We start from the raw sequence: 72,089 nt of genomic DNA, 5'->3' as shown, positions 1-72,089 counted from the left end.
GTGCTGCTACTTTTTTCTCTTTTCCTTGTGCAAACTACAAATCGGTTTATCTAGTCAGATAAATGGATGTGCATAAGCACGAGCTTGGTTTTGTGATTATATCTGCGGCTTTTTTGTGTGTACGCCATGTATGCAGATTGTGTAGGTATATTAGTATTCATGTGTGAGTGCATGTGTATGTGTTGTATGTATGTGTGTGCGCCTGTCTGTATGCGTGTGTGTGTGTTTGTGTGCGTGTGTGTGTGTGTGTGTGTGTGAACGTGTGTCTGTGTGTCTGTGTGTATCTGTGAATGTGTGTGGTCATAGCATGTGTGTGTGTATGCGCACGCGTATGTGCGTGCGCACGCGTGTGTTTGTTTGCGACTGCATGGATTTAAACGATGAATTTGCTTTTGTACTCCTGTTCTTTTTGTGTATTAATGCTGTATTTTGGTTTTGTACATGTGTATAGCAATGTCATTGTAAAGCGCTTAGAGCTTCTAGGTAAGCGCTCTATAAGTTTCCATTATTATTATTATTATTATTATCAGAAATGAGTTTGTTTCTATCTTTGAGCCCACCATCTTTCCCTTATGGCTTAGATGTGTACTGATTTTTGCTCAATTAATTAATTCATTTTTGACTCACATGCGAAGCAAAAGTGAGTCTATGTACTCGCCCAAGTCGTCAGTCCGTCCGGGCGTCCATCCGTAAAAAACTTTAACGTTGGATATTTCTCGGACACTATTAAGTCTATCAACACCAAATGTGGCCTGATGGTGTATGGTTACAAGATCTCAAAAAACATGTGCGGCAACTTGACCTCACTTCAAGTTCAAGGTCACATGGGCCGTAATTGTTGTCTTAAAAACGACCATTTTTCACATTTTCGCATTTTTTTCTGAAGTTATCGAGAATGGCAACCTTAGGCTATGTATGCTTTACAGGGCAAAGTAAGCCCTATCTTTGGACACCAGTTTGGTTGACCTTGCTTCAAGGTCAAGGTCGCAAGGGTCCTTCAAAGTTGGATTATATACATATTTTGAAGTCACCTTGACCTTGAACTATGGAAGGGAACTCTTCCAAAACTACATATGTCTGAGGGAAATACATTATATTTTCATACTAACTCACATTAGGTTACATATCTTCAAGTTCCAGGTCAGTTTGAGTTAACTGAAATTTGTCATTTCTGAAACAAAGATCAAGGTCTGTTCAGCATGTGAGTCGTGTGGGCTTTGCCCTTCTTGTTTTACTTGCCATAATGGCTCAATTGCAAAGTAAAAAAAAAAAAAAAAACACACTAACCAAGTATCATTAATACTGATGTTTCCTGTGAGTATAATATATTTTTTGCTGTTTGTTTCAGGGTTGAAAGCGATTTTGAAGCAAGATATAAAACAGACAGTGTACAACGGTCTTTGAGGATGTGGGAGTGTGTGTGTGTGTGATACATGTACAGTAATGTTTAACAGTTTGTGTTTTTTAATCTGATTGATGTCTTTGACAATCTGGTAGATTTTTTTCGCCTTTCTTCATTTTCTGAACAAGGTTCCGTCTCCAAAGTTCAATTTTTTTTAAACTTAGATATGTTCGTGAATCAAACTGTTTCTTCAGTTCAGTGCCAAGGTTTGTTACGGTGTTAAATTAGTCAAGTTGGCTGTCTTTTGCTTGTTTCAGTGGAATCTACTGATTGTGAACAGGGATTAGTGACATGTCTTGGGGAGCACATAAAATTCCCTCAAACATTCTGTTTTGAGCTCTCTCACAGTACAGCTCAGCAGATTGCCCTGTAAATAAAGATTAGTGCATATGTTAGGCGCGTTTGATCGATCTGCGCGATCGCGCGATCGCGCTGCGCGTTTGGTGGATCAATCAAACGCGCACACATCGATCGATGTGTGCGCATTTGATCGATGCAAAGAATAGGCTACAAAGAATACAAGAATCGTTAAAACGCGCAGCTCTTATACTTGCGCATTTGGACGATCTGTCACAAAGTAAGTCCCTACCACACACACACATCGCACGCCGGAAGTGAAAAGTTTCAAATACAGGAATGTTCCGAAATATACCCCAACAACGTTTTTGATTTGTTTGTTGTCAGGCCTCTCAATCTTTCAAACAGTCTCTCTCTCTCTCTCTCTCTCTCTCTCTCTCTCTCTCTCTCTCTCTCTCTCTCTCTCTCTCTCTCTCTCTCTTATGATCTTATTCTTATATTACTATTATTGCGTGTGTCTGCGTTTCATCATAAAAAGTTTGTTCCAATGTATTCCCATTTCGATTATAACCATTTTGCTTAGATCAGGACTAGCTGGAAGAAAGGTCCTACGGACCTAATGCTATCTTTCCTGTAATAAAGTTCTATGTTTCAATGTTTCTTTCTCTCTCTCTCTTAGTCTCTCATCACTCTCTCTCTCTCTCTCTCTCTCTCTCTCTCTCTCTCTCTCTCTCTCTCTCTCTGTCTCTCTCAGTCTCTCTCTCTCTTCTCTCTCTCTCTCTATCGCTCTCTCTTCTCTCTCTCTGTCTCTCTCTCTCTTAGTCTCTCTCTCTCTCTCTCTCTCTCTCTCTCTCTCTCTCTCTCTCTCTCTCTCTCTCTCTCTCTCTCTCTCTCTTAGTCGCTCAGTCTCTCAGGATCTCTCTCTCTCTCTCTCTCTCTCTCTGTAAGAAAGGTCCTACGGACCTAATGCTATCTTTCCTGAAATAAAGTTCAAAGTTCAAAAGTTCAAAGTTCAAAAGTTCAAAGTTCTCTCTCTCTCTCTCTCTCTTAGTCTCAGTCTCTCCGAGCTCTCTCTCTCTCTTCTCTGTCTCTCTCCTCTCTGCTCTCTGTCTCTGTCTCTTCTCTCTCTCTCTCTCTCTCTCTCTCTCTCTCTCTCTCTCACACACTTTCTCTCTCTCTCTCAGTCTCTCTCTTAGTCTCTTAGTCTCTCCCCCCAATCCCTCCTTCCTCATCTCTGTCCATCCCTCTGACATCTCATGAAAACAGCTGAACTTTTAAATCATTTGCTATTAAAGGACAATTAAACACTCAATGAGCTAATACATGTGAAATGGATGATCAGGTGCAACCTCGACGCATATATACCTGTGATGTGATGTCTTTGAGGTAGTCTAAGTGTCACTTTGGTACAATATAATCCCATTTTTTCTTCTTTTTTAAAATGTCTTACAGATTGTTGTTTAGACACTTATAGCTAGGCCTACTTCCGGTCATAACTTCCGGTCATTGCCAGCAGACGTGTGTGTGCGCAGTAGGTGATTTGTGAGACGGATCGTCCAAATGCGCAAGTATATAAGAGCTGCGCGTTTTAACGATTCTTGTATTCTTTGTATTGATCAAACGCGCACACATCGATCGATGTGTGCGCGTTTGATCGATCCACCAAACGCGCAGCGCGATCGCGCGATCGCGCAGATCGATCAAACGCGCCTAACACATATATACCCACTGGAGTAGTTAGGGTGCCTTTTCAGGAAAAAGAATAATGCTGTCAACACACACACACAATCTCATTTTTGAGCAAGTTTGGGTTATTTTAGAGAAATTTTGGTTGCTTTATACCTTTCAGGAATGTTGTTGGTGTGAGATTATGATGGGAAAGATGTTGGTTGGACCAGGGGAAGATTTTCAGGGAGAGAGAGGGATTTACTGGGTTGGCAGAAAAAAAGTTCTTCAGAGTTTTATGACATCTGCATCACCATTCAGTTCGAGAAGGTATTGTGACATTATTTTTTTATATTATGTTTTTTAATCATTGTTGTTTTGTCTCTGTGCAACTGGAACTTAATCAGTGGTGCCAAGGGTGTTCTAATTTCCGTTGGAAAAACTTCTGCAATCTCACATCTTCTTTGGCTGTTTTCAATGTGCTAAATGACCTGTGAGTCTTGAACTTGTGTTGCATGAGAATGGATCGAATTCAGATGTGCAGGTGTGATGGTTTTAGATTACCATGGAATAAAAGATTGGTATGCAAGAGTGATACGGTATGATCAGACTAAATCCTGGATGTGGATGTGGATACAATTACATTAACCTCACATTTGAGTGCTTGTGATATCAGTATTTTGCACAGAGTATGATGAAAGTGGTTGTTGTGTTCTTTGGGTGCGTGCAGTTTGCAAATTCGGGCAGTTTGTTACAATTTGAATGAAAAGCATGAATTGTTGAAGGTGTCTGAAAACTGTCTTCCTTGGTTTATGATTTTGTTTGTTGTGTGTTTGAATAGTTGGAATATACTTGTGAATGTCTCAAGGACTTTGACACTCCTCAGTTAAAAGATCAAAATATTGGGTGTTATTTTCATGAAAATAGCTAAAAGGTGTGAAACCAGGTGTGTCAGATATTATTGCGAATTTGTTTTATTGTTCGATTCTGATGTTCGATATGCTGATATTTTTTTCATGTTGGTGTGTAAGGATAGTTTTGTTAAGAGTTGAAAACTGTTCCAAAAGACACACTTTTTTCGTAAGTATGAGGCTATTCCAAAATAAAACAAACCCATTGTTTTGGGTGTTACTGTTAGTTATGTGTCAAGTTGTTGTACATGTAGTACTAAATAGACAATTGATCTTGTCAGTGTAAAAGTAAGAATAGACCTGACAGAAAGTTTTCATTTTATCGGGCACTTGGCAGTCAGATGCTCAATCCACTATTTTCTCTGATTGGAATTTTATGGTTGTTGTGACCTTTTATCGAATGACATGGTGTCAAATATCTTCTTTCTCTATTTTTTCTGACTTTCTTGAAGTTGTTTTCAAGTTTGTTAGCGTGTATTTGAGCCTTTTGAATCTTGATATGTGTTTTTGACAGTAGATGGTAAGTGCTAAAAAGAAAGTTCAATCAAACCCATTGAATGAATGGTAAGAACATTTCGTAATGTATTACTAATTTTGCATGGTGGTTTGTTGTTGCGCTTGAAGAGAGAATGAGAGAAAAAGAGCACATGTTAAAGTTGAATAAAAACCATTTTAACTTTCCCGTGGATGTGTTTGTGAATGTGACTGAAGGATGAATGAATTCATACTGATGAGCTAATGTTCATCTTACTACTACTACAACTACTAATACAACAACATGTACTACTAATAGAATGTTCTTAGATGACGCTATCCATCTCGAAATAGCGGCCAAAGGACAAACGTAAAAATATACACTGGACATTTAAATATAACATTTTACACATGAAAATAGAACAATGTACAAGCAAATAATAACTGATCATCATGAACCACAAGCTTTAATACACAGCATGTACGAAACAACAACCACATAATATAGACGCTTTTATGAACAATGATATAAAGCTCTCTAGGGCATTGTACATTTTGTACTGAAAAATGGATATTTTTTGGACGGGTACTCAATGGGTAGAGGAAATGTGAGGATGTTAAGCTTCATGTCAGCCGATGGGGAGTTTTATTTTATGTGGGGTGCGTTTGGTTTTGCTGGACGTAAACCCATAGCTATTGGCTCCAGCGAACCCTATTACATCCTCCCGCCCACTGTCACTTTCACACTCGAAGTGTTCTCATTCTCACAGAAAATATCACCCGCATATTTACACCGCTAGCCACATTTCCCCCCTGACCAGAAATCAAAGTTCACGCTTCATTAAGCACAGAACAACTCTTCCATGTTGATTACTACCGTGGAGCGGAACGCCCGGGTGAAACCCGACAAAGCTCAGTGAAACAATCTCACAATGCTTCACGTGCGCAAAAACAAAAAGAATCCCCCAGTGTCCAATTGAGAGCGGCAATGCTGTCGCTGGCTCCGCTCTCCGGGGAGGTGTTCGAGGCGTTATCATCAAGTTAGGCTGTTACATCTGGTGTAACGCAGCAGCACAAAAATCGTTTCCACCCTCCTACCTCCGCTAACAAACCAAGGGAATAACGGCTGACTCGGGAGGAGTTTGGGAATTAGACCGAAAGGAAAAGACGTTAATTATTGTTTGCTGTTGTGTGGATTCGATTTAGACACCCGAACTTGTAGACATTTACTATGACATAAACATGGTATTATGGATCCTTTGATTCACACACACACACACACCAAAAAGTCATTTTATTTCATAGGCCTTGGTCATTTTTGTCGGATGCAATATATACATTTATTACCAATTCAGTGCCCCATATGGCTTTTTGACCAATCAGGACGGATTCTAGGTGACCTGTTAAATGTTATAACGTTCAGGGACCCTTTTCGTATATCAAGCTAAAAATTGACAAAACAAAGTAAAAATGTAAATCAACAATATCAGCGTGATTTATTCTACAGAATGACACTTCAAATGCTGTCAGATAATACTCTCTTTATCTAAAAAAAAATACCGATAAGCGAGTTTTGTCGGTGGGTGCTTTACGGAACAGCAAGGTACCGCCCATCCTCTGAGTGTGAAATGCCGACACGCTCACTTGAAATCTAAATTACCTAAGTTCGGAAAATCAAGTGAAATTGCGTCACTCGCGTTACGTCAAATGTATCTTTACGTCATTTCCCATCCGTCTTGAGTCGGTTCTAAATCTGTCGCTCTCTATTCAACAAGAAAAAGCGAAGCAACCGAAACGCATGTTGAACATGGTTTATCGGCTTGTGAGATTGTTGTGTGTCAAACGCATTTGATCTGTGAATATTCATCACGTCAGGAGTATTACTCTGACTGGCTGACCCAGGTCACGAGAATTCTTTGACTGACAGGCATAATCAGTTCCCATTGCGGCTGTTCTGTCTAATTCAGTCGCGGGGTCGCTTCGAAATTTGTTTTGGTCAAATTAAACGGTAATAAAACCGTGATTTCTAATATCAATCAATCAATCAATATGAGGCTTATATCGCGCGTATTCCGTGGGTACAGTTCTAAGCGCAGGGATTTTATTTGTATTTTTATTTTTTATTTTTATGCAATTTATATCGCGCACATATTCAAGGCGCAGGGATTTATTGATGCCGTGTGAGATGGAATTTTTTTCACAATAGGCCTACATCACGCATTCACATCGGCCAGCAGATCGCAGCCATTTCGGCGCATATCCTACTTTTCACGGCCTATTATTCCAAGTCACACGGGTATTTTGGTGGACATTTTTATCTATGCCTATACAATTTTGCCAGGAAAGACCCTTTTGTCAATCGTGGGATCTTTAACGTGCACACCCCAATGTAGTGTACACGAAGGGACCTCGGTTTTTCGTCTCATCCGAAAGACTAGCACTTGAACCCACCACCTAGGTTAGGAAAGGGGGGAGAAAATTGCTAACGCCCTGACCCAGGGTCGAACTCGCAACCTCTCGCTTCCGAGCGCAAGTGCGTTACCACTCGGCCACCCAGTCATGTCTCACAAACGATATCAGCATTCGCCTAAAAGGCTCATGCTTGATATCTTTTTTCTCGACATGCCTGTTATCATTTGCTAACAGTCAGCATATTAGAAACAAGGAACTTAGTCGATGAATATCGACAGGGGGCCGACTAATGGTTTAAATGTGAAATGTGTGTATAATAATGGGTGTGGGTCTGAAATGAAGTTAGGTAGTAGTTAACATTTGTTTTGAATAATTATTGATATTTTGACAATGTGGGTAGCATGGAAATGTAAGCATTTGAATGTAAGTCTTAGGTACCATTGTACCCAGGAAGAGAGACGAGAGATAGGAGTAGGTTGCAATAGCTTTTGTGGTCTTTGAGTTTTGTTTTTGGAAAGACATTGTTAAAGAAAAAGAAGACACTTACAGTAATGCAATATTTATTGTGAAAACTAACGATTGTACAAAGAATATGTGAAGCAACATTATGTCTATGATGGTGTGAAGAAAATTAGTTATGATTTATACTATTATTATTTAGACTTGAGACTGACAGTGTTGTGACGAGCGTTGGCTAATGGTAACGAGTTCATATGTGTGTAGTTGTGGTGTGTGTGTGTGTTTGCGCGTTGGTTTGGATTATGGGTGTAATTTGTAAAACAGATGTGACAGTAATAATGGAGTTCACATCAGTGAGGTTAGTTTGAAATGGAACACACGCACGTTTTTGAAAAAACATATGAAATTTTGAACCATGAGATCTTTATTAAATAATAAGGATAATTGTACGGCCATATTATCGTGGGAGCGTAGACAGCCGATTTTCTCCCCACGCCAAGTTGGCTGCTGTCTTCCGTCTTCGGTGGTTGAGGTTCTTACTCAGGGTTACCTCCTCCCCAAGAGTAGCTGCCTTGCTGGGCTGTCGAGTCCACTCTACCCGGGTTTGACGTCGAAGTTTTCCTTCTTGTAGCCTTTGCCTTTCCCAAGGCGCACACAAGGCAGTGCGGGTTTTGAAATCGGAGTTGTCCTTCTCCTAGATGAGCGACCATCCAAGGTTAACGAGCCCCATCTGCCCGAAGCAGCTGGTTTTAAGGCGCCAGTGACCCGCCTGCATCCCTTCTCCTGTTAGTCGAAGACAGGGCCCGCCACGTGAAGGCCAGGAGCTGGATTTGACTGTCAGAGGTGTTTGGAGACACGAAGCCATTTGGAGCATTTCTTGGGAAGTAGGCGCTTATCTCTACTTCCACCCCGGCATAACAGTCCTTGGGCCCCATTAAATAATAAATTGATGAACATCAGCAAAACATCAAAGCAATTATTAATTTGATTTGAAAAGCTTGACTTACTATGTTAAATAGTGGATTGAAGGCTGAAAACGTGATTTACAAATTGCATCTGAGATAGGGAGGGCGGGTGGGGGAAGTGTTGAAAGTGTGGATGAGAATAAAAAAGAAAAAATGCTGAGTGACAACAGGGAGGTTAAAGGCTGCCCTTTTCGTAGCGTTCATTAATTAATTCTTATTGTTTACATGTGCCAATAATGTTATAAAACTGTACCTAAGGGGACATAATAAGGATTGGCTGTAGCTTTCGAACACAGAAAAAATTATTTCAGTATTGCAAAGTGGTTTTGATAGTGTCGAATGTAAACAGAACAGTCTCAAAGTGAAAGTGGATGTTTCCCGGAAATTGCGAAGTTAACAAGAATACCGGCAGAAAAGCGCGCTTTCCTGCTTAGCACAATACGCCACCGCACTAATCTGGCGTGTCAATATCACTACGTTTTGGACGTGGAAGGTGAGCGATTTCCTTCCGCCCTCAGCTAATTCAAGAAATCACCCCCCTCCTAGGTATGTTGCGACCCATCTCGTCATCGGCGCTTTTCCGGAAATGACCTGCGCTTTGTTGGAATTCTAACAATGGCCGCCATTGTAGGAATTCCAACTTTGCGCTACGCGATTCTAGAAATGTATCGCGCGCATAGTGAGAATTCTGCTCTTTCTTAGAATGCGATGTAAAATGATACAAGTCATGATGGCCTATGAGATCAATGCTTAGTCTTGAAAAAGCAGATGCATTGTATAACGCACCAAACCAACCGAATTACAAAAAGCAAAAACACTTTTGATAACTTCGGCGGGTTGTAACAACACAGTTCAACGACCCATCCCACTCGACCAAAGCGCACCAATTTTACGTAATTTTTAACGTTTCAGATCTTACATTTTACAACAACAAAAACACAACAAGAGTGTTCCGATATAACTTCAGTTTCACTGGTAACTATCGATTGTAATATTTTTTTACCCAGTCTTAACTGATTATATATTAAACTCACAGTCTCTCTGGGCTGCAGAGACAGCATTACGTCCCTTTATTGAGTAGGCTCTTGTCACTGCATGTACAGTATGGTAATCTAGGCTCTTGAAACGTAATGTGCAAGTCTGTGCGCTATATTGAGGTGATTGATTGTTGCAAAATGTTGATTCAAATTAAAGATGATTTCAGCCTGTTGTAACAAACTAACACTCTACTCTGAGAAAAAAAATTCATTGTGTTCAAAATAGATCGAGACAGCAGCAACAAGCTAGCTGCATGCGCTGAGTGTCACTGAGATAATTGTTACACAGTGTACCCCCACACCCCCAATTCAAGACTTCCCCTGTATAAGACCTTGCTTTTTCATATACCTTATTCATGACCTGTGAAAAGGGTATACTTTTTTTTGCCAGTCGAAGGGTTGCCATTTCTAGAACGAGGCAGCTCGTTTCCGGAAATGCGGCGCTTTGTTGGAAATCAAATGAGGTTTTGGGAAATACCGATTATTCCAACTCTGCCCCGGATTCTTACTTTGCGCCCAACAGGTACACGTGCACTCAAGTTAACCTCTGCGTTGACCTGTGTGCCAAGAGTCAGATGAGAGAGAGAGAGAAAGCGAGAGAGAGAGAGAGAGAGAGAGAGAGAGACACACACACACACTGTCACACACACACACACACACACATAGACAGAGACAGACATAGAAAGACAGAAGCGGAGAGACTCAGAGGGAGACACAGACAAAGACATACATACACAGAGAGAGAGAGAGAGAGAGAGAGAGAGAGAGAGAGAGAGAGAGAGAGAGAGAGAGAGAGAGAGAGAGAGAGAGAGAGAGAGAGAGAGAGAGAGAAAATGTAACTGATCTCGTGAGAACGGTTGAGGCCTTGCAAGGTTTTGACGGCAACAATAATTATTGTAGTTCTCTAAGACTTTATTTCTGTTTGATTTGTAATATGTTGGGAAGACATATTTATCAATTGATCAACAAAATACAACATAATACAAAACGACACAACATTGTTAAAATCAGTCATTATTGGCCAACGTTGAACGTTTACGAAGGCCTTAATCTTCCCGCGCCGTAGACCAGATTAATAGGTGCTTGATTTTGGTATTTTGATTTACATAACATTAAACCTTTCTTGGGGTTCATGGTCATGGCAACAGCCATATTAATATTATATGATGTATAATTTTATATTTCAGCATATGTGAATTACATGTCATCATACCAAACTGTCATACATTTGTATTCCTACATTATTCTGATTGATCACAACCAAACCTACTATCATTGGACACATCCAAATGCAAGCGCCTCTTTTTGACAAATATATTTTTAGATCAGTGCAACTTGCTTGGATCTCTTGTTTGGCCTGTAGGTAAAATGTACAATGTATTTTCTGATTTGTGCACAAAAGCTTTTCTTTTTCTTCTTTTTTTTTTTTAACATAACAATGTTTAATGTCACTGTATGTTTGAAAGACCATGGTTACATTTGTAAAACAAATGTTAAATTACAACATAAATAACATTTTGGTTCATGATTTTTCCTACACCTGTGCTGAAAATAAGACATAAAAATGTTGGTTTATAAGTCACTCAAATGCAGAGTGGAATGAATGGTTTGAGTTTGTTGCGGTTAACCCTGCACAGTTCGGCCTATGATGTTTTTGTTGAACAATTTTGCCGTCACCCCTCCCATAGGGTGACGTATTTCACAACTTCCTGTGTTACACAAACTCAGTGATGACCAATTTTGCCTTCACCCCTCCCATAGGGTGACGGATTTCACAACTTTCTACTGATGAACAAGGTTGCCTTCACCCCTCCCATAGGGTGACGGATGTCACAACTTCCTGTGTACACAAACTGATGACGTATTTCACAACAAAATGGCGCTGCCCATGGTCAACCTCGAAACTATCCGTATAAATGGGGGCCTCCTGGCCCCCATAATAACTCATAGTATCACTGTTAATTCTCTCCACATAACCAGACAATAGCATGCTCAATGAACAAAACTACGATTCGCTGAATCAACCATGGAATCAAACAAATAATGGGCGGGGATGTAGCTCAGTCGGTAGCGCGCTGGATTTGTATCCAGTTGGCCGCTGTCAGCGTGAGTTCGTCCCCACGTTCGGCGAGAGATTTATTTCTCAGAGTCAACTTTGTGTGCAGACTCTCCTCGGTGTCCGAACACCCCCGTGTGTATACACGCAAGCACAAGACCAAGTGCGCACGAAAAAGATCCTGTAATCCATGTCAGAGTTCGGTGGGTTATAGAAACACGAAAATACCCAGCATGCTTCCTCCGAAAGCGGCGTATGGCTGCCTAAATGGCGGGGTAAAAACGGTCATACACGTAAAAGCCGTGGGAGTTTCAGCCCATGAACGAACAAACAAACAAACAAACAAATAATAAAAACAGACACTGAAAACTGTTAGCCCGCACAGACTTCATTTCGCTCCAAAAGCAGTGACTTCTCAGCCGACTCAGCCGTTGACCATCCAGCCGCCCGTATGTGTCATCCGCGTACTTCCGGACCTTACTGTCCATTGTCGCCACCCTCCACCCCGGCCCTCCCTCACCCGCCCATCTGTCGTGTCCGGCCCCAACCTGACCGCACACGCACAACTGAACACGCCTGATCTCGATCAAAACGAGCTTCATTAGTTTCATTGGGGCTCATGAGCCTTGTCTCATCAGTCCAGCGCAGTTTTTCCCATCGTCCACCAGCGCGCACTTCCGTCATCGCTTCCGGTTTTGCGCACTGACGGCGTTTGTCTGGCTTTTTGACCTCAGGAGCTTTGGCCACGCTGGACAAACATGCCGCAGGACAGCGCCGCCATAAGTGTGAAGGATGACCAATCAATTGTCCGTGCTAATGGTGGCCAACAGATCTTCGGGTCTGAATGAATCCCTTTCTGTTGTGATTGGCCCAGTCGACTCAGTCAGAGATGGCTTGAGTGTGTACTGCCGATGCGGGGGCTGATGGACAAAACAAGAACATACTTTTTTCTTCTTCTCGTTCTTGCTCTCCATAATGCAGAAACAGAAGTCTTTCTTTTCTTTCTTTCTTTATTTGGTGTTTAACGTCGTTTTCAACCATTCAAGGTTATATCGCGACGGGGAAAGGGGGGAGATGGGATAGGGGAAAGGGGGGAGATGGGATAGAGCCACTTGTTAATTGTTTCTTGTTCACAAAAGCACCAATCAAAAAATTGCTCCAGGGGCTTGCAACGTAGTACAATATATGACCTTACTTGGAGAATGCAAGTTTCCAGTACAAAGGACTTAACATCTCTTACATACTGCTTGACTAAAATCTTTACAAACATTGACCATATTCTATACAAGAAACACTTAACAAGGGCAAAAGGAGAAACAGAACCGTTAGTCGCCTCCCACGACATGCTGGGTAGCATCGGGTAAATTCTTTCTCGTCCCAACCAATATGGGACTCCCCCTCACCCGCGGGGGGTTAGTAGCAAGAGAACTAAACAAGTCGCGTGAAGCGATATAAAAACATTTAGTGAAGATCAACACTACAAACCAATCATCGCCGAGACTACATTCAGATAGTCTCGGCCGCTAACCACGCGTCCGTAGTACTTACTGAACCTATTTTCTTTCATTCTGAGCACATTTTTAGAGCAAACATGACATATCTATATATTTTTGAATATAGGAGAAGACAAGGAATACAATGCAATCAATTTTAAATCTGTTTCTGTTTCACAAAAAAGCCGGATATGACGTCATCAAAGACATTTTATCAACAAACAAAAAAAGAACAAGAGGCGAAGCCTTCAAGGCTCACGAAAGAAATCGACAAACAGTAACACAAACTCAATCACTTCGTCACACATACACACACACACACACACACACACACACACAGTAAGCGGCATAGGTGACACTGTGCAAGAAAGCGAGACAGTAGATCTAGATCTGAATGGCCGATTTCGAAGAAAAAACTAGTCTCGGCCCGCTCGGCAAAATAACAATGACCGAGACTTTCAGTAATTCCTTCGCGTGACGTCTAACCCTCTTACGTCATAATGTGACGTCTTCAAATGTTGTGACGTCTTCAAATGTTAAAGTTTCTACCACAGACATACATACATACATACATACATACGCACGCACGCACGCACGCACGCACAGACAGACAAAAGTTAGCATCGCATAGGCTACACTTACGTGAGCCAAAAACACGTCTGGGGATATTAATATACTCAGGAACTCTCATGTGAAGTTTCATGAAGATCGGTCCAGTAGTTTTCTCGGAATGACTTTACACACACACACACACACACACACACACACACCACTACCCTCATCTCGATTCCTCCTCTATGTTAAAACATTTAGTCAAAACTTGACTAAATGTAAAAAGAAAAGACAGATAAAAAGGAAGAAAGAAAGAAAGAATGAGCACAAAAGAAGCATTCAGCATAATTATATTCGGAGTAAAGGAATGAGAGTTTTGATTTTTACTCTGAGCCATCCGACCAGGATTTGTATTTGTCCATATTCACTGACTCAAACTGAATTTTTAACCATCATTTAACGTTTTCTTCGTGCCAAAGTCTTTGCAGACAGCTAGAAAGATCATTGAATGCGAATCACTTTCACTGTTCATTTAGTAAGTTTACGGAAAAGTGCACTCTTCTGCTTGAGCATCAATAAAAACAAACAGTACATACGTATAAAAGTACTGCACTAAACGGTAGGAAAAAGAAACTAAATTGTACTTTGACTGTGGTAAATGTAAGCTTAATTTAAATATATTGAAACTATACGTCAAGTAGGTAGGTCAGACACACAAAGACATACATACGAACGAACACACTACACATAAGCGCCACTTTGAACTCAAAGCCATGACGTTCCCTACACAAGGCTTTGATAACGAACGGATAAGGGGCGTAACTCCTTAGTCATATTACAGTTGAAAATTCAAAGCGGGTCGGCTTCACTCAATTTCTTGGCATCAGAGGCTTGACATAAATTAGGAAAACAAATGGTTGGACCCATCATGGACCAACTAAAACGCTGTAGGGCAGAATTAATATTTTGATGGTATTTTTGAACGTTCTCAGCGTCACTGTAGGAAGTGGCGTTCTCAGCGTGCAGAAAGTGAGCGTCAAGTCCCTTTGTATCAACAACGAAAATCTTTGCATCTTTGAATGAATCGCAACGACGAGGATGACGACAGACCAGTCTTTGTGTGTGTGTGTGTGTGTGTGTGTGTGTGTGTGTGTGTGTGTGTGTGTGTGTGTGTGTGTACGTGCGGGCGTGTGTGTGTGTGTGTGTGTTTGTGTGTGTGTGTGTGTGTGTGAGAAGAGGGTCCCACTATACCACGTGGGATGGTAAACTGGTCGTTGCCGTTGTGTGAACTGTGGGTGCTGCGTGTACCCTTTAATCTGGTTCATCTAACACAATAACCCCTACCACCCCCACCCCCCCCCCCTCAACCCTCCCGCCTACCAACCTCCCTCTGCTCGAGCCACACTCCATTTACGCACAAAGAAGAACATTAAGAAATTTTATACAAATAGCAAGAAGAACAAGACGAAGACAAAGAAATGCGTTTGTCGATGCGTTAAACAGTTCTCACCGATGGACTGACACAGACAGTTAAAACCATATGGCACTATACGACTGTATCAAGTATTGAAAAAAAAAACCCACACATCAGGACGGGAATAATACAGTTTTCGTTGCTTTTCTTTTCATATGAGCTCTCTTATTTTCTACTGTTCTGAAGGTCAAAGTAGACTCACGGGCACCAAAGATCTTATCATACACAAATTTAGGACAGGTGGTTACGTTCACATAATTATGCTACACTTTTTAAACATATTTCTAAACGATTGACAAACAAAAGTGCGCCCAAATAAGTTACACAATGACAAATCGACCATTTTTTTTAGATTTAAAGAAAACAATATCTGGAGCAAGAGATTACAGTATAAAAGTAGATCAGATGTTATTTGGTGAAACAGACACACACACACACACACACACACACACACACACACACACACACACACACACACACACACACACACACACACACATATACATACACACGAAAGAAGCACAAAGATTAGTAATCTCAGACAAGGTAATGGCTGAGGATTTGTGCCTTACTCAAAAAATGATGCGAGTGTTTGTTGTGGTTTTGATTTGCGTTGTTTTTCTCTCCGGCGCTGATCCAAAGAAAAATACCAAACACAGTCATGTTCTAAAACGGCAGGAAACAGGTAAGTCATAGTCGATTAGTCGTTTGACATGGAACTGATTTGAGAATGCATCAATATAACGTCGATCACGAACAGTTTTGCTAGGTTTATATTGTAAAATATAGCAGAGCTAGATGAAAAAGATCACGTGTTTTTGTTCCCGTGAAAATCATCATGTTAATTATGACGGACATAGGAAAAATCAACAGTGTGTTTACTTTTGCTTCATGTGCGGGTGAGAATGTTTCTCTTTTTGTTTTAGCTGATTTAATTTCGCAGCTCAACACAGTTGCCAGTGACAAAATTATTTTAAAAAAAACCCTCGATTGTACTTTGTTGGAAGGATGATCTTATCCCAAGTAATCATATAAACCTGTACAGATCGCGTTTAAGGTGTAAAGTTGTAGGCAACAAAAACACACGCTAGGTCGCGCCCACTGTTGCAAGTGATTTTTTTTTTCGTTTTCAAACTCTTGTAAAATATGAACGAGATAAATTAGGGTATGCCAAATAGAAAAACAAGCTGTACGACAAGTACGTTGTTTTTAATCGTTGCCTCTTTCTACCTTTTCATAAATTGTGTAAAATGAGTAGGGGTAAAGTGTGTCGTGATTTCAGGCAAACGTTTTTTGACGTACCTTAATTATCCTGTTATCTGGTTCGTATTTCACAACATTTTGCAAACGACGAAAAACATCACTTGCAACAGTGATTGTGGCCCGTTTCTTGTGCCTCCTACTGTACCTCCCATGTGCACGTGCAGGTGGCTGCAGACAGGGGGAGTTCCAGTGCCACAGTGGCGCCATTGACTGTGTCCAGGAGGAGTGGACGTGTGACTCGCAGTCTGACTGCGAGGATAACAGCGATGAAACTCTGCCACAGTGTCGTAAGTAATAACTGATAACATTTCTTGCTGAACCGGATGAAGGCTTCGAGAAATGACTTGGCAACAGTGACAAAACATTGAAAGAAGATTGCCGGTGTAACACGAAATTTTTACTCCACGAAAAATTTACTCCGGAGTAAATATTTCGTACGAAATTCTTACTCCGAGTACACTTTTCGTACGAGAAAAGAACTCCCCAAGGCACGAACAAATTACTCACTCCACGAAATTTGTACTCCCCATTTTTTTTACTTCCAGTAAAAATCTCGTACGCAAAAATGGGATGCGGGCGAAGGGATAATGCCAATAAGTGATCTCGCTCACACGAATGTCGCGCTACCCTCCTTCCACCCCTTCCACCACCAAGACTAACAGGGGACAAGGGAGTAAAACTTTCGTACACCTGGCATGGGAAGTTGAATTGCTTGTCTTGGGGTGAAGTTATTTATTCGTTATTAATTATTCGTCAGGGGAGTAACATTTCTGTACGAAATGTTTACTCGGAACTCACCTGTCTTGGGGAGTAATTTTCTCGTGTAATGGGGGAGTGCTTTTTTCGTAAAGGGAGTAACTTTTTCGTACGAAATGTTTACTCCGGAGTAAAAATCTTGTGGGAGTAATTTTCTCGTGTTACACCGGAAAAGTCACCTCGGCAAATGCTTTTCGATATGAATAGCTGGCGCCGTTCAGATTCCTATTCGTGATCGATAGCCTATTAAGCCGACATTGTTAAACGAAGATAGCTATGATGAGGATGCGACTATGTAAAACAAAATACAAAATGCATGTACGTTCACTGAAGTAAGCCAACTTTCTCATGACACCTCATTACGACTTCAGCAACGTTCTCAAAGGTATAACTCCTCAAACCTTCTGCTGCTCAAAAACCTATTACGCTATCACTGCCACTGGCAACCAAAGCTCTTGAAACGAAAGAACCAAAAGAACGTAAGCGTAAAAGTCAACAACAGCCCTAGTAAATGAGAGTTACGCGGAACCAGACTCCTGGCATCTGAGATAATAAGCATTAAAATTAACAACCGAAGTTCATCCTCAAAAAGGGATGATCGTCGCACGCAGGTGGATGTCGTTCGTTCCTTCACATGTTTCCTATTCTCCAGCGCTTCATCCCTTTGTTCCTTACACCTTTCAGTCTGCCTCACTTGCGCCGAAGGGGTCTATGTCGACCAAAAGAGTGGGATTCCCTGTAGGTGGAGTTCCTGTAGGGGATTCTCTGTATACAGGGAATCCCACTGGGTGGAGTTTTTTCAATAAAACTTGCAAACCATACTCGAATTTCTAAGAATTATTAAAAAAGATCAAAAAACATCAAATTCTACCGATGTCGCTGAGCATCACGTGACTTTCAGCGAGATCAGCGAAACTCTACAGGAACTCCACCCTGTGGTATTTCCTGTACACAGGGAATCCACCTTCAGATACTCCACCCACAGGGAATCCCACTCATATGGTCGACATAGACCCCCATCAGCCTCACTTACTCATAATTCAGAGCCCACGAAGGCGAATACGCTGTCTATCATCTTGTTACTTAATGATTTTTCACGTTACCGCTCAGTCTGCCTCACTTGCTCATGATTCAAAGCCCTCGAAGGCAAAGATGCTGCTTATCATCTTGTTACTTGATGATTTTTCACACAATGACTTACACTATCACCAGCCCCACCGAACGAGTGTACGGGACCACACGAAATTCTGTGTAAGGGAACAGGGAATTGTGTACCGCTGGAATACCGCTGTGACGGGGACAGGGACTGTCTGGGCGGAGACGACGAGGCGGGCTGCGGTGAGTAGCTTTATGTGATCAGGGCCGGATCTGGGGGGGGGGGGGGGGGGGTTCCTGGGGTTCCGGAACCCCCCCCCCCCCTGGCCATCCAATGTACCTCTTAGAGAAAAAAAATGCGGACTTTGGACCCCTGCCTTCAGTTGGAACCCCCCCCCCCCCCCCCCCCCTGAAACGAACTTGGTCCGGCCCTGGTGATTGACAGGTATGTTCCCACAATAGATCTACAGCTGTTAAATTCTGTTTGAAGATAAACAACCACCATCTATCATTTACGTAATAAGCGTTCAAAAGTCATAACAGACTGTCGTAGCTGTTTAAATTTAACTCTATCCTAAAATAGTGTTGTATCTTCAAAGTTTTGATGCCATTCAAATTATTTTCTAAATGTTGTCGGACAATTTTTGTCGACAAAGAATAATGTTATAAACTTTTTCATTAAAATGCAGATTGACTGGTGCAATGGAATTACGCTACCTTCTCGAAAGTGCTACCGGCACCGGAATACTAAGGGCACGTAGATTTGTACCAGTCCATTATTCATCACCAGTTCCCCATAATTTAAATTTTTTCTTCTTCTTGCAAATTGAAAGCAAGCAAGCGTGGACAGGCGGAAAGCGATGTTCATTCCGGCGGAAATGCTGGCCCTCAAAGAACACTCGGGGCGTGAAATTACAAATTGTCCATTTGTATAAATTTGATTGGAGGTTGGTTTAATGTCTCGGGCAAAGGATATTGCCTGGCAGAGCTCAATGTATTTTTGCAGGTGTCAAAGTCTTCAGATATGATGACTGTGTGCTCAATTTCACCTGTTCATGTCGTGGCAAGTTCGTAAAATATCTTGAAGGTTTTTCATATGCACTCACAATAGCCCTGATCGAGAGCAATAAAATAATACTCCAGCGTTATAAGTATTTTTGAAGTATCTGTCATTTTGCTTTGAATATTCATGCAGGTCGGAATCCTTTTTCGACCCCATGCTTCAATGATTAACTCAACCAGTAACATATTACAACTTATTTGTCCTCGTGCAACCCGGGATGCTCCTCAGAAAAATTGTGTGGTTCTTTTGTACAGCGGAGTTTAACTACAAAAGAGAGAGAGAGAGAGAGAGAGAGAGAGAGAGAGAGAGAGAGAGAGAGAGAGAGAGAGAGAGAGAGAGAGAGAGAGAGAGAGAGAGAGAGAGAGAGATCAAATCAAATCAAATCAAATCAAATCAAATTTTATTTTACGAGGGTTGTGGCATAAGCAATATAAACGAGCTTCTTTTCAACCAGCCCTCGCCCAGAGAGGGACTATTCTAATCTTAAAATAAAAATAAAAATAAACAAGTCGCGTAAGGCGAAAATACAACATTTAGTCAAGTAGCTGTCGAACTCACAGAATGAAACTGAACGCAATGCAACGCAGCAAGACCGTATACTCGTAGCATCGTCAGTCCACCGCTCACGGCATAGGCAGTGAAATTGACAAGAAGAGCGGGGTAGTAGTTGCGCTGGGAAGGATAGCACGCTTTTCTGTACCTCACTTCGTTTTAACTTTCTGAGCGTGTTTTTAATCCAAACATATCATATCTATATGTTTTTGGAATCAGGAACCGATAAGGAATAAGATGAAAGTGTTTTTAAATTGATTTGGAAAATTTAATTTTGATAATAATTTTTATATATTTAATTTTCAGAGCTTGTTTTTAATCCGAATATAACATATTTATATGTTTTTGGAATCAGCAAATGATGGAAAATAAGATGAATGTAAATTTGGATCGTTTTATAAAAAACATATTTTTTTTACAATTTTCAGATTTTTAATGACCAAAGTCATTAATTAATTTTTAAGCCACCACGCTGAAATGCAATACCGAAGTCCGGGCTTCGTCGAACATTACCCGACCAAAATTTCAACCAATTTGGTTGAAAAATGAGGGCGTGACAGTGCCGCCTCAACTTTCACGAAAAGCCGGATATGACGTCATCAAAGACATTTATCAAAAAAATGAAAAAAACATTCGGGGATTTCATACCCAGGAACTCTCATGTCAAATTTCATAAAGATCGGTCCAGTAGTTTAGTCTGAATCGCTCTACACACACACACACACACACACACAGAGACAGATACACACACACACACACGCACATACACCACGACCCTCGTCTCGATTCCCCCCCTCTACGTTAAAACATTTAGTGAAAACTTGACTAAATGTAAAAAAGGCAGAAAAACTATTCACATGACTATAGGCTATACATACATTCTTGCGTTATGAAACACTGATGCTTTATGGACAGATATGATCAATATGAAAATAATCAGAACGAAGTCTTCCATCACTGTGACTTTTCGTAATTTGACATTAAATGTAATGAGAGGTGTTTTTTGAAAGTATTGAGACTTGTTGGAACTGATTCCGGGAGAGAATTCCACAAAACGCTGCCAGAATAAGCTAAATTTGATTTAAAGAGATCTATCCGCGGAATGGGGACGTTGAATTTTCGGCTTGGTTTGGCTTTAAATTTTGTAATGAAAGCACTCGGTGCATGGCCGGAAAGGATTTTGTGAAGGAGCACGCCTTTATTTGATTTAAATCTTTCTTTTAAGGGCAAAATCTTTTTTTTATGGTCTTAACAGTTAAACATGTATTACGTTATCATTAAGATTCATGCTTTGTTAGCACTAAGCAGTTGTTTTAATCAGTCTGGTTTTCTCTTGTTTTCATCTTATGAACATTCTAAATGTTAGACTAACTTATTGTCTTGTACAGAATAACAACTGTGTGAATGGTGCTATACTGAATGAAAGAGTGTGACATGAAGTTCTTGTACATCATTGTAAAGAGTGTGAATGACGTTTTAGTTTAGATGTCAAGCGCTTAGAGCAAGCCTTTTTAACGAAAGTTTTTGATTTAGCGCTATATAAATGTTCTTCTTCTTCTTATTATTATTATTATTAAATCTTAAGTTTTTTATAATCGTCGAAAACAAGACTGGATTGTTTTAATAGAACTGATTTTAGTGCTCGTCTGTGTAGACTATACAGTGGTTTTAAAATATTTGCACTCGCTGAGTCCCAGATGGTCGAACAATAATCCGTGATGGTTTGTATGTATGCATTATAAAATAATAACCTTGAGTGTGGACCAAGAAAGTGTTTTATTCTGTTCAACAAATATATTTTCCTCGACATGGTTTTACACAACGATCTAACATGATGGGTCCAAGATAAATTATTATCGATATTTACTCCCAATACTTTGTGATCTCCTACTTCCGCTATTGCATCGTTGCCAATTAATAAGGAATGAGGATTATTCTTGATGTTTTGTCTTTTTTGCCTTGTTGTATTCAACATGTATTTGGTCTTTTCCCCAAGACTCATGTGGTTATATTCTGTCCAATTAATGAGATCATCTACACTGTTCTGCAATGATAAATAAACTTTGTCTAATTTTTTATCAGAAGTGTGTATGGTCGTATCATCAGCAAATAGTTCACAATCATCATTAACACTAAGAGGAAGATCGTTAATATACAGAGAGAAAAGAAGTGGCCCAAGGACAGAACCCTGGGGGACTCCATATAACACCGGTCTTTTACTTGACATAGTGGAATTCACGCAGACGGATTGCTCTCGTCCGGCTAAGAAAGATGAGAGGAGGCATAGGGTTTGGGGTGACAATCTATACTCAGCTAATTTTCTTAAAAGTAACTCATGATTAATGACGTCGAATGCTTTTGCAAAATCGACGAATAGGACACCACAGAGTTCATTATTATTAATGTTGTTAAGCAAGTTTTCAAGAAGGTTTATTAATGCTGTGTGGCACGAATGATTTTCTCTGAAGCCTGACTGATTTGAATGAATAAGGTCGTATTTCTTCAAATGTGCGGCCAAGTGTGTATATATGTGTTTTTCAAGTGGTTTGGATAAAACAGGAAGAATCGAGATTGGTCTGTAATTGGCGGGGTCAGAAGAATTACCTGATTTGAATAGCGGGATTACTTTTGCCTCCTTTAATTTGGCGGGAAAGTCAGATTTGTCCAGGCACAAGTTGTAAACGTATGTCAGAGATTCTGCAATAAAAGGGGCAGACAACTTCAAAATTTTCCCATCAAGATTATCTAGACCATGAGTACCAGTTTGTTTTAAGCATATCAGATAATGGAAGACTTCGCTCACAGATAACAGGGGGATGTCTAAATTATGTGTAATATTTTTTGAAACAGAAAACTGTTTCAACTTGTCCAGATTATTCTGTTTTGATCTATCATTTGTGATTATTTTTTCAACAATAGAAGTGAAATGAATGTTAAGATCATCAGCAGGTACATCAATGACAGAAGATTTTACGGTTTCTTTACGTGTCAACTGGTTGATCACTTTCCAGATGGCTTTTGAGTTTTGTTTCGTATTTGATGCAGCGAGCTCACGGTAATATTTTTTGCGAGCAGCACGTTTCATGGACGTTACTTCGTTTCTCTGCTTTCTGTACTCTTCTTCTCTGCCATTACGTTTAAGAAAATCGCGGTGATTAATCGCACATTGAATGTCGTGTGTAAGCCATTTTGGTTTTGGGTGTTGCTGCACACGAGAGGTTCTGAATGGTGCATGTTTATCATATACTTTTATAAACAAGTTGTACCATAATTCAAATGCTTCATCGGGGTCAGTATGATTATAAATTATTGAAAAATCTGTACAACTTAAATCAGAAAGGAATGATTCTTTATCAAGTTTTGAAAATAGCCTATAAGTTATGAATTTATGCTTTCGTTTGGGGATTCTAACCCCTTTTTTCGACCATGTGAGGCATATTGGAAAGTGATCACTACAACCAATACTTGGAACTGAGGTTTCAATAATGTTAGCCTGGGTTGACACACATATATGGTCTATAAGCGTAGATGAGGTAGCTGTAACTCTTGTTGGAATCGTTACTAATTGTTGTAAATTATGAAAGGATAACTTTTCCATCCAGCACTTGTTGGGTTTGAGAAGATCAAGATTAAAATCGCCCAAAAGTATAATTTCTCTGGATTCAAGGCTGACAGCGTCCATCATGTTGTCGAAATTATCAAACCAGTTAACATGTTCAGCTGGATTCCTGTAGCAGAAACCGGTCAAGACTGGCGCTGATTTACGCAATTTTAATTCCAGCCATATTGTTTCAACCGAATGCTGCTCTAAGTGATGAAGTCTATGAAACGTTAAGGACTCGTGGATATAAACAAGCAAACCAGTTTCTTTTGTTGGTGATGGATCTCGACGTACGACATTATATCCTTTTTAGAGAGAGAGAGAGAGAGAGAGAGAGAGAGAGAGAGAGAGAGAGAGAGAGAGAGAGAGAGAGAGAGAGAGAGAGAGAGAGAGAGAGAGACACACACACGCACACACAGACAATGAGACAGACAGACAGACAGAGTATGTGCGTGTATGTGTGAATGGACGCCTCAATGTTATTTTCTAACAGTGAACGATGCTGTTTTGACTCCGCTTTTCAGACTTGTTCCAGTGCTCAGCAGGCGAAGTGAAGTGCAGCAACAACGTGTGCATAGAAACACAGTGGATGTGTGACAACCAGGACGACTGCAAGAATGGATGGGATGAGCTTCCGGAGAACTGTAAATCCTGAAACTAAGACAGTTAATTACACAATGTTTTAGTTTTCCAAAGCGCATGCTCAGAAAGTTAGAGCTTGGAGTCCCCTGTATTTTCAAAGTTTTGCATCACCTTTTACCTTATATGGAAATAAAACAAGTCGGGTATGGCGAAAATACAACATTTAGTCAAGCTGTCGAACTCACAGAATGAAACTGAACGCACTGCATTTTTTTCAGCAAGACCGTATACTCGTAGCATCGTCAGTCCACCGCTCGTGGCAAAGGCAGTGAAATTGACAATCCAGAAGAGCGGGGTAGTAGTTGCGCTGAGAAGGATAGCACGTTTTTTTTTTTTATCTCTATTCTTTTTAACTTTCTGAGCTTGTTTTTAATCCAAACATATTATACCTATATTTTTTTGGAATCAGGAACCGACAAGAAAAATTAATAAGATGTCATTGTTTTTAAATCGATTTCGAAAAATTAATTTTAATCATAATTTTTATATTTTTAATTTTCAGAGCTTATTTGTAATCCGAATATAACATATTTATATGTTTTTGGAATCAGAAAAAGATACAAAATAAGATGAAATTGTTTTTGGATCGTTTTATAAAAATATATTTTTAATTACAATTTTCAGATTTTTAATGACCAAAGTCATCAATTAATTTTTAAGCCTCCAAGCTGAAATGCAATACCAAAGTCCGGCCTTTGTCGAAGATTGTTTGGCCACAATTTCAATCAATTTCATTGAAAAATGAAGGTGTGACAGTGCCGCCTCAACTTTTACAAAAAGCCGGATATGACGTCATCAAGGACATTTATCCCCAAAAAAAGAAAAAAATGTCTGGGGATATCATTCCCATAAACTCTCATGTAAAATTTCATTAAGATCGGTCCAGCAGTTTACTCTGAATCGCTCTAAACACACACAGACACACACACAGACACACAGACAGACACACACACATATATATATATATATATATATATATATATATAAAACATCAGAAATTGTGAAAGAAACAATTGAAAGTCAGCAGAGACTTTCTTCCGAGATTTGTTAAAATCTCTTAGCAGAGAGAGAGAGAAATAAGTATCCCTTCACAGACAGCTTATTGGGAGCATCAGACCCTCCTCAAGGGGGACCGAGATTTACAGAGCAAAGTCCCTTTCTGGGGGACTTATCGCAAGGTAATCTAGTCCTGAGGAGGACCATTGTATTTGTACCTAGACCAGACACGTGTTTCGACACTATTGTGTCTCATCAGTGGTCAGGTGGTACTGATGGCGAGAGTTGTCAACCCATGGTATCCAACTAAGAAGCAAACCATTCTCTGAATGGTAGCTTCTGTTGGCATGGGAGACTACCCTCATCTGACAACCCCAAGAGGATATCTGTGAAGGGAAACACTTTGATTTAAGGCCAAAGTGTAGAATTGATATTTATTAAGAAAGAATTTAGAAATTTAGACAAGTTTTAACCCAGAAATTAGGTTAAAACAAGGGAAATTTGAAAAAGCCTAAAGGGAGGTAACTCTGTACCAGCCTGCAGATCCAGAAATGGATACGCGAACAAGTTAGATCTAATTTTGAAAAGGTTTAAACAGGAAAAGCGGTCAACTTTTCACTGCTGTTCAACACAGGACTTGGTAAAGAAGAAGTTTTCTGCTTTATTCAATTGGATCGCTTTAAAGGCGATGCAACTTTCAAGGTGACCACATTATAAAACATCAGAAATTGTGAAAGAAACAATTGAAAGTCAGCAGAGACTTTCTTCCGAGATTTGTTAAAATCTCTTAGCAGAGAGAGAGAGAAATAAGTATCCCTTCACAGACAGCTTATTGGGAGCATCAGACCCTCCTCAAGGGGGACCGAGATTTACAGAGCAAAGTCCCTTTGTGGGGGACGTATCGCAAGGTAATCTAGTCCTGAGGAGGACCATTGTATTTGTACCTAGACCAGACACGTGTTTCGACACTATTGTGTCTCATCAGTGGTCAGGTGGTACTGATGGCGAGAGTTGTCAACCCATGGTATCCAACTAAGAAGCAAACCATTCTCTGAATGGTAGCTTCTGTTGGCATGGGAGACTACCCTCATCTGACAACCCCAAGAGGATATCTGTGAAGGGAAACACTTTGATTTAAGGCCAAAGTGTAGAATTGATATTTATTAAGAAAGAATTTAGAAATTTAGACAAGTTTTAACAAGTTTATATATATATATACACCACGACCCTCGTCTCGATTCCCCCTCTATGTTAAAACATTTAGTCAAAACTCGACTAAATGTAAAAAGTACGCGTTTGACCGTGTAAGGAACATAAATTGCAGTCAAAGAGTGTACTAAAAAAGCAAAGGTTCACTTTTTGGAGGGAAACGATTTACAAAGCGTCCTTGTGTTCGATTGTCTTTGACTAATTTGTGAAAAGAGGTTTTGTAAACATGAGTATCATTGTTTTTGGTGTTGTTGGATACATATTGCTTCACGCTTCCACTTGTTTGATTCTGTATTTTTTTAGGGAAGACACCACAGTGAAAAAAGTGATTTTTTTGTTCCCTGGTCATTTCCGTTTTCTTTCTTATTTTGGATTTTGAACCTCTTCTGGTTACTCTGATGTACTGACTTTAGATCAGAATTAATCATAAACGGTCAAAACGGCTAAATGAACAATGTATGTGTATGCAATTGTGTATTGAACAAACACAAAACAGCAAAAAAATGCGTATGTTTGAGAGGTGACTGCGAGTCAAACACATCGTCAACGGTGGTCACGTTAGCATGACTGGAATGAGTTGTCTCTACAGATCTCTGGTTCATACTGCGGACAACGGGAATTTCCGTTTACGGATTTCGCGCCGTTAGTAACAGCAACTAGAAGACATTCCAATGAGCCGAAGAGAACCGATGAAGATTCCGGGAGATTCCGTATCAGCAATTTTCGCTGCTGACCAATCGAATCGCGGATATTAAACTTCGTTTATGCTCGGTCTCGTTCGGTTCGATTCGGCCTTCCCAGAATGCAATATTCTTCATTTCCGCCAGATCTTGCCTTAGGGTTTGAAAAAGTGGCAGTTTGGTGGCCATCTTGGATTGCTACCAAGGCAACCGGTGATCAACATTTTTATTTTTTTTCATTTTCTCAGGAGATGGACTGAGTTCTTTAATTGTGCAACAATTTTTGACCCAATACTTATGAAACAAAAAAAATCACTTTTAACACCAGTGCCTGCCCTTAACAATGAAGACGTGCAAAAATATGTAGACCAAAACAGTGGTTAACCCAAAAGAGAAAATGTTGGTAACCTTGCAGTCAAGTGAATTTTATTGAAAAACAATCAAAATCAAAGGAAAACAACAACAAAAACAAAGGAAAACAACAACAACAACAACAACAACAACAACAACAACAACAACAACAACGGAAATGACATTTCCCCAATAACTACTATAAATTCGTATTGATTTTAAAGACTAAAAGAAAGTCTTTCCAAGGACAGTACACGGCACCAGTAGCCGGCCCCTATCTTACAAGCTGCACGGCATCTGTCGTACACGTATTAGCCTACCTGTAACAGCCTACCTGCCCGTCTGTAGCCCGGGGTTTGTACGTCTGACTTTGTCTACAACTTGTCCGCCATTGGCAACAACTTTAATCCGCTTGATGTTGGTTCAACTGTGCACTCAGATAATTCCGTGACAGACACAGGTATAGGAGTGAATGGTAAACAATAGAACGCTCCTGGCCAGGTCTGTACTACACGCCTCTTGTATTGGCGGACGAGTGCAGTTGAACCTCACTGTTAAAGACCCCCCCCCTAAAAACACCCGTATGAAAAGGAAATCAAACATACAAGAAACAAGAAACAAGAACAACAACAACAACAACAACAACAACAACAACAAACAATGACAAATAAAACAAGTCGCGTAAGGCGAAATTACAACATTTAGTCAATCTGTCGAACCCACAGAATAAAACTGAACGCTCCACCAAGACAATACAGGTTCGCGCTTTTCTGTGTTTTATTTAACTTTCTGTGCTTGTTTTGAATACAACATATTATATCTATATGTTTTGGAAATCAGGAAATGATAAAGAATAAGATAAAATCATTTTTAGATTGATTTCTTAAATTAGAATGGTAGTACTAATTTGGTTTAAGCATGTTTTATTCATTTTCTTTGATACACGTTTCAAACAATAACAACATTAAGAACGTTAACAAGCAGACTAATTTCGTTAATTGTGATCACATATTAGGGGTAAACATGACATATGTATACATTTTTAGATTCAAAATTTGACGAAGAACACGATGCTATCAATTTTAAATCTGTTTGCGAAAAATCGGTTTTAATGACAACTTTAAACTCATTAATTAATTTTTAAGCCTCCAAGCTGAAATGCAATACCAAAGTCCGGGCTTCGTCGAACATTACTTGACCAAAATGTAAACCAATTTGGTTGAAAAATGAGAGCGTGACAGTGCCGCCTCAACTTTCACAAAAAGCCGGATATGACGTCATCAAAGACATTCATCAAAAAAATGAAAAAACTGTCTAGAGATATCATACTCAGGATCTCTCATGTAAAGTTTCATGAAGATCGGTCCAGTAGTTTCTCTGAATCGCTCTACACACACACACACACACACACACAAACACACACACACACACATACACACACACACACACACAAACACACACACACACACACACGCACACGCACACGCACACAGACACACGCTAACAAGACGTACAATCATTAGTAATCTCAGACAAGGTAATGAGTGAGCATTTCTATTGCCTTACTCCAAACATGATACAATTTTCTGTGGTGATTTTGACATTCTGTGTATTTCTCTGCGGCGCTAACACAAGTCGATCATAAACAGTGTTGTTAGATTTAGATTGTAAAATATAGCACAACAAAGAGGAAAAGATCACGTGCACATACACACAGAAAGAAGAATGTTTACTGCACAGACGAGGAAGTATGATTTAACGTGTCTCCTTAGGCAAGACTTACGACTTTGCTTTTAAAGGTCGAACAACTGTTAAATGTCAGTATATGAAAAATCGTCACAGGGTACGCAAGTACGTATATTTGTATGTGTGTGTATGTTGTATTATATTTATAAAGGAGTGGTAACCTTTTACAACCCACGTGTCTGTGCGTATGTGCGTGTGTGTGTGTGTGTGTGTGTGTCTGTGTGTGCGCGAGTGCGTATGTGTGAATGTGGGTGCGTGCGCGCTAGTGTGTATGCGTGCGTGTGTGTGTGTGTGTGTGTGTGTGTGTGTGTGTGTGTGTGTCTGTGTGTGTGTCTGTGTGTGCGCGTATGCGCGAGTGCGTATGTGTGAATGTGGGTGCGTGCGCGCTAGTGTGTATGCGTGCGTGTGTGTGTGTGTGTGTGTGTGTGTGTATGTGTGTGTGTGTGTGTGTGCGTGTGTGTGTGCGGTACCTGCATAATGCTTCGTTGATGTGTGTACATGTACAGTAACCTCAAAATCATTACGTTTCTTGGAATACCTCAGAGTTTGTATATTTTCTTGACACTGATTTGAGCTAATACCTAAACACCATGACATCATACTGCTGCCAGTGCGGACGTTCCACGAATGGTTGTAGATATGTTACAGTCAAATCGGGAAATCAGGTATTTCACGAGAATGCCTGAAAGTTTAGGCATTCACGGTAAATACCTGGTTTGATCAGGCAAATCCGGAAATGACTGAAATTGTTTAGGCACTATCGGTGATTGACTGAAATAGGCTGCCAGGCATTATCGGAGAATGCCTACCGCTCACAATCTGTGTTTCTGGTGAGAGTCAGAAAGCATTTCAGCACAGAAGCCTACTATAAAACTTTGAATGGCTGGGGTCGTAAAAGGGGAAAAAAACAAGTCGCGTAAGGCGAAAATACAACATTTAGTCAAGTAGCTGTCGAACTCACAGAATGAAACTGAACGCAATGCCATTTTTCAGCAAGACCGTATACTCGTAGCATCGTCAGTCCACCGCTCATGGCAAAGGCAGTGAAATTGACAAGAAGAGCGGGGTAGTAGTTGCGCTAAGAAAGATAGCACGCTTTTCTGTACCTCTCTTTGTTTTAACTTTCTGAGCGTGTTTTTAATCCAAACATATCATATCGATATGTTTTTGGAATCCGGAACCGACAAGGAATAAGATGGAAGTGTTTTTAAATTGATTTCGACAATTTAATTTTGATAATAATTTTTATATATTTAATTTTCAGAGCTTGTTTTTAATCCAAACATAACATATTTATATGTTTTTGGAATCAGAAAATGATGGAGAATAAGATGAACGTAAATTTGGATCGTTTTATAAAAAATTTTTTTTTTTACAATTTTCAGATTTTTAATGACCAAAGTCATTAATTAATTTTTAAGCCACCAAGCTGAAATGCAATACCGAAGTCCGAGCTTCGTCGAAGATTACTTGACCAAAATTTCAACCAATTTGGTTGAAAAATGAGGGCGTGACAGTGCCGCCTCAACTTGCACGAAAAGCCGGATATGACGTCATCAAAGACATTTATCAAAAAAATGAAAAAAATGTTCGGGGATTTCATACCCAGGAACTCTCATGTCAAATTTCATAAAGATCGGTCCAGTAGTTTAGTCTGAATCGCTCTACACACACACACACAGACACACACACACACACACACACACACGCACATACACCACGACCCTCGTCTCGATTCCCCCCTCTACGTTAAAACATTTAGTCAAAACTTGACTAAATGTAAAAAGACAATGTGCTATACGAGAAACTCACAATAAATTCGTTCTCAAGGCCGGCTATGTAAAAACAAACTCCAATCACTCTGAACTTTACGAGAAAATCACAATAAATTCGTACCCCCCGCGGGTTAGGGGGAGTCCCATATTGGTTGGGACTAGAAAGAATTTACCCGATGCTACCCAGCATGTCGTAAGAGGCGACTAACGGTTCTGTTTCTTATCTTCTTTTGTCTTATTTCTGCCTTTCCAGTCCTTTCACCTATATTTCCTTCCAAGAAAACTCTCCCTACTATTCCCTGCAGTTTTCCAATTCTTTTCTTGTTGTCTTATTTCTACCTGACTGGATCCATCACCTTTATTTCACTTACCAAAAGTCTTCTTTTCCACATCCTTATTTCTCTGCACCCCGCATGTCGTATGAGGCGACTAACGGATTCTGTTTCTCCTTTTACCCTTGTTAAGTGGTTCTTGTATAGAATATAGTCAATGTTTGTAAAGATTTTAGTCAAGCAGTATGTAAGAAATGTTTAGTCCTTTGTACTGGAAACTTGCATTCTCCCAGTAAGGTCATATATTGTACTACGTTGCAAGCCGGCCCTGGAGCAATTTTTTGATTAGTGCTTTTGTGAACAAGAAACACTTAACAAGTGGCTCTATCCCATCTTCCCCCCCCCCCCCTTTCCCCTATCCCATCTCCCCGCTTTCCCTCGTCGCGATATAACCTTCGTGGTTGAAAACGACGTTAAACACCAAATAAAGAAAGACAATAAATTCGTGCTCGTAGTCTTACACACGCGATATTGTTACACTCGCGGTAGTGACCTGCACCCGTAAAAAAACCAAACTGCAATCACTCCGAACTCAGTGAAATGGGGAAAACGATGAATAGACAATGTGCTAGAAGAGAAATTCATGCTCAAGGCAGGCGAGGTAAAAACAGACAAGGTCTCAGAACAACCCGTTTTGCCTAACAGTCAGGCAAAACGGGAAATTTGCACAAGTAGTTTTTAGTCATTTCCTGATAGTGCCTAAAAAAATTCAGTCATTTCCGGAATTGCCTGATCAAACCAGGTATTTACCATGAATGCCTAAACTTTCAGACATTCTCGTGAAATACCTGATTTCCCGATTTGACTGTAACAGATACACAAATTAGTAATAATAATAATAATAACAAGAAATTCCTCCGAGGTAGGAAAAACACCCCCGTTGGTCAAAGGGAAATAACCATTCTCACTGCCACCAACTGAGAAGGTTATTTCCCTTTGACCATTAATATGTCCCTTTATAAGTCCTTGTAGAATCTTAATCCACCAATAACTCCCTAACCGTGTGTTTGACTGGTCCCAATTTTTGTAAGGACCGTCTCAGGAATGTATAGAACCTGTTCACCAAGTTTGGTGACGATCGGTCCGTTCATTCTTGAGATCTATATGCGAACACAAACACACACACACAAACAAACAAACACATCGACCGAATCCTATACACACTCCTATACCGGGGGTGTAATGACATTTAAATATTGCTGAAGTAGCGAAGCTTAGTCCGACTCTAGTGGCCTATCGGGTTGCTGCTGAAACTTCGGGAGTCTGACTAGAGCAACCAGAGTGAGGTCATCGGGTTCGACCGGACCACACTTCAGCGAAGTTTAGTCCAATTCAGCTATAGTGACAAGGGTCGCTGCTGAAACTTGCCCACAGTTGAGCCCAAAGCACGATCCATCAATGACCACACAGTGGAACCCGCCTTTTAAGACCCCCGTTTCAAAGACCTTCCTACCATTGAAGAGCATATTTTTTTTCGTGTATTCTGTTTATATTACCTGTGAATTTACCTTCATTTTAAGAGTCATCTTTTTTACTAAATGTGTTATCATTGACGGGGAATCGAGACGAGGGTCGTGGTGTATGTATGTGTGTGTGTGTGTGTGTGTGTGTGTGTGTGTGTGTGTGTGTGTGTGTAGATCGATTCCGAGGAAACTACAAGGCCGATCTTCATGAAACTTTACATGAACATTCTTTCAGATAATATCACCAGAACATTTTTTCTTTTGGTGGATAAATGCCTTTGATGACGTCATATCTGGCTTTTAGTGAAATATGAGGCGGCACTGTCACGCCCTCATTTTTTAACCAAATTGAATGAAATTTTAGTTTCGCTATCTTCAACGAAGGCCGAACGTTGGTATGGAATTTCAGTTTGGAGGCTTACAAATTAATTAATGAGTTTGGTCATTAAAAATCTAAAAATTGTAATTAAAATACTTTTTTTAGATATCGATCCAAGAATAATTTCATTTTATTCTTCATTATTTTCTGATTCAAAAAACATATAAATATGTTATATTTGGATTACAAATAAGCTCTGAAAAATACAAATATGAAAATTATGATTAAAACTAAATTTCGATTATCGATTTAAAAACAATTTTATCTTACTCCGTGTCGGTTCTTGATTCCCTAAACATATAGATATGTTATGTTTGGATTAAAAACAAGCTCAGAAAGTAAAAAAAGGACAAAAATACAGAAAAGTGTGCTATCCTGCTCAGCGCATACATTACCGCGCTATCCTGGTTAGTCACTGTCACTGTCTTTTCCACGAGCGGGGGACTGACATACCAGTGTTCGGTCTTGGTGAAAAAATGCAGTGCGTTCAGTTTCATTCTGTGAGTTCGACTGATGTATTCGCCATGAGCTGGATTTTGACGGCGAGCCCCGACTTGATCACTTTTTCAGATCGGAGCGATCGGCATGGTCGTCGTAAAAACGTAGAGCTGTGTGACGGGGGCCATACAAAATCTACATCACGACTGTACTGCGCCCAGACCCGTCCCCTGTTTCTTACAGGCAAGAATAGGCGAGATTGGCGAGTGGGGCGAGGAAGTACCGTTTCTTGGGAACATCTCGCCGCGAGTGACGCTAGCCGACGCTAGCCGACGCTAGGTAGCTTTGGGCTTGCTCGCTTGGCGAGAAAACATGGCGGCCACGCAGCTGCCCATCCGATTGCCTGTCCATGGTTTTTTACCGACCAGTGCAGACGACCTTTTCGGAATCAACCAATGGTGTTTAATTCTTGCGTAGCTAGCCATTAAACCGTTTCATAGACAATCTCGCCTCCTAGCTTCGCGAGCGGCTAGCCGAAAGAATATCTCGCCTGAAAGAAACACGCGACCAGTTTGACCGGGAGGTCATTCTAGGCTAGCCTATTTTGACCGGGAGGTCATTCTGGGCTAGTCAGTTTTGACCCCCCCCTAGTCAATTTTGACCCCCCTCCAAACTTCAAGAATGAGTACATTGGGACCTTTAGATAGATTATTTAATGACCTCCCGGTCAAAGCAGGCAAGCCCAGAATGACCCCCCCGGTCAAAACTGACTAGGCCAGTCAGTTTTGACCTCCCCTTCAAACTTCAAGAATAAGTACTTTAGTGCCTTTTAAAACGAAATATATATGTATATGTGCACAATATTTGTTGGAAAAATGCCTTAAAAAAAAATAAAAATTAATCGAAATTTTTACCATTTTTTAAATATTTTTTTTTACATTTAGTCAAGTTATGACTAAATGTTTTAACGTTGACTGGGAATCGAGATGAGGGTGTGGTGCATGTCTGTGTGAGTGTGTGTGTGTGTGTGTGTGTGTGTGTGTGTGTGTGTGTGTGTGTGTGTGTGCGTGTGTGTGTGTGTGTGTGTGTGTGCGTGTGTGTGTGTTTGTTAAAAACAAGCTCAGAAAATTACAAAGAATACAGAAAAGGGCACGTTCCTGTAAAGTGCTTTACACTACTGCGCTATACTGGCTTGTCACGAACCGATCATCGGCCCGTGCTTTCTAGGCTAATGTCTTTGTGAAATGCAGTGCGTTCAGTTTTGATTCTGTGAGTCCGACAGATTGACTAATTGTATTCATTTAACTTCACACGACTTGTTTTCTGGGCATAGCGTGCTCATGGGTTTTCTGTTTTTGTCTGGGTGTCCGTCCGACTCTCAATAGTGTTGTCTCAGTAGTGGGTACCAGAAGAGAACACTTGTGATACAAACAGTTCCTAGTATACGTTTTGATCTTAGCCAAAAAGCAAAGCTTCAATCTAACGGCCTCCCACAGTGTGCGTGTCTTTCGGCAGAGCGTATACCCAGTATGCAAAATACCCAGGCGTGCCTTAACCGATCACATCATGTACTCCGATCTTCATGGTTGTCAGACAAAGTTACACGATTCAAATTTTTTGCATTACGGCGACCTAGCTCACCAGTCCCGCTGAGAACTTCTCGCACCAAATCTCGTTCAAGTCACGTGCTCTTCTCGTCGCTACCGGTCCCCAGGGAGGTCCAATTATTGCTGCCCATCCATCGATCCTTGTCAGAAAAAATGATAGAAAATAAAGGATTCTCCCTCCTGTTCGGACGAAGAAAAAGTATTTGAACGAGTTGTAGGTGCGGAGTATGCCGCTTATAAGGGTGTGGGGAGAGGGAGGACGGGAAATGTGTGTTATGGAAGGGGTGAGGATGTGCAAATGTTTGGGGGGGGGGGGAGGGGGGAGGGGGGAGATAGCTGAGTCGGTGGCAGCGCTGGCGTTGAAACCAGTTGTCGCTATCAGCGTGGGCTCGACCCCCAAGTTCGGAAAGGGATTTATTTCCCAGAGTCAACTTTGTGCAGACTCTCCTCGGTGTCCGAACTAACCGTGCGCATGCATGCGAACGATACGGATACCAAGGTCACAGCGAAAGGCTCAGGCCGTAAAAAAACACGAAAACACTCATGCAGGAAAAAGACAAATTTAGTTGCGCGATTCTGTCGCCGCCTGCTATCCCCAGCGATAGCAGCCCGAATTTTCTTCACGTTATATCTGGCTCAAGTTGTCACAAAAGTTGAGGCCCTAATGTCACGCGGTGACCGCACTTTTAAATCAAATGGAATGACACTTTGCTGAAACAATCTTTGAAGTAATCCAGACTACAGGATTGCATTTTCGCTTCGAACTTATAAATTAATAACATATTTTGTTCATTAAATTTGTCATTCCGATGGAATTTTTCCCTACCAAATTTAAACATGATTGCATTGTGTCCTTCATCATCCCCTGAATCCAAACATATAAACACATGTTGTGTTTTGATTGAAATCAAGCTAAACATGTATCTGTGTCTGTGCCAAGCCTCGACTAATTTTAGCAATTAGTGGTGGACATAGCAGTCAGAGGTGACTGTAAAACTGTCATCAAGAGGCACAGCTAGTGTCGAAATGTCCTAATCTGGCGACGAAATATGCCACTATTTGTTTTTCATTGCTTCTTGTCATTTGAACTTATTTATTTATTTATTTATTAAGGAGATTTCTATAGCGCATAACTAAAAGCACTATGCGCTTTACAATATCACTAGGTATAAGCACACGCAAACATACTCTGATTAAATAGAACTTAGCCTAACACGACATACTAAGAACACTAAACATTTGAGTTCATACAAAAATAGAGAATTAAATTAAATACTGGACAAACGATTAAAATAAGCTTAAGGCCTACACCGACTACAATGGACTATTTCAAATAAACTTGTTTAGTTAACTACAAAAGGCAGTGCATAAAACTCCATAATCCTAAGAAGGTCGAACAAATAAAAAACATAAAAGACTATTTACCTATAATTACTTCGTAAAAGATAATAAACATGGTATACAAAGCTGTAATTTTTAACAACAAATCTAAAACGATTTTCATACCATATTGCACAGGGGTGGGTCACCTTGACAAACCCATACAGAAGAGTTGTTTGGTTTCAGGGTAGAACTGATCAACAAAGGTTTCGTCACCACTGACGATAGTCCGTATTGATTCGGACTAGCCAATGTTGATTTTTTTCAAGTATTGTCAGGCACCACTCTGCTCTACCCCGCTTCTCCCCGTCACTGGGTTCATGTCGTAACCAACGGGCACACAACTTTGGGGCCATTACATATTTGTGTAAGATATTTTCGAATGCAGAGCTTTCAATGCCAAGGACATCTAGTATCTCCTTGACTGTGATTCGGGGATCTTCTCTTATTATCTGTTCAACAGAGCTAATTTGTTTAGGGTAACGGATGAAATGAGTAGACCGCGGGGGTGGGTATTATTTTCTAGGCTCCATCTACCCGGTTTAAAATCGCTGTATCAGACTTACACCATGGCACTATAAAGAGCGATTCTCTCAAAACATGTCATCAAGCTATCATGCAAATCGGCCTCTTTTAATTCTTAGCTGAAGTTAGTCATGGCTCGTAAATCGCGATTTTTGAGCTCCATGACGCAATCTCATACAGTGCGTGGTCAGTATCTTCCTGAGTCGATTCTTTGAAAACGACATAACTCTGGAACTTCATTTTTTGTGTCAAGCCTCACGATAGTCCACTTTTTGACGGCATGATTTTGTTTTTAACGCCATATCGCCAGGAGCTTAGATTCTAAATAATAATGGAACAGCCCTCGTATGTCTTTGTTTCCGAGACATTTACAACAACGCCAACATGTTTAATTGAATGAGTTCTACAGTTTCTTTTTAATTTCTCCTTCCTCCAAGCTTGCGATCATATGTCGAAACTGATCTAGTACGGTATTTTCAATCAAGGACTTAATAGTGGAAACTGTTTCTTCCAGAAAAATATCAAATTTTCTAACAAAGAATTTCTAACTACTGAAGTCGTTTCATGATCAAATGGCATTTTCAAATAGTTCCCTGGCAAGCAGTGAACACCTGCAGATTGATTAATTACGTTCGGTACATTACAAGCATAGCAAAGGATATGTTTCCCGTAACAGAGAAACTAGAGGATGTAACATACATTTTAAATACCATGACAATCATTGTGTGAAAAACAGCAAGAATTAGTTTTTAGTTTTTGTTGTATTTATTAGCACAGAATAAACTAATAGAACATGTGAGAGTTCATTCCACTCAACGTTCAGCACACGCCAGAAGCATAATGTTGAATTGCTTATTTTAAATCAAGAATTGTTATTCATTACGAGCTGGGTGACAAAAACAATCAAAATTGTATACGCGCAGGGCATCAGCTATCATGTAATATCCCACCACCAACAAACACAGATATGTTTGCATCACACGCAAACACACACACACACACACACACACACACACACACACACACACACACACACACACACACACACACACACACACACACACACACAACCACACTGTGCCACTGTGACACAACACACATCATGTAAAGCCATATCTTTGAACAGGACAGGGAGAGAGTTGTCTATTATTCCAGTTAGAGTTTGAACATGTGGGTTTTTAAAGCGGTTTTAAAGGCGGGGGTTGAGTCCATGTGGCGAATGTTATGGGGGAGGGAGTTCCATTGTTTAGGGGCAGCATAGGAGAAGGACCTGTGAACAACAGTTTTAGTTCTAACATGAGTCTTGTTGCACAAATACAGAAATTGCGACAACGGGCATAACTTTGAAGACAATTTTATTAACAAATGTTTGAAGTGCCAAGCGGAATTGCAATCCTATAGTTTCGACCGAACCGAAGATTACTTGATGAAAAGTAAGAGGAAATGGCTTTAACGTTGTGGTTATGAGATCGCGGCCTCAACTGCAAACAAACCTAAAAAATTACGTCACCAAAAAAAGTTATTAAAAAACCCCTGAGATACGGGACATCTGTCTAATGCCACCTTATTTGTATATTATGCAAATGTTCTTTGAATAAAGGGAACATGTTTGTGTTGTTAGTTGTAACGTGTTTTTTCGTGCTTAAAGCACAGTTTCAATCAAATACAAGAAAATTATGTATAATATATGACAACGCCTTCATCAATCACGTTTACATTACTAACTCCAAATTTGGAAATCCCCAGAATGTTCTGAGCATAAATCTGAATGCAAATAGAAGAGTACTGGTGCGTACTGGTATTCAACATTTTTCATGATCCGAAGACAGACATCGTGGCCCCCATCGATCGTGTGCCAGTGACCCCTAGCTGGACTGTCCACTCCGCCTGATTGCTACAGACTGGGACAGTGTTGTGAAAACAACTGTCGTCTAAGCCCTAAATCCTTCCTCGTGATACGTAGTGCACGTGCTAGAGAAACACGCGTATAGGGCTCTGTGGCGTAAGGGTTCCTCTGGGTTGAACTTTTGCCATGCCCACATGAATCGCCTGCATAGATGAGGCGTTTAGTGAGTTGATGTAAGTGTGGGATATGGATGGTCCGGGTGGCAGTGTGTGTGTGTGTGCGTGTGCGTGCGTGCGAGTGTGCGTGTGTGTGCGCGCGCGCGTGTGTGCGTGCGTGCGTACGTGTGTGTGTGTGTTTGTGTGTGTGTGTGCGTGCATGCGTGCGTGTGTGTGTGTGTGTGTGCGTGCGTGCGTGCGTGCGTGCGTGCGTGTTGGGTTAGATCTGAAATCCCCAAATAATGAATTCTTAAAGCAACACAGCATTACTTAAAAATCCATACGCTTCCATTGAAAACTTCAAGGCCAACAGCAGGGGGGTGACGACCCGACCGAACAACTCCACTTTGAAGTGCGAAGAAGCGCAGCCACTGAAGGCTTCAATTAGAAATCAAAAGGGCGGAAATCCTCCTTCTGATGACCCAGAAGTTTCAAATGAAAGCGTACCGATGTAATTACTTTATAATTCAATCTGCAATTGCACACATAGGCCTGCCTACCTACGTACACCACATCACCAATGCAACAAGGCAAATACTCATTTTAAATGGCTCAACCTTCCAATGATGACCGAGAAGTTTCAAATAGAAGCATACCAATGTTATTGAAATTCAACCAGTCAACCTGCACTTGCGGACTGAAGATCAGGCAATCATACAAATGTGAACACTGACCTGAAGGAGGAACGTTGTGTTTATTGGTTGATAAACAAGTGACACACACCACATGGCGTGCAGCGTGACTGACAAGAGGACGTCGTGTGTGTGTGTGTGTGTTTAGTGAGTTGATGTAAGTGTGGGATATGGATGGTCCGGGTGGCAGTGTGTGTGTGTGTGTGCGTGTGCGTGCGTGCGTGCGTGCGTGCGAGTGTGCGTGTGTGTGCGTGTGTGTCTTTTTAGGTGAAGCAAAGACAAACAACTGTATCTCTACAAGCACGAACGCAATAAGGCAATGGCTTTTGTTCTAATTACATACACATAACAGTTAACATTAGAGACGAAAGGCGTCCGACCCCCTGCTGATGACAAGGGCGTGAAAGCATATCAGTGTTACTGTAATTCAGTCTGTCAGTGATACACCCTGTGCGGGCGATCACTGGTACAAAAAGACAATTGCTTTTGTTTTATTCACACGTACGCACCTATCAATTTACGAAAACCCGTAACTGTTGATGAGTTTTGACAATCAGACAAGTCACAGAATGTATTTCAGTCTGAACCCGAACCCACCGTTGTCGTTTTTGATAACTCTTTAATTTTTGTTTTGTTTTTTTGACAGGCCTGTTAATTATTTGCAGAAAGTAGGTACTGCTGGTAGCTGATATGCGACTTTTGCTTCGTGCTTCTCTTTTCGCTCTTTTCTCTAAATTCAAAAATATTCTGTTCATACTAAAACAAAATATTAAGCAAGCCTTACAATGTCTGTCTTTGTTTAAAACGCAACTAAATTGATAAAGCTTTTGGAATTTAGTTTTGAAACAAAATATTGATCAGACATTTACAGCATCAGTTTGCCTGGATATCTTTTGACCTGCAAATTAAAAGCTTACTCAGAATAGGGATCCCATTCTTCTTTGGAGGTGAATTCAGAAAAGTTAGTGGAGAATATGTTTTGGACTCTCGACATTCCTTTGGGCATCTGTTCTGATAATGTTTGTATTGGTTTGTTCATTTCATAACATGATATTCCCTATTTGTGTGCCTTTGTCTGTAATATTTTTCCTTTCAAATTGACTGTGATTAGTTGTTGTTGTTCTCTTCTTATGTTTTTCTTAACTCTATCCTATATTTAGTGTTGTTGTTGTTGTTGTTGTTGTTGTTGTTGTTGTTGTTGATGTTGATGCTGCTTGTAGTTTGTTTCTTTTTTATTCTCTTCTCAGTAAATGAGTCCCTGTTTCCCGTTTGCCCCATGCGATGTCAGATTATTTTACTAACTTTACTTTTGCTGGTGGTTCTTGTCGTTCTTGCTAAAACTGCGTTGGAAATGTCCGTTTACAATTTTTCTCTTTTTTCTTCGTGTTTGAAGCCTAACTAGCAAACAATCATCTCGTCCTTTTACAGCATGTATTATACCAGTAAGCATCTGAGCGTTTACTTGACACAGCTGCATACATACAGTATTAGCCTGTTTTATGCTCTATGCCTGTGTTAAAATATTTAATTTCACACGCCGTCTCAGCGCTGTTCACAAGCTTTCAGCGATCCATTTTGTCTCGTCTTCTCCGGACATTGCCATCTAATTTATTATGTTGTTAGGCGCCGATGATTTGCTAATGGCCGTCGACCCAGGAGACGTTTCCTCCGCCTTGCCCGGATGCAACTGCAAACGCGCATGCGCCAGCGAAGCGGAAGTTGGATGTCACGTGATATGGTTTGGGTTTGGGTTGAAGCATGCGAAAAATAACGTTGGTGTGTGACTGGGGGTGAGGATCGGATATGAAGGGGAGTGATGTGTGTGTGTGTGTGTGTGTGTGTGTGTGTGTGTGTGTGTGTGTGTGTGTGTGTTTGTTTGCTCAATCGTTCCTCGATCCACGTCTGTCTCTCAGGGTGACTCTTTCTTTGTCTCACAGGCATATGACACTGGGTGCACACGTTGTGATGGGGCTTTACAAGTCCAGTAGTGTTTGGTAAGAGAGCACACCCCACCCAAAGGCCCCGCTCACCTCGTGTCAAGTGTCTTTGGTCTGTCCCTTTGTTTGTCTTGTTGCTTTTCTGTCAGCCCCGGATCGCCCTCTGTCAATCTCTCTGTCTCTGGCTGTCTGTCTCTCTCTCTCGCTGACGGACAGACAGATTGACAGACAGACAGATAGATAGACAGTCAGACAGACAGAACGATAATCAAGAGAACAAAAACACAAAAGCAAAACATCACGATGTTTTCTTCAGTACTTAATGATCGGTGGCTATTTTCAAACAATGTACTTTGCTCGCGTCATGAGTTCGGTTTCATGTTAAGAATTTATAAATGTTCTATCCCCGCGTCACGCGAAATAATTAAGGCCATTAAGTAATCGATCCTCATCTTTTGTTCTGATTCGCAAAAATAATGTCTTCAAATCCCATTTCCACTGAAAATACAAAAATAAAAGTATGCAAAAAAAAAGAAAAAAACAATCATTTTAGAAAAAGAAGAGAGAATTCCCTTCCCAAACGCTCGTCAGCGAAATTACTGGTGTCAAATATCACAGATGTTTTTTGCACGTCCTTTTTTTACATGCAATCTTTCAGCTGCTTTCTACTTGTTTCACTCTTTTAGTACAAAATGTGTGGGGTTTTACCCAAAAAAATGGACAAACAGTGGCTCAAACACGTATTAGAAATAAAAAAAAAAGCATCGTCAGGAATATGCCTTTCATCTTTGGGGAAATCCGACATTAAAAAAGTAAATTTACAACAGTTGCCTTGATCTTTGAATCTTCTTTGTGAAAGAAGTTGCAATTTGCCCCGCCTCCTTTCTACCCCTGTTATTATTTTTTCTTCATGTGATATACATATTTTGAGCACATCCTCCTGTGCAAAGAAGTGAATTTACTCCCATTCTCAGCAATGAGGTACAATTGCAAGGTCAGAATTGACGAAAAGTCAACTGGCCTAGGACATACTGATAGGGTTTTCCACAAGAGCTGTTCTTCGAATCGATAATTTACTTTTTGGGGGGACACAGACTAAATATCAACAGCATGGCTGCGTCCTGGGCAGTGGAGGATGTTTTTGCTGAATCAATTTTGCAGATTAACAACCTGCAAAATTAAATTAAATTATTATAATTAAATGATTATAATCGTTATAAAATGAGGTTATACAAAAATAATGTTTGTCCGAACAACATTTTCCTGCCTTCTGTTCCTTTCTGAGACATTTTCTTCTCCTTGTTTTCTTCTTCATCCTTCCACTCACCCCTTTCCCCGTTCTGTTCCACTTCCTCTCTCTGACGTTTCTGGGCTGTTTAGATATGTGCGTGTTTTTGTGTTTTTATTATTATTTTGCGTGTTTTGTGTTTTGCTTGTTTTCTTGTCACTGCAATTGTTTTCTTCTCGGTTTCTATTGTTGAGCCATACTTTTAACTTCGGCTAAAAATGTCTCTTTGCTATTGTTGGATGTTTTGTGACGAACCGCACACTGCAGCAGGCTTATAGTGCATGCATGCAGACAATTCACGAGGCTCAGTTTCAAAGCGCAAAAAAGATCTCAAAACTGGGCCAAGCTGGTGCGTTAGGCTATGTATTGACTGTGAATGCTTTAGAATTTATAGGTACCACCCTTCTGGTGCAAGCGAACATGCACATCAATTACATGGGAGAAGAGCATCTTTTCATTTGGACACATTTCACATCACAATAAACCGTAAGTGACAACATATGGATAAGGTGGCATTCTCCACTTTCTTACTCGATTCCTTATCACTTCTTATTTAAATTTTGAAGTCGAATGAATGCACTAATCATAAATATTTTGAGTTTTGATTGCGAGTTGAAAGAGTGGTAGTGCTGTGGAAAAGTGCTTTTCTTTAAAATTATAAGAAGAAACAAGTAAAGAGTTTCAAAATAGACAACCAGAGTATTATAACTTGATCTTGGTCGTTTTGCTTCCTGACGTCTTAGAAAACGCACCATACACAGATATGTGACCATATAACAATACCCGCGAACCTTGGATGCAGGTAAGAGAGAGAGGGAGAGAGAGAGAGAGAGAGATCAAATCAAATCAAATCAAATCAAATCAAATTTTATTTTACGAGGGTTGTGGCATAAGCAATATAAACGAGCTTCTTTTCAACCAGCCCTCGCCCAGAGAGGGACTATTCTAATCTTAAATACATATATATATACAAACGTAAAACAATTACAAAAGATAAGCATGACAGTAAAAAAAACTATTCACATGACTATAATTATACACGTTGTAGGCTATACATACATTCTTGCGTTATGAAACACTGATGAGAGAGAGAGATAGAGATAGAGAGAAAGGGAGAGAGAGAGAGAGAGAGAGAGAGAGAGAGAGAGAGAGAGAGAGAGAGAGAGAGAGAGAGAGAGAGAGAGAGAGAGAGAGAGAGAGAGAATTGCATTGAACTTTATTTATTCATTTATTTATTATTATTATTATTTTTTTTTTTTTTTGAGAGAGAGAGAGAGAGAGACAGAGAGAGAGAGAGAGAGAGAGAGAGAGAGAGAGAGAGAGAGAGAGAGAGAGAGAGAGTGAGAGAGAGAGAGAGAAACAGACAGACAGACAGAGTCTGACAGACAGAGAAAGAGAGACAAGAGAGATAGAGATAGAGAGAGGGAGGAGAGAGAGAAAAAGAGAGGGAGATGCACTCATGGTTGTTTGATGCAAACCAATGCGCATGGCATACAACGCGCAAAGACAGTGCGAGATAATAATAATAATAATAATAATAATAATAATAATAATAATAATAATAATAATTGTCAGTAAGTACTGGTGTCACATGACTGATGTGAACCAGTTGATTGGCTATTGGCGATGCGCTAAAACTGTTAGCGCACTCTTGGAGTGCGCTAACTTTTCCACAGAGCGTATTCTTCCGCCCTTTGCCTAAGCGAGAGTGTACTCTCATCCTCAGAATTAATTAATGACATGTAGCTTATATTCTCCACAATACCAATGATTATGACCATACATTTCCTGCTTCTCAATTAAAGCAGAAGTGGGGTTTTTTCTGACAGATTGCATGTGCCTGTGCCACAGTTGCCACTGATCTAAAAATAGAACCCGCTGTGTCTAATTTTTCAGTTTCGACTTGCGAAGATTCCTCTCATAATTATGCCATGTTAGTGGCATGTAGCTTATTATCCACATTACAAAATGATGAGTTAGTATACAATTCCCAGCAGCTAACAGAAAACACAAGTGTTATTCCGATAACGTAGCAGCTAGATCAGCACGTAGCAGACTACACTGAAATACGACTGCATCTGTTCAGTAAATGAATGTTTTCCGAATTATTATTTCAAGGCAAGAACAATCGGAATCGAAAACGTGTAGGGTTTAGAACGTTCTTACCATATATAAGACTTATTACCAGCCTGCCTCATGCGTGCAGACTCAGTGCAACGTGACGAGCAATTTTTGTTTTTGAAATGAGACTCAGTGCAGTGGTTCGATTGCCATAGCCTAGCAGACGACATAAACCCCGCTCAGCAAATTAACATGTTTGGCAAATGTGAACGATAAAACGATGGGGATATAATACGTGTAGGGTTCAGAGCATTCTTACCGTTCATATTTAGTACCAGACTCCCCGATGAGTGAAGATACCACACGAGAAACATGCCACATTTATTTTGAAAATGTGCTTACCGTCGACCTTGGGGGTTAGCCAATTCAAGGGGAGTCACTCTGCACAGTCAATCCGTCGAAGCTTGACTGGAGGTTTCGAATCGCAAATAACTAAGAACACAGTCCTTTCTCCGAGTTCAAATGAGGGGTCTCTCTGAAAGATCATCTCTGTTTAGCTTAACGCTACACTGGAATTTACCAACAGAAATTAAAACAAGAGTTTGTGTGTGACGAAAGCACGACATACTTGAGACAGCCCACACAAAAGTAGATCTTCCAAGACCTGACCACACAGTTATGCCTATTCTAATGCGCGTAGCAAAATGTGCGTGTTGTATCTTCTTTTTTCTCTGACGGTACCGACAATATCGTTATTGAAACAATCCCGGTGCACTAAGGGATTTGAGGGCCCCAAATGGTTTAAAATCGTGATCGTGATTGGCGTTTTTTGACCTTTCTGTGACCGTGATTGCCGAAATTTCCATTTCTGTGATCGTGATGGGACTTTGCCCGTGATCCGTGATGACAAAAAAATCAAGTCTCGTGATCGTGATCGTCATTTGTTTTCGTGATCGTGATGGGCATTATTGCAAAGCATTTTATTTTCAACGTACATTTTTCACAGCTGTATCACTCTATGATCTTCTATTCGTCAAGGAGCCAATCCCGATTGAAGGGAAGCAACAACACATTCAGAAATATGATTTTGACAGCGATTGCTTCCCTTTAAGAGAACCAATCACACACAAAAAGAGATCAAATCAGAAGGCAAATTGCAAAAGTCTGCCAAACTTCATCCAATGGAAGGGCTTCGTGCAAAAGTTTTGAGAGCATTCAGTCAAATTCGAATTCGAAGATCAAAAATGGCGTGCAGCGGTACTGTCATCGAACTTCTGTTATATTTTGTGGATTCAAGCCAGGCGGCGAGAATGCCTTCCTTGGTGGAAAGGTCAGGCTACGGGTCGGTCTTTCCGAAGACGAAATATCAAGGTATGTTGATCTATGTTGCTCTATGACTGTTCTGAATGTAGGCAAAGATCTTGAAATTTGTTCAAGATCTTTGAGTTTGAGTGAGATCATTGACATTGTCGACATTGCCACGTCCGGCTGTCACTCGCTCAGTGTGATCTCGACTGGCTCGAGATCGAGTCTGCGTGTAGCCAAAACCGAAACTAGAAATGTCTTTTTCATCCCAGCAACGTGGACACGCTTGGCATAGATTCTAATTGTCGCTTCTTTGCATTGAGCTTGGATTTATTTTAGCGCCTGTAAACTTTAATATCAACAATGGGTTAAATTCAGAAACAATGGCGGGGAGACGTGCCAGTTTGGGTCACTTGATCCTCATGTCAAAGACGATCAAAGTCATGTTCGTTGGGGATTTTGTCAGGCATGCTACTTTTCCGGTAATTGCCGGAAATCCGATAAAGCCGTTTTCAAAATCCGGTAATGTCAAATTTATTCCGGTGAAGTTGAAAAATTTCCGCAAAAACGATCCGTGTGAATATCGCGCAACGCGACCGGGCGCCGGTCTTAATGAAGCCAGCGCATAGTTGTGTTGTTTTCACCAGTTTGGAGGTGTGTTGAATGGTGGTGGGGGGAGGCTAAAATGGGATTTTTAACAAGATCACAACACTATTACAGCCCTGAACATGATGCCCAAAATGCACCAGATTGCACAGATTTAAACCGTTTTTTGAAAACAAATCTGGGGGGGCATGCCCCCGGACCCTCCTAGTTGGTTCGCCTGCTTCGCAGGCTCAGGCTTGTGGCTTCACCACTGTCACTGCGCGCTTCTTTCAGGTAAAACCATTTTTGGCCTGTAGCATTCCCGTTTGTTTTTCAAGGCCATGAAACCAGGCGATGGTGTACCTCAAATTGTATGGCAAAGTTGAAAATAAAGAACCCATCACACATATATGTACTTTAATTTCAATCCACCCAATAGTTTTTGAGAAAATGGGTTTACAAGATTTAGCTCTGGAAATGTGAAATTGTGCAAGTATATATTCATGTGTGTGAGTGAGGGTGTGGGAGTTGAATGTTTATGAGTGGAGAGAGAGAGAGAGAGAGAGAGAGAGAGAGAGAGAGAGAGAGAGAGAGAGAGAGAGAGAGAGAGGGTGGAGAGAGAGAGAGAGAGAGAGAGAGAGAGAGAGAGAGAGAGAGAGAGAGAGAGAGAGAGAGAGAGAGAGAGAGAGAGAGAGAGAGAGAGAGAGAGAGAGAGAACAATGAAAACAACATTCTTGTTACTGATTACAAATCATGATATGTATTTCTATGTGTGTATGAAAGAGAATTAAAAAAATAATAATAAAAAAGTGCAACAGTTCTCACTTTGTGTTGAATAAACAATAGATCCAGAGGAGCGAATTACTGTGTGGTTGTGTTTACTTTGACACGTGCTATCTGTACATGCAACTTTTACCGTGACCGTGATTTGCCACTGGTGTTCGTGATCGTGAAGACAAAAATCAAGGTAACTGTGATCGTGAAAGCTAAAATGTCCCTTCCCGTGATCGTGATGATACCTCCCCCTTTGGGGCCCTTGGATTTATAGAGCAAATCTCGAAAATAATTATTGAATTTTCTCGATTTGCTCTATAAATCCCTTAGTGCACTGGGATGTCTCAATAACTTAAATAATAATACTAGAATTTATAACGCGCACATATCTCACCACAAGGCGACTCAAGGCGCACTCATACACAATCTTTTGCATTAACAACTCAAGCATTTGATAATCCTATTCACAACGTGTTGAATTGTTCTTCCCTCTACGAAGATTTAGATGTATGATAAATTGGGAAAGGGTTTGTTGTTGTTGAACGATACTAGTCTTATTTCCAGTAATTCTCCATGACCTAAATTTATATTGCACATGCTTACGGTCGTTGGAAATTTGAATCCCGATATTACTCTTATCGACCATGCTAGAACTGATGATTTTATTTTGATTCATTTGCTGTTCTTTCGGAACGGCATCCCCGCTAGCTAGAGCCTCCTTCTCCTCAGCTGGGCTAAAAAAATCTAACATTGACATTTCGGGTCAGTGGGAACAAATTGTGCCTCACTTGTGAAATGTCGCGTGTCATGGATACCATTCTCTTTTCCATGCAATCACAATTTCTCTGCTGCAGGTGTTCCATCAAATTCAAAAAGGAAACAGTTTTTAAAGTTTGTTTTTCTCTTGTTTTACCCTCTCTGTCTGTCTGTCTCTGTCTCTCTGTCTGTCTTTGTCTGTCTGTCTGTCTTGTCTGCCTGTCTGACTGACTGTCTGTCTGTCTGTCTGTCTCTGTTTGTCTCTCTATCTGTCTCTGTCTCAATCTCTGTCTCTGTCTCTCTCTGTCTCTTTCTCTCTCTTTCTCTCTCTCTCTCTTTCTCTCTCTTTCTCTCTCTCTCTCTCTCTCTCTCTTTATGTAACCTTTTTTTCTTCTCCCTAGTGATAGTTGTAGTAAAATAGTTTAGCCCCTCTTCAGGGCGAAGGCCAGACGTAAAAAAGCATATTGTAACGGGATGGGCGCGCGAGCTGTGTTGGCTCTGGTTGTTGATTGTTGTGTGTGTGAATGTTAATGAAGAATAAAGCAAACACAAATTGTTCCAGGTTTCAATGTTCAGATTTATTCATCTGAACAAATTCGTATCGAACTTCAATATATCAGTGCATCGTTCATTCACATATAAAAATAGGCATGACATATGATGACCTTGTTCTGAACTATCTTCTTTACTGTAGACTGCGATCTCTTCATGTAGCTTAGAACCTAATATTCTCAACTCAATATTATATCCTTCCTAGTCCAGTCTCGAAGAAGCTGCCCCGATTTCTCCTGTCGGATAGCCCCACTTTCTTCTTGTAGACTGCTATCCCTTCCTAGTCCAGTCTCGAAGAAGCCGCCCCGATTTCTCCTGTCAGATAGCCCCACTTTCTTCTTGTAGACTGCTATCCCTTCCTAGTCCAGTCTCGAAGAAGCCGCCCCGATTTCTCCTGTCGTATAGCCCCACTTTCTTCTTGTAGACTGCTATCCCTTCCTAGTCCAGTCTCGAAGAAGCATACTAGAACCCCTTCCGTAGAACCCGACTAGAACAACATCGCCTTGGAACAATCGCTAGGAACTTCATAAGCCAAAAGAACACTAGAACATAAGCCAAGCTAAGCGAACAACCTTTCTCCCGTTTCGGAGAAGTACACTAAAACAACAATCCTAAGCAAACCAACAACTAGAACCCCGATTTCTCCTTTCCCTTCTCTATTTATCCCCTTCCTTGTTTGTTTACCTGTTACCTCTAGCTACCGCTAACGTTTCGATCGTCTATAACGATCTCCCCTGACTGTCTACGTTACCCCAATACATGTCCTAACAACATAAACAACATACCTTGTCTCTCCTTCCTTTCTTCTTGTTTCGTACCTTTAGCAACGAACCGACACTCTCGATCGTCTTAGAGTCAAGGCGATCGAGGATGTTTGTTTACGTTTCTCTAGGTAACTTCTAACAATGCTCAAACAACCTAGCCTACCGAACTAAATCTCCATTTTACTTTCACTCAATCATCATCCTATCAATAATGAATCAATTCTAAAATGCATAACCATATTTACATGCACATTTCGTTACATAATATTCTCTCATCGTTCTGCTTCGATGAGATCTCGTATAACACCTTCTCAAGTCAAAGCGACCAAAAAGTGTTTGTTTACGTTTCCCTAGGTAACCTCTAACAACATACAAACAATTTATCTAACTAAACCAAATCTCTGTTTCCTTTCACTCAATCATTATCTTATCAATAATGAATCAATTCTAAAATGCATGCAGTAATATTCACATGCACATTTCATAATACAATATTCTTTTATCGTTCTTCTTCGATGAGATCTCGAATAACACGTCATCTAAAATGGCGTCATCGAAAAGAAGATTACGTTCCATTGTGTTCGTCTCATAAGAATGCGATCGATACGCACACGATTTCGAATAAAAACTACATAAACTAGTCAGCGAAAGTTTCCTGCTACGAACTGTGCAGTGGTTTTCTGGTGAGTACATCTTAACACAGTTAATATCATAACATTTGTCCACAAGTCTCCCAGTCTTTCACTTGTGTCAATGAAGAACACTTTTAGATCTGTATCACATGTTTCTCAGTGCAAAAGTTAGATCCACTAATGTTCAGGTTAAAGTTTCTGGATAATACTAATAGGGCCATCCATTACATGCACCCCCGCTTTCTAATATTATGCTCCGCATAATCTATATATTTTAAAACATATTCTCCTGTGACTTTAACTACCAGTACCAGAACTAGAACATAGAAATTGAAATTTGAAATTAAAACTTGAGTGAATCACTCCTGTCCTATTTGATTTTCTTGAACTTTAATTTGATGGTGGTTTTTCCATTCTTTCTTTTGATTTCAGACGATGTGAAGGAGTTGGTTGTCTGCACTTGTGCAATTGCCATAACCTCGTCATAGGGCAGATACACTGTGACTGGGTATAGTTTTGCTGCAGAAGGCAAGTCTGTTTTCTCTTTCTCCTTCCCCTGACCTCCCTCATTGATTGAAACATCACTTATTGTTTCATATACCGGTACTGGTTCCATCTGTAACACATTAATATCGTATTGCGCTAATTAAGTTATTCATAGTCAATGTTTTCATATTTGTCAACCGTCCATACTACAATACATCTTGTATTACCTACTTATCTTCTAAAACTAACCGAGACCGAGTAACATTGTTAGGATTGAAAAAGCGTGCTACAGTACCTTCGTGCTTTACCAATTTCACATCGCCTAACAATAACTCGACTCCTTGAGAACTCCACCTGTCCAGTTTGAATAATTATCTTGGCCTAGTGCCTCACATTATTGTCACACAGGGATATATATGTCTCGAAACCAGCCTCAATTTACCTTGAGTTACGCTCCATCATACTAACTAACACAGTCCCTACGAAAGACGTATATGAAAATACTGTTTATGAATGACTATCTTTTGCACAATGTCATTGTTATGTTCCAGAAAAACAAGGCGAAGTTACGAACAGTTCAGTCTCCACTTCTCCATCCACGTCGGCACATTCTTTCCTTTATAAGGTAACAGTCTGTCAATGTGATACGCCTTTGAATCTTTCTTTGGTCTAGTTTTAATAAGGTATGTCAAATCATCAATCTTGTTGGTGATGATATACGGTCCTTTCCATTTTGACGTCATTTTAGTACACACACCTATCTTCCTGACAGGGTTGAACAACCAGACTAATTGTCCTACACTCAGTTCACGTTTTCTGGTTTTCATGTTGTAGTACTTCTCTTGATGCACTGCACTTTTCTTTAAATGTTTCCGCGCATGTTCATATACTTTTTGAAATGTCTGTTCCAGGTTTGCAGTGTAGACATCTGGGGAAACATCTTCTTCTTCAGCTCCGGGTCGTCCAAACACCAGTGACATCGGTAGTCTCGCCTCACGTCCCAGCATCATTCGATTTGGAGTTATACCTGTACTGCAGTGAACCGACGATCTGTATGCTGAGGCCAGCAGAGGTAAGTAGATATCCCAGCTTTTCTGGTTGTTTTCGCAGTACGCTGTTAACATAGCAGCCAGTGTTCTGTTGAATCGTTCTACAATTCCATTTGCTTGAGGCCGCATGCTTGTAGATCTGGTCTTGTTTATCCCCACTAGATTACACATTTCCTTGAATAACACTGATTCAAAGTTTGTGCCCTGATCAGTGTATAGTGTTAGTGGATACCCAAATCTGCTTGCGAAATGAGTAATGAAGGCTTGTGCTATCGTCTTTGCTTCTTGATTTGGAATTGGTATTGCTTCTGTCCATCGTGTGAATTGATCTGTGATGACCAAAATGTGTGTGTTTCCCATCACTGTTTTGGGAAAAGGTCCACATATGTCTAGATTCACCCGTTCCAGAGGTTCACCAACTCCACAATGTCCAAGTGGAACATGTTTTTGATGAGATTTTCGAGCAGCACACTTATCACATTGTACACAGTAGCGTTTGATACAATCATCCATGGCTGGCCAATAATATGACTGTTTTATTCTCTCTCCTGTCTTTTCAGATCCAAGATGACCAGCGGTGGGAACGTCGTGATGATTCTTCATAACATCTTCTTGCTTTGACTCAGGTACGATCATTTGTAGTCCTGTATCTTTATCATTCTCAAGACGCTTTCTGCAGAGAATACCATCTACTATACATAGTCTGTCCCACTGAGCCCAAAGTGTTTTTGCCTGAGAACGTTTTGTAGAGAGCTCTGCCCATTTTGGTCGCTCCTTTGATTTCATCTTCGCAGATAGAAGTGGTTCAATATCTTGATCTTCAAGTTGAGCTTGGCTAAGTTCTTCTGCATTCCATCCGTCCAAAGATAATGGATGAAATCTGACTTCAAAATCAGGTTTTTCTGTACTTGATGATGAGTCTAGAGTTTTACTGCATGACGGTTTCTGTTCATCTTCCACAATCATAGCTATGTTGGGGTTTTCTTGCTTAACTTGCTTGCTTGCAGAACTGAGGATATCAGAGAAAGAGAATTGAACTGCTGTTGACTTGTCTTCGGAACTGAGGATGTCAGAGAAAGAGAATTGAACTGCTGTTGGTCTTAGTTCATCATTCTTGGTTCTCCGTTGTGTCAAAGTACATGCAACAAAGTTTTCTTCTTTCATTGTTTGCTGATCTCTTTGTTTATTTGCTTGACCATTCACCGCAACTAATGGAGTAGACACTTGAAGAGGCGAAATACTGTTTTTGTTAAGTTTATCAAAAACTGACGTAGAAAGAAGAGTTGTAGTGCTTCCACAATCAACTAGAAAGTTGACTTTTTCTTGGTTCTCTACCAATACAGAAGTATACATTCCATTGTCAGTATCACTAATTTTTGATCCCGATACACCAATTCTTCTTGGTACATCTTCTTGTGTTTTATCTTCTTTCTCTTTGTTTTCCTGTTCCGTAGTTTCTTCTTTCTTCATGTTGCGTTGACTCGGTTGAGTATCCTCCCTGTTTTCCTGTTTCGTAATTTCTTCTTTCTTCACGTAGTGTTGACTCGGTTGAGTATCCTCTCTGTTTTCCTGTTTCGTAATTTCTTCTTTCTTCACGTAGCGTTGAGTATCTTCCCTGTTTTTCTGTTCCATAGTTTCTTCTTTCTTCATGTTGGGTCTTCGTCGATTTACCGATTCTCGACCCTTTAAAATCGGCGGTTCTCGTTTCCCTCTCTTCTCTGTTGAGAAGGTCCGTTGTGGGTTGGTCGAGTTTCAAATTGTTCCTGTTCTTTGCACTTCCTGTACAAATTACAGTCTTTCAAACTGTGGTCAGAGCGTTTACAACATGTGCAAAACTGTGTTCTCTGTCTGCAGTTTCTGGACAAATGTGTAGTCTCATTACATGTCCAGCACCGTCTGTCTCCCTTTTGTTGTTGACGATTTCGATCAGTTGTCTCCGGTGAAGAATTTATCATCGTTGATTCTTCTCCGTTGACCATGAAGATTTTCTTTTTCTGTGGTACCATGATAGCTTCATACATGTCAGCCACCTCTTCAGCTTCACGAATGGTTTGACAGTTTCTCTCCAAACATCGCCATTTTATGTCTGGACTCATATTTTTATACCATTGCTGTAGTGCAAGTTGATGTTGAGTTGATGACCCAACATTTGGATATGCCCTTTGTGCAAGTAGAAGAAGTTCATCAGAAAAGTCTGCCAATCCTTCATTTGGTAGTCTTTTTCTGTTTTCAAACTGTGTGGTCCAGTACACCCCATGTCTGGATGCTGTGCCGAATCTCTGTCGCAGTTGAAATATAAGACTGGCATATTCTCTTTTCTCATGAGGTGCTAGTCCAGCGTAGAATCTTCTAGCTTGTCCTTTCAAACAGGCTCCAAGAGTGAGTGTTCTTTCTCTCAGTGTCCAACCACCTAAATCAGCAATACATTCAAACTGATCTAAGTATGTCTCAAAGTCATCACTCCCATCGAAAAGTTGTGGTTTCATTTGTAGACCTCTTCTACTTGATCCTTTGTATGTCTTGTCTGTTACTGTTAGTTCTTGAACACCTCCAGTAGAATTATGACTATTTCCTCCCATCGGAAATTCTGCTCCCTCAGTTTCTTCATCACGTAGATACTGTTCATAAAATTGTTCAGGATTCATCATTGTTAATACTTTCTTTTCTTCTTTTGCAGAAATCAATCGAGTCCAATCCAAGCAGAATCTCCGTAAAAAGTCACTTTTAAAGAAAAGTCATTCCTCATCTGGTATAAAAGTCAAAAGACATCTCCTTCTTGTAAAATCCTCTTCCTCAACGATATCAGCTACAGCTATGTATAAAACATGTATCAAAAGTCAATAAAGTTTATAAAAATCACCTCCAGGCTACTATGCTTCTTCTAGTTTCTTCAGTTCCTCTTCTTTCTCTCTTGTTGCACGTTGTCTAGTTTCTTCGGTTCCTCTTCTTTCTTCTTGTTGTACGTTGTCTAGTTTCTTCAGTTCCTCTTCTTTCTCTCTTGTTGCACGTTGTCACAATCACATGAAGATTTTAATCCATGAATAATCACATGAAGAAAATAATCCGTGAATAATCACATGAAGATAATATTCCGTGAATAATCACATGAAGATAATAATCCATGAATAATCACATGAAGATAATAATCCGTGAATCAGCAGGGTTATATCCATTTTTTGACTCACATGCGAAGCAAAAGTGAGTCTATGTACTCACCCGAGTCGTCCGTCCGTCCGTCCGTCCGTCCGGACGTCCGTCCGGACGTCCGTCCGTCCGGCCGTCCGGAAAACTTTAACGTTGGATATTTCTTGGACACTATTCAGTCTATCAGTACCAAATTTGGCAAGATGGTGTATGATGACAAGGCCCCCAAAAACATACTTAGCATCTTGACCTTGCTTCAAGGTCAAGGTCGCAGGGGCCATAAATGTTGCCTAAAAAACAGCTATTTTTCACATTTTTCCCATTTTCTCTGAAGTTTTTGAGATTGAATACCTCACCTATATATGATATATAGGGCAAAGTAAGCCCCATCTTTTGATACCAGTTTGGTTTACCTTGCTTCAAGGTCAAGGTCACAGGAGCTCTTCAAAGTTGGATTGTATACATATTTTGAAGTGACCTTGACCCTGAACTATGGAAGATAACTGTTTCAAACTTAAAAATTATGTGGGGCACATGTTATGCTTTCATCATGAGACACATTTGGTCACATATGATCAAGGTCAAGGTCACTTTGACCCTAATGAAATGTGACCAAAATAAGGTAGTGAACCACTAAAAGTGACCATATCTCATGGTAGAAAGAGCCAATAAGCACCATTGTACTTCCTATGTCTTGAATTAACAGCTTTGTGTTGCATGACCTTGACCTTGGGTCAAGGTCACATGTATTTTGGTAGGAAAAATGTGTAAAGCATGTGAGTCGTATGGGCTTTGCCCTTCTTGTTTTTGTTTTTTTTCACACACACACTTTAATCCATGAATCCACTGCAGGGTTATTTCCAAGAAATGTGTCTTTCACAAAAGAATCACAAATCCCACTTCTGACACCATTGTAACGGGATGGGCGCGCGAGCTGTGTTGGCTCTGGTTGTTGATTGTTGTGTGTGTGAATGTTAATGAAGAATAAAGCAAACACAAATTGTTCCAGGTTTCAATGTTCAGATTTATTCATCTGAACAAATTCGTATCGAACTTCAATATATCAGTGCATCGTTCATTCACATATAAAAATAGGCATGACATATGATGACCTTGTTCTGAACTATCTTCTTTACTGTAGACTGCGATCTCTTCATGTAGCTTAGAACCTAATATTCTCAACTCAATATTATATCCTTCCTAGTCCAGTCTCGAAGAAGCTGCCCCGATTTCTCCTGTCGGATAGCCCCACTTTCTTCTTGTAGACTGCTATCCCTTCCTAGTCCAGTCTCGAAGAAGCCGCCCCGATTTCTCCTGTCAGATAGCCCCACTTTCTTCTTGTAGACTGCTATCCCTTCCTAGTCCAGTCTCGAAGAAGCCGCCCCGATTTCTCCTGTCGTATAGCCCCACTTTCTTCTTGTAGACTGCTATCCCTTCCTAGTCCAGTCTCGAAGAAGCATACTAGAACCCCTTCCGTAGAACCCGACTAGAACAACATCGCCTTGGAACAATCGCTAGGAACTTCATAAGCCAAAAGAACACTAGAACATAAGCCAAGCTAAGCGAACAACCTTTCTCCCGTTTCGGAGAAGTACACTAAAACAACAATCCTAAGCAAACCAACAACTAGAACCCCGATTTCTCCTTTCCCTTCTCTATTTATCCCCTTCCTTGTTTGTTTACCTGTTACCTCTAGCTACCGCTAACGTTTCGATCGTCTATAACGATCTCCCCTGACTGTCTACGTTACCCCAATACATGTCCTAACAACATAAACAACATACCTTGTCTCTCCTTCCTTTCTTCTTGTTTCGTACCTTTAGCAACGAACCGACACTCTCGATCGTCTTAGAGTCAAGGCGATCGAGGATGTTTGTTTACGTTTCTCTAGGTAACTTCTAACAATGCTCAAACAACCTAGCCTACCGAACTAAATCTCCATTTTACTTTCACTCAATCATCATCCTATCAATAATGAATCAATTCTAAAATGCATAACCATATTTACATGCACATTTCGTTACATAATATTCTCTCATCGTTCTGCTTCGATGAGATCTCGTATCTCATAAGAATGCGATCGATACGCACACGATTTCGAATAAAAACTACATAAACTAGTCAGCGAAAGTTTCCTGCTACGAACTGTGCAGTGGTTTTCTGGTGAGTACATCTTAACACAGTTAATATCATAACATTTGTCCACAAGTCTCCCAGTCTTTCACTTGTGTCAATGAAGAACACTTTTAGATCTGTATCACATGTTTCTCAGTGCAAAAGTTAGATCCACTAATGTTCAGGTTAAAGTTTCTGGATAATACTAATAGGGCCATCCATTACAATATCTATGCTTATTCTTGTCACTCTCGAAATATAAAGATTTCTCTCTCTCTCTCTCTCTCTCTCTCTCTCTCTCTCTCTCTCTCTCTCTCTCTCTCTCTCTTCTCCTCGCCTTTTTCTTTCCATTCTCGATTAAGGTAGATTAACTATCAAATGTCCCTCTTTCGACGTGCTCGATACCTTCGTTGATGCAGGTGTACAGTTTTCTGTTTCGTGTAGGCCTAATATTTTCTGATATTATATTCTGTTCTATATATAACAAAAATACCCAGAAAAATCATTGTGCTATCTCCGAGTAAACATGAGGGCGTGAGTTTCTATGTTTGAAGCTAATCTACTTTTGCTTTATATTATAAACGTGGGCGGAGATGTAGCTCAGTCGGTAGCGCACTGGATTTGTATCCCGTTGGCCGCTGTCAGCGTGAGTTCGTCCCCACGTTCGGCGAGAGATTTATTTCTCAGAGTCAACTTTGTGTGCAGACTCTCCTCGGTGTCCGAACACCCCCGTGTGTACACGCAAACACAAGACCAAGTACGCACGAAAACGATCCTGTAATCCATGTCAGAGTTCGGTGGGTTATAGAAACACGAAAATACCCAGCATGCTTCCTCCGAAAGCGGCGTATGCCTGCCTAAATTGCGGGGTAAAAACGGTCATACACGTAAAAGCCGTGGGAGTTTCAGCCCGTGAACGAACAAACAAACAAACATTATAAACGTAAGACTTTTAACGTAAATATGCACTCATGGACTGGTCGGACATAAACATGTACAATACGTCGACCTAGACAATTGATGGAACCCACGAGTAGTAGCAAACAATCCGTTCTCAAAAACCAATGTCAGGAACGAGGGACAAACGACATATTTTGTGGATGAAAATATAATATCAACAACAAACCTGTGGCTCAAAACTATCAATGGCAGTGCAAGAAATAAGGCATACAACAAACAAACAATCCATACAAACTACGGTTTTTATCCTCCAGAGACTAAAGTGCTGATCACATGGACGTCTTTAAATCATGTTGTCCCCTCAGTCAGCCAACGTCAACAAGTCCAGGGAGACTCATTAATCGATGGTAATACAGTATTCAGGTATCGTGTACACTACATTGGGGTATGCACGTTAAAGATCCCACGATTGACAAAAGGGTCTTTCCTGGCAAAATTGTATAGGCGTAGATAAAAATGTCCACCAAAATACCCGTGTGACTTGGAATAATAGGCCGTGAAAGGTGGATGCAGCGCCTATAGGCTGTTGATCTACTGGCCGATGTGAATGCGTGATATATTGTGTAAAAAAATCCATCTCACACGGCATACGCGCTTTGAACTTCGGATAAGGCGCTATATAAATACCCGTTATTTAATATTATTATTATAAATCAAGTAAGCTTTTTGAATGTACCAATTTGGCTGACAAAGACAACCGTGCCATATTGTTGCAACAGACGAAAAATCGTGATAATGACCGATCATTTTGTCTTACAAATTCGAACATTATTTCACGTGCAAAGAAAGTACCTATAATATTATATGCCTTATTTGTGACGGAGAGACTTACTCTAGGACCCTTATATTAAACTTTACTGTGAACACGTGTACTCAGCGAAATATAGGCGTCAACAAAAGTACGTCTGAAGGCGAACGAACGAACTTTATTGCTCAAGGATGGAGATTGTTACTCCATTGTTTATCTAACCAAACATTCTTTAAATCGCATCTACTCGGTCGAAAGACAGCCCCATCCAAGAATGTGACACAACAAGCCGAATCTATTAAACCACGTAATCAACTTACCCACATTGCACCAGTTAGCGTATATAATACTTATTAACCTTGCCAGCTATCTGATCTGCCTTGCTGGCGACATTCACCCGAACCCTGGACCGTCACGAACTAAGAAACCTAGCGAGCTATCTGTTATACACATAAATGCTAGAAGTATCAGAAACAAATTAGATATAATAGAAACAGAGACTAGTACCCACGATATTATAACGATCTCAGAGACATGGCTTTCGGAGACCACGTCTAACGACGACATTCATCTTGAAGGTTATCACCCCCCAATTCGTAAAGACAGACCTAACGACCCCCACGGCGGGGTAGCAGTATACGTGAAAAACACTCTTGTGTGCAAACCAAGGCATGACCTTCTGATCCCCCAGCTTGAGGCCGTATGGGTTGAAACTAGATTAAACCAGGATACGTTGTTAATAGGTACATTTTATAGGCCGCCTAACTCTAATGTAGAATACTGGAAACTCATCGATCAGTCAATTAAAAATGTCGCCGCTTCAGAGCATATGTTTATTATTCTTGGTGATTTCAATTCAGATTTTACAAACAACCCGTCGCAGCATCTTCTTGATATTATCACTCTAAACAGTCTACAACAACTAGTTACACTTCCGACCCGCGTTACAGAAACAACATCGTCATGCATTGACCTTATTCTTACCTCGAGTGTAGACATCGTGCAAAGCATTAACGTTCTACCCCCTATTTGCAGCGACCATTCTGTGCCATGTGCGACAATTAAGAAACACATACATAAAACTCCTGCATCTAAAAGAACAATATTTAACTATTCCAAATTAAACAAAGAAAAATTCCTTACCGAACTGAGGAAAATCGACTGGATGAGCATTGCAACGCTACACACTGTCAACGAAGCAGCCAGGTCATTTTCCGAAAAGCTGTTAAGTGTCGCAAGACTATGCATGCCAGTAAAGACAATAACTGTTCGCGATCAAGACGCACCATGGATGACAGAGGAAATTATAAAACTACGCGACAAAAAAAGATCAGTTCACGATACAGCAGTGCGACTAAACACACCTGAGGCCTGGGAACACTTTCGTATGACTCGCAATAATTATACTGACACAATTCGAAATCGGAAATTAGAATATATAAAAGAATTAGACAAAAAAGTATCCAGTGGAGATAACTTTGGTACTAAAAATTGGTGGAAACTAGTTAAATCATTCTTATCAAAGAAAGGATCAAACCCCAATGAAATTCCTCCTTTGACGTCAAACGGAACAACCTACTATACTAACCTAGAAAAAGCAAACTTGTTCAACGACTTCTTTATCCAACAGTCCATTGTCGAAGACGATATGTCAGACATTCCTGAAGTACCAAGGCTTCCTTGCAGAATAAACACTCTCACACTTTCAGTCGAAGAAGTTATAAATACGATTAACAAACTAGACAAAACAAAAGCAGTCGGTCCAGACGAAATCCACAATAGAATTTTAATTGAGAGCTGCGAAGTGATTTGTGACAGCCTAACTGCACTGTTTAATCGGTCTTTACGTGAAGGACTTTTTCCGTCAGTTTGGAAAATAGCCCACGTTTCACCAGTTCATAAAAAGGGAAACAAAGATACATGTAGTAATTATCGTCCAATCTCCCTCCTAAGCTGTGTTGGCAAAACACTAGAGAAATGCTTACAAATTCATGTCTTTGACTACTTAACACAAAACAATATCATTACAGAGTCGCAGTCCGGTTTCATCCCTGGAGACTCAACTGTTTACCAGCTTCTTACAATATACAATGACATATGCAAATCACTCGATAATAGAATAACTACCCAAGCAATCTTCTTTGATATATCCAAAGCATTCGATAGAGTTTGGCACCGGGGCTTATTGCATAAACTCGAAGCCGTTGGAATTAATGGGCCACTATTAAACTGGTTTACAGACTACCTAACAGATCGAAAGCAAGCAGTTGTATTAAAAGGCAGTAAATCAACTTATCTTCCAGTAGTAGCAGGAGTTCCTCAAGGATCAGTGCTTGGACCTTTGCTTTTCCTAATTTATGTAAACGACATTGTACGTGACATAGAATCTACGATTAAGCTTTTTGCTGACGACACTAGCATGTACTTGTCTTTAGCCAATCACAACATCCGTGCCGAAATTTTAAACTCAGATCTTGAAAAAATTGTAAATTGGGCAGAAACATGGAAGGTAGCATTTAACCATGCAAAAACTGAATTGGTGAACTTTTGTACACAAAGAACCCCTGATATCGCAGATCTAAACTTTGGCAATACCATCCTTGAAAGTTCCCAAAATCACAAACACTTAGGAATAACAATACAAAACAACTGTAAATGGGATGAACATATAAAATCTCTTGTTGCAAAGTGCAGAACTCTCGTAGCTCGCTTGCGTACATACAAATATAGACTGAGTCGAAAATCATTGGAAATTATGTTTAAATCCTTCATTCTACCACACTTTGATTATTGCGACATAATATGGGACAATTGTAGCAAAACCCTAACAGATGAACTCGAAAAGTTAAACCTAGATGCAATACGAACAATCATCGGAGCTGTCCGCGGAACCAGTCACTTTAAGCTTTACGGAGAATCTGGACTCCAATCATTATCTGAAAGGCGTAACCGTCATAAACTAACAATGTTCCATAAAATTATTCACGACAAGACCCCCCCATACCTACAAGCAGCACTCCCACCTCTCGTAGCAGCCAACAACCCCTACCACAGACGCCGCCCCTTAGAACGAAGTATACCCCCACATCGAACAGAAACGTACAAAACATCCTTTTTTCCTTCGACAACAGTACTCTGGAACCAACTACCTGAACAAATACAGTTAACTGACTCCCTCGGGGAATTTAAACATTACTTAACAAAAGACGACACACAAATTCCCGTTTACTTCTACAGTGGCAGTCGACAAACACAAATAATCCACACAAAAATGAGACTTAATATTAGTGATCTAAAGAAAGACTTAGTTGAGCGACACCTTGCGGAAAACAGCGTATGCGACTGTGGTGATGGAACAGAAACTGCAACACACTTCTTACTAGAATGCCGTTTACACTTAGCTGCAAGAAACAACACAATCAACAAACTAACCAACAACCTCATACACACAGATATTCTACTTCATGGAAACCTCTCCTTGCAAACAAAAATTAACAAAAAAATCTTTTTAACAGTGCAGGAATTTATTGGACAGTCCGGCCGTTTCGAACAGATAAACATGTAAAGTGAAAGCAAAATCGACACGTCTACTCGTCTCTCTCTCTCTCTCTTTCTCTCTCTCTCTCTCTCTCTCTCTCTCTCTCCCTCTTTCTCTCTCTCTCTCTCACTCTCCCCCTCTCTCCCCCTCCCTCCCTCCCTCTCTCCCTCCCTATCTCTTACTCGCAAACACCATAAATATTATATATGTATTCCCAAACGGATTTTTGTTTTGATGTACAATTTTCATTCAATTTTCTTTTCATGTTTGCAAGCTTTTCATTTAAACTGTACAATAGCCGCCATTTATATTATATGTAATTTTCTAGAAATAGTGAACACCACTATAAGCATTATGCTTGTTGTTGTTTACTCAATATGCGTTTTTTGTAAATAATGCACAAACGTTAAATAAAACAGTTTAAACCAATTTTAGGCTGACGCCTAGTCTTGGAAACAAGCACTTCTCAGTTGGGAATACGGACTACAGTCGGTTGGAAATCAGTTAACGACTTCTCAACAACAACAAATACACGTTCAAAACAGGTTTAAAATCATCCATATAAACAGCATTGCAGACGTCCAAAATAGTGTGCAAAACGCCCATGTGTAGGCACCTTAAGCGTAACGACGATTGACTCTTGCTTTACCCGCCACTACCTCCCCCAGCGGTCATTACCGGACCATTAGTGTCCCCCAGGGAGGGAAGCGAACTTCTTTCCTGGTGTCACGGACAGCAGCACCAGTGTTCACAGCGGTGGAGCTATTGACCACTGCGTCCGTGACTTTTCCGATCCTGTTTTTTACTGTACCCAAGATGTCGGCCTGAGATTCTGTAGTCGGTCTTGCTGTTTCTGACTATGTTCTGTATAATCGTTGTCTTGCTGTTCGGCGGCGTACTGCGTTTCTAATCGTGTCTGGTGGCTTTGTTCTCCCATATTTCCGTCCACCCGTGCGGCTTTCGGTCAGGCTTATGTATTGATAAAGGTCAGTAGCTGAGGTTATTTATGGCACATGGTGATTGACGATGGAGATGGGTGGGAGGGAGGGGGTGATGATGGTGGTGCGGAGCTTGTTTCAATAAGTGCTGAGTGGTAGATGGTGGTGTTCCACGATATATCTTCCTCCGCCTACCTCCCTGGCTTCTTCTCTCCCTCACAATTCTCCTTAACCCGCCTCTTACCTTTCCCATCTCCCTGACCACCTGTCTATTCGTATCTTATACGTATTACGGTTTTGTCGGTTTGTTTCTAAGTACATGTATCAAGAAGAGGAGAATACAGCTTCAGCCTCCCCGTTCCCCAAGCAGTAGAACCCACGATGCAAGGAGACAACAATGAACAGGCCCAGGCAGCTGAAAACAGGGTTCAGCGCCATACACCCCTGCCATTGCCGAAAACGTTCGACGGCACGCCGGCTTCATGGCCAAAATGGCGGACGCGATTCGATCGCTACAGAACAGGCTCTGGACTTTTCGAGAAATCAAAGAATGAACAGGTCAGCACCTTTTTGTATGCGATGGGCGAGGCTGCAGATGACATTTTAACCACTCTGCGAGTCGACGAAAACACAGCAACGTACGAAGAGGTAAAACAGGCACTCGACGACTACTCAGTTTGGTGCCCGTAAGAACGTTGTCGTGGAGAGGGCCAGATTCAACAAACTGACCCAGAAACCTGGAGAGCCAGTCGACTCTTTCATCCAGGAGCTGTACCGCATCGCAGAGGAATGTGAGTACGGCCCCCTGAAAGATGAACTAATCAGAGACAGGATTGTGGTGGGAGTGACGGACGACGACTTGTCCGAGAAGCTGCAGAGCATGGCGAAGCTAACACTAGTGGACGCAATACAGCATAGCAGACAAGCAGAAGCCAGGAAAGAGTCGCAACCTCTGATCAGAGACAAAGCAGGAGTGGACTTCGTGCAGCACAGGCAACACAAGTCACGCTCTCATCCCAAGACGGCCTCCAGCAACAATCACAGTCGACGTCAAACCTTCCAGCCACACAGACAACAGAAGTGTGGTTATTGTGGAAAAGAACCACACTCACGGGACAGCTGTCCAGCCAAGAATGCAACCTGTCGAGCATGCTCCAAACACGGCCACTACGAGACGGTCTTCCGTTCCAGGAAGACGGCTTCACAGAAAGTCCATGAAGTGGAACAGAGCGACGAGGAATCCGACTATGACTCTGAGTACGAAACCTCAAACTTCATCGGAACTGTCGACAGCAACTACGAAGATTACTGGACAGCATCCATCAAAGTCAATGGTCACAACACACAGTTCAAACTCGACACTGGGGCATCGGTATCTGTAGTCAGCAACACAGAGAAATGGCTGAACAACAACAAAGTACAGACAACAAGCAAGAAGCTAAGAGGGCCTGGAGGTGTCAACTTATTCCCTGTGGGCACCATAGATGCAACCCTCACCTACCACGGCAGAGAGATGACAGAAAAGCTCTACATCTTGAAGAATCAGCCATGTTCCCTCCTCAGCAAGTCAGCATGTGTGAAGTTGGGCATTGTTTCACGCATAGATGCCATTGAAAACGAACCAGACTTCAAACAAGAATTTCCTGCACTCTTCAAAGGGCTAGGACTTGTCAACAAGTCCTACCAAATAACGATGAAAGCAGAGAAAACTCCAGTCTGCATCTACACCCCGAGGAAGATTGCACACCCATTGCTACCGAAAGTTCAAGAGGAACTTCAGCGAATGGAGCAGCAAGGAGTCATATCAAAAGTGACAGAGCCGACAGAATGGTGCTCAGGAATGGTGGTGGTGCCAAAACCAAGCGGCGCGGTACGGATTTGCGTGGACCTGACGCACCTCAACCAGGCTGTTCAACGAGAACCCCACCCAATGGCGTCAGTCGACGAAAGCCTAGCAAAACTTGGACAGAGCAAAGTATTCACAAAGCTTGATGCCAAAAGCGGATTCTGGCAAATCCCTCTTTGCCAGGAATCAAGACTCCTGACGACATTCATCACACCTTTCGGACGGTACTGCTTCAACCGACTGCCCTTCGGCATCAGCAGCGCACCCGAGATATTTCAACGCATCATGTCGGAAATTCTCCTTGGCCTCGACAAGGTCATATGTCACATGGATGACATCCTCGTTCATGCTTCAGATATGGTCACCCACAACCAGCGCGTCAGGGAAGTTCTCGGGCGACTGCGGGAAGCAGGTATCACACTGAATGAGAAATGTGAGTTCTCAAAATCATCAGTCAAGTTCCTGGGCCACATCGTCGATTCAACAGGCATTCACCCTGACCCCAAGAAAATAGACGCCATCCAGAACTTTCCAGCTCCCACCAATGTCACAGAACTCCAACGCTTCATGGGCATGGTGAAGCAGCTCGCCAAGTTTATGCCTGACCTGGCGAAGATCAACACTCCCCTTCGCCATCTTCTCCGCAAGGAAATCGCCTGGATGTGGGACGAACAACAGCAGTCAGCATTTCAGCGAATCAAAGACCTGCTGACATCTCCTCCAGTCCTAGCGCACTATGACACACACAGGAGGACGATCATTGCCGCTGATGCTTCAGCTACAGGCATCGGTGCAGTCCTTCTTCAGCTCCAGCAAGACGGGTCTCGTCGACCGGTCTGCTTTATCTCCAGGTCTCTCAGCGACGCAGAAAAGAACTATGCAGTTATCGAAAAGGAGGCGCTAGCAGCAACGTGGGCATGCGAACGCTTCAATGATTACGTCATGGGTCTGCAATTCACCCTCGAGACAGACCACAAGCCGCTGGTGCCCTTGCTGAGCACAACCGAGCTACACAGGATGCCGCCCCGTATTCAGCGCTTCAGGCTACGCATGATGAGGTACTCCCCAAAGGTTGTCCACGTCTCAGGCAAACATCAAATCACTGCAGATGCCTTGTCAAGAGCACCTGTCGGTCAACCAGAACCCGCCGACATCGACCTCGTGGATGACGTTGCAGCCCTCGCTAAGCAAACTGTGGACATCCTCCCAGCCAGCACCCAGAAACTGCGAGAAATACGGGATGCACAGAAAGCAGACGGGGAGCTTCACCAAGTGCGTGAACTTTGTACTCATGGTTGGCCGGCCTACATGCCAGAGAACACTCTACTAAAACAGTACTGGCTGAACCGGGAACACCTGACCATCGTAGATGACCTCCTCCTCTTCAATGATCGCCTGGTCATCCCAAGATCCCTTCGTATGGACATCCTCAGCCGTCTCCATGAGGGTCACCTGGGCATCACCAAGTGCAGGGCTCTCGCCAGAACGTCCGTCTGGTGGCCCTACATTTCCTCAGCGGTGGAAGAAATGGTCAACAAATGCACCACCTGCGCAAAACTTCGACCCGAACAGAAAGAACCGCTTCTCCCGTCATCCTTTCCTGATCGCCCATGGGAAAGAGTTGGAATGGATTTGTTTGAGCTGCACGGAAAAACCTACCTCAGCATCGTCGACTACTACTCCAGGTGGGTAGAAACTACTCTCCCGTCAGACAAGTGTAGAGACCATAAATCAGATAAAGAGTGTGTTCGCGGTCCACGGCATTCCTGACGTCGTGGTCAGCGACAATGGCACCCAATTTTCCAGTGAAGAATTCTCTACCTTTGCCACTACCTACGGGTTCACACACGTTACTAGCTCCCCCAGATACCCAAGGAGTAATGGAGAGGCAGAAAGAGCGGTACAGACAGTAAAGCGTCTAATCAAAAAAGCAAAAGACCCTTACCTAGCCCTGTTAATGTACCGGGCCACCCCCCTCCAGAACGGCCTCGCGCCAAGCGAGCTTCTAATGGGCAGGAAGTTAAAGACACGTGTTCCAGTACTCCCCAGCAGCCTGGGCCCAGCAAGGCAGGACCATGAAGCGGTCAGGGCAACAGAGGCAGCCAACAGAGAAACCCAGCGGCAGAACTTCAACCGTCGACATCAGGCCAGAGAGTTACCTCCCCTTCAGCCAGGTGACTCCGTCTGGATACGAGACATGAAGCGCCCTGGGGAGGTCGTTTCAAAAACAATCCACCCACGCTCCTACATCATCAAGACTCATCACGGCAACATCCGCCGAAACAGATCTGCTGTCGTGTCTACACCCAGCGCAGACGGTGATGTTCAGCCCTCCACTCCACCAAAGTTACCGGTTCCTCAGCATGTTATGCCAGGACAACCAGAGCCAACAGCTACGCCTTCACCCCTAACAGCTGGACCGGAGTGTGCTTCTACACCAAAACAGTCTTCATCAGTCCCTACCACTACTCGATCAGGCAGATGTGTCGTCAAGCCTAATAGACTTGATCTGTGAGACAGTGTTACTCAACTTACTGGCAAGAACATTAACCCAGTCCAACAAAATAACTATGCCTGAAAAATTCCTTTGGTTTATTTCGGAAAGAATGAACCGTGCATATTATGAAGGAAAAAACACTGCAACGATAATCAACACTGTAGTTCTTCTTGATATACCAAATCAGTATTGTTGTGTTTCCGTTTATACTCTATAAGATTTCTTATGTTGTAGAATGTAGGTCTAACACATACTGGCTCAGTAGAAAGAAATGACAAAGGACCAAAAACAAAACCCTGAAAGACCTGAGTTCACTAGAAATAAGGACTGAACAGATTTGTTTACTTTAGTTCATTTATTATTCATTTAAAAGAACTTGTAAGGGAGGTGTGGTAATATCCAGTAGTAGATCGTATCTGTAGCAGACGATCCTTCTCTATGTACAATGCAAGGGAAGCAACTCCCTGCCCCTGCGCGGGTGGCCTCGTTTTGGTACTTGAATAAACCTGTTGTCATTACACTCGCTCGTCATCGTTTCTGACCGTATGCAAGAATACTACACTTTCAATCATTGAAACGCTACCTGTACACATATGTATACATAACAGATTGAAATCCAGGTATGTACATTAGTCTGTTGGAGAATGAACACAGTTTTACTCACATACTCGGCTGAGAAAATCTGCTCCAACATTGTCTGAACCCTTGATCGATTCCACTCGCATATCAAAGTTCTGCAAGTACATCACCCACCTCATGATACGATTATTCACAAACTTCGCAGAGTTCAGGTAGGTGAGGGGTTTGTGATCAGTCTGAAGCACGAATTTCACCCCTTGGAGGTAGAGTTCAAATTTCTTGATTCCCCACACGATGGCTAAACACTCTTTCTCCATGGTCGAGGAGTTCTTCTCGGCTCCTGACAGCTTCTTGCTGGCATAGCTGACCGGAAACGGTTTACCTCCATGTTCTTGCAACAGCATGGCGCCGATCCCTTCGTCCGATGCGTCTGTACGCAAGATGAACTCTTTGGCAGTATCAGGAAGGCGTAGCACCGAGTCTCGTGACATCAGGTCGCGCACGGTCTGGTATGCCTTCTCCTGAGCTGGTCCCCAGAGTATTCGGTTGGGGCATCCTTTTCGGGTCATGTCCGACAAAGGCGCCGTTATGGCGGCGAAGTTTGGAATGAACTCTCTGTATTACCCAGCCAATCCAAGGAAGGATCGCACCTGCTTCTTGGTTTCAGGACGTGGCGCATTGAGGATCTTGGTGACGTTTTCCAACAAAAGCCCCTTTTGACCTTCCTTCAGTGAATGACCTATGAAGTCAACGTTGTCGGTCCCCAAAATGCACTTGCTGGGTCTCACGGTCAGATTGGCTTTTGTCAGGCGGGAAAACAGTTCCCTCAAAGTCTCCAGATGCTCTGCGAAGGTCTCCGTGTGGACTAGCAGATCATCCCAGTAGTACACAACATTCTTCATTCCTTTGAGCATTTTTCGCATTCCCCTCTTCAGGGTAGCACCACTGTTCACCATGCCAAAAGGCATCCGCAGGCACTCATACGTTCCGTCTGGAGTTGCAAAGGCGGTCTTTGGTATGTCCTCTTCGCGCACAGGAATCTGCCAATATCCCTTGCTGAGATCGATCTTTGAGAAGATCTTACTGCCAGTCAACCGTCGGAACAGATCAGCCGCCGTCGGCATTGGTTCAGGGTCAAACACGGTGATCTTATTCACTTTCCTGAAGTCAATGCATACCCTGTTTGTACCGTCTTTCTTCTTGACAACAACAACGGGAGATGAGTAAGGGGATGATGACTCACGGATGACCCCCATCTTCAACATGTTGTCGATGTCCTTCTTCAAGGATTCCCGAGCCTGAAACGGGATAGGGTATGGTTTTGAGCGAACAGGAACGTCAGATGTGAGGTGGACTTCATGTTCGACCAAGGACGTAGAGCCTGGAACATCACAGAACCTATGGGTGAAGTCGCCCATAAAATCATGCAGCTCCTTCTGCTGATCTTCTGTCAGGTCAGGTCCTAGCTTGACGTCATCCACTCCCTCTTTCTTGTGGAGGTCTCCCAACTCCAGTAGTTCCTCACCGTCGAACTCGTCTAGTTCGGCTGGTTCTTCCACTATTGCTGCGACCTGTACTGCTTCCGGAGGTCTCTCCACATACAGTTTCAGGAGGTTAGCGTGGTAGATCTTGGGACTTCTTGCCGACATTCACCTTGTAGTCGTTGATCCCTACCACGGCCTCAACCTCGTATGGGCCTTTCCACTGCATCAGTAGTTTGTTGTGATCAGTGGGAAGCAGTATCAGCACTTTGTTACCTGATGTAAACTTCCTGTTTACGGCTTTGCGGTCGTAGTAGTGCTTTCCACTATCCTGAGACTTTCTCAAGTTTTCTCTCGCAATCTCGAGAGTCTCCTCTAGTTTCTCTCGCAACTCGAACACGTACTGGTAACTGTTCTTCACTTCAGGTGTGTCCACATCTTTCGTCCACAATTCCTTTAGTATCTGCATCGGGCCTCTCACGGTCCGCCCGTACATCAGCTCGAACGGGGAGAATCCAGTGGACTCTTGTGGCACCTCCCTGTATGCAAATAGCAAGGCATTGATGTAGCGATGCCACTGCCTTGGCTGCTGACTGCATAGTTTCTTCAGCGTGGACTTCAGCGTCGCATTGAATTTTTCGACCAGCCCATTGCACATCGGGTGATAAGCTGTCGTAGTCAAGTGACGAATGCTCAGCAGCCTGTTGACCTCTTCCATGCATTCAGAGACAAACTGTGTCCCCAGGTCTGTGAGGATCTCTTCAGGAACCCCAATTCTGCTGAAAATGTCCACAAGTGCCTCGGCAACAGTCTCGGTGTCAATTTTCTTCAGAGGCACGGCTTCTGGGTACCTGGTTGCATAGTCTACCAGGGTCAGTACCCAACGATGACCCTCTTCACTTGGCGGTTTGATCTCGCCGATGAGGTCAATGGCCACCCTCTTGAAAGGTCGGTCGATCAAAGGCATCTTCTGCAACGGCACTTTCGGGACCCTTCCTCGAGGTATGGTTTTCTGGCAAATATCGCACGATCGGCAGAATCGAGTCACATCTGCATGCAGTCCTGGCCAGTAAAACGCAGCCTGGATTCTGTCCGATGTCTTCTTGACCCCCAGTTGACCTCCCATAATAGAGTCGTGGGCCACCTCCATCACCTGGCGCCTAAGTGGTTGAGGCACCAGAACTTGACGTAATGGCTTCCCACCGTTGACTCTCGGGTGCTGGAACACTCTGTACAGGATCTTGGCCTTTACTTCAAAGTGCACAGTGCCTTCGCCCTTAGTCATCTCCTTGACAGGACGACTCCTGTACTTTGTCAAGGTCAAATCAGCTTCCTGTAGCTGAATCAGCCGATCCCTGTCCACGACAGCAGTTGCAGAACTGTTGGTGACCCCGAGTGGCGTAGTTGTTTTGTCCTTCTTCGCCTGGGCTCTGGTCGTCACAGCGCTTACAACCTGCGGCTGGTCGCGGCGATGCACAGTTACTCTGTCATCTCGTAACAGTTCGCTGATATCTTCATTCGCGAATGGCAGTGGGTCTTCCTCCTCAGCAGCAGGCTGAGCTGAGCCCATTCTCCATTCGAAATCAGGGTCATCAGGACGTCCCGCACCCCCAATATTCCCAATTAGTAGATCGTACAAGGGCTTCTTCAGGCAGACGGCCTCAACTTCTCCGGTGAAGTATGGAGTATCGATCTGGATTTTTACCACTGGTGCCTTCACGCATTTGCTGTCAGCCATGAGCGTCCACTTGAAGTCACCAGTGAACTTCTCTGTTGGCACCAGATCCTCTTTGACGATGACCCCATTGCAGCCCGAATCTCTGAGAACAGTCACTTCCTGCTTCTCAACAAATCCCTTCGACACGGGCATGTTCGACACTGACACAGCTGCGCTGGCGACGACAGAGATTGACTTGCCATTGGCGAGTAGAAGCTGGCCATCAGAAATACATTCTTCCACGTCCGATGGTGTAGCCACTTGCTCGGCAGCCCTTGGAAGTATGACGCTGCTCGCACATACTTGTTGGTTCGAGCCACTCGTTTGCCTCTTGTTGTCGTAATATCTCCGTCGATGTTCTTGCGCTTTGTCATTGACATGTCCGTTATTTTTCTTTTGGGGACAGTTGGCGACTCGGTGGCCCTTGGCATTGCAATGGAAACACGTTATGTTCTGCCCTTCATTGGATGATGGTGCGGACTCAGTTTGTCCCTTGGCAGGTTGGTTTCCCTGGTTCCCGCTCTTCTGGAAAGGTTTTGATGACTTTGACGTCCCCAGGGTCCTTCCCTGAGCAATGAGATAACGCTCAGCAGC

At 41.6% G+C, this 72,089-nt stretch overlaps 1 protein-coding gene and 1 long non-coding RNA gene across 4 annotated transcripts; both read left to right on the top strand.

Moving 5' to 3' along the window:
* Positions 1-15,723: 15,723 nt before the first annotated feature.
* LOC138956244 (low-density lipoprotein receptor-like) lies at positions 15,724-24,329 on the top strand. Its single transcript, XM_070327655.1, has 4 exons — positions 15,724-15,882; positions 16,625-16,747; positions 18,429-18,554; positions 24,052-24,329. The coding sequence occupies exons 1-4, from the start codon at positions 15,747-15,749 to the stop codon at positions 24,180-24,182; spliced, it is 516 nt and encodes a 171-aa protein (XP_070183756.1). The 5' UTR covers positions 15,724-15,746; the 3' UTR covers positions 24,183-24,329.
* A 25,823-nt stretch (positions 24,330-50,152) lies between these two features.
* On the top strand, positions 50,153-55,044 carry LOC138959054 (uncharacterized). 3 transcript variants are annotated; one of them, XR_011453592.1, is made up of 6 exons: positions 50,153-50,448; positions 50,830-50,925; positions 51,435-51,508; positions 51,795-51,955; positions 52,493-52,558; positions 54,610-55,044. It is a non-coding gene; the product is annotated as an uncharacterized lncRNA (long non-coding RNA). The 3 variants fall into 3 exon arrangements; XR_011453593.1 differs by lacking the exon at positions 50,830-50,925 and having other exon boundaries at positions 50,157-50,448; positions 54,610-55,043; XR_011453591.1 differs by lacking the exon at positions 50,153-50,448 and having other exon boundaries at positions 50,664-50,925; positions 54,610-55,043.
* The last annotated feature ends 17,045 nt before the right edge of the window (positions 55,045-72,089 follow it).

This window comes from Littorina saxatilis, linkage group LG2, assembly GCF_037325665.1.
Source record: "Littorina saxatilis isolate snail1 linkage group LG2, US_GU_Lsax_2.0, whole genome shotgun sequence".
NCBI lineage: Eukaryota > Metazoa > Mollusca > Gastropoda > Littorinimorpha > Littorinidae > Littorina > Littorina saxatilis.
Note: the sequence above shows the minus strand (reverse complement) of the source record. Positions and strands in the feature narration are given on the sequence as shown.

Excerpts from the sequence above, each read along its gene's own strand:
- LOC138956244 (XM_070327655.1), top strand. The coding sequence starts at position 15,747 with ATGGCTGAGGATTTGTGCCTTACTCAAAAAATGATGCGAGTGTTTGTT. Across the intron at positions 16,748-18,428 it reads TGAAACTCTGCCACAGTGTC|CCCCACCGAACGAGTGTACG; the intron begins GTAAGTAATAAC and ends CACTATCACCAG. Across the intron at positions 18,555-24,051 it reads AGACGACGAGGCGGGCTGCG|ACTTGTTCCAGTGCTCAGCA; the intron begins GTGAGTAGCTTT and ends TCCGCTTTTCAG.